The sequence below is a fragment of the Geotrypetes seraphini genome, chromosome 11, assembly GCF_902459505.1.
Source record: "Geotrypetes seraphini chromosome 11, aGeoSer1.1, whole genome shotgun sequence".
NCBI classification, from domain to species: domain Eukaryota; kingdom Metazoa; phylum Chordata; class Amphibia; order Gymnophiona; family Dermophiidae; genus Geotrypetes; species Geotrypetes seraphini.
This window is the reverse complement of record NC_047094.1, coordinates 79930381-80002469: the sequence shown is the minus strand read 5'-3', so window position 1 is coordinate 80002469 and position 72089 is coordinate 79930381. Positions and strand designations below refer to the sequence as shown.

General features: G+C 42.8%; 1 protein-coding gene across 1 annotated transcript; it reads left to right on the top strand.

The window, feature by feature from the left end:
* Window positions 1-35589: 35589 nt before the first annotated feature.
* Window positions 35590-37181, top strand: LOC117345691 (free fatty acid receptor 2-like). The gene has a single exon (XM_033914715.1). The coding sequence runs from the start codon at window positions 35590-35592 to the stop codon at window positions 36556-36558; it is 969 nt and encodes a 322-aa protein (XP_033770606.1). The 3' UTR covers window positions 36559-37181.
* The last annotated feature ends 34908 nt before the right edge of the window (window positions 37182-72089 follow it).

Below are 72089 nucleotides of genomic sequence, written 5' to 3'. Positions count from 1 at the left end.
AGTGGGGTTCCACAGGGGTCGGTGCTCGGACCACTGCTGTTCAATGTATTTCTAAATGATCTAGAAACAGGGACGAAGTGCGAAGTTATAAAATTTGCAGATGACACCAAACTATTTAGTGGAGTTAGGACTAAAGAAGACTGCGAAGATTTACAAAGGGACCTGAACAAACTGGGAGAGTGGACGAATAAATGGCAGATGAACTTTAATGTGGAGAAATGTAAAGTCTTGCATATAGGAAACAGAAACCCGATATACAGCTATACGATGGGAGAGCTGGTAATGGGTGAAAGTAGCCTAGAAAAGGACTTAGGGCTACTGGTGGACAAAACAATGAAGCCATCAGCACAGTGCACAGCGGCCTCTAAGAAGGCGAACAGAATGCTAGGTATTATCAAGAAAGGTATTACAACCAGAACGAAGGTAGTTATCCTGCCGTTGTATCGGGCGATGGCGCACCCGCACCTGGAGTACTTTGCCCAATAATTGTCACCATACCTTATGAAGGATATGGCGATACTCGAGAGGGTACAGAAAAAAGCGACGAGATTGATAAAAGGTATGGAAAACCTTTCATATGCTGAAAGATTAGAGAAATTTGGGCTCTTTTCCCTAGAGAAGCGGAGGCTTAGAGGGGATATGATAGAGACTTACAAGATCATGAAGGGCATAAAGAAAGTGGAACGGGACAGATTCTTCAAACTTTCGAATACTACAACAAGAGGGCATTCGGAAAAAATTAAGAGGGGACAGATTCAGAACCAATGCTAGGAAGTTCTTCACCCAAAGGGTGGTGGATACCTGGAATGCGCTTCCAGAGGGTGTGATAGGTCAGAGTATGGTATTGCGGTTCAAGAAGGGATTAGATGATTTCCTGAAGGAAAAGTGGATAGAGGGGTATAGATAGAGGATTACTATACAGGTCCTGGACTTGATGTGCTGCCACATGAGTGGACTGCTGGGTATGATGGACCTCTGGACTGACCCAGAAGAGGCACTGCTTATGTTCTTATGTTCAAAGGAAAGGTTGGCTTACCTCAGCCAAGCAGAGTGTCTAGTGGCTGCAGTCAAGGGGCATATGAGCATCACCTCTTCCTTCTTCTTCCCTGGGCCTCCTTAACCTGACTCTGGCACATCTTATGCTTCCTGGTAACTGCCTTCCTGACTCCTCCTTCCCTTGTCACTTCCCCCTAAGGAAGAGCACTCTATGTTAAGATGGCTCTGACATTGTGAGGGAGTATCCAGCAGGGGAAGTAGTAGTGTAAACCTCCCACAGCAACCCCTAGGGTTCAGTCTCACTGTCTCACTAACAACAGCAAATGACTTTTTATCATGGTGTGAATGGTAGCTTAGATCTCCCCTGAAACAGAGCTTACGTCTTCCCAAACTCGCTGCAGGTGTTCTTAAATTTAAAAAAAAAGATGCAATATGAAGATTTGGATGTGAGGAACTTTGGTGAACCAATGACCCAGAGTACCAGACAGAAAAAATCCTTTATAAATATCACTTATTTATTGCACAGAAAATTTTAAAAATATAAATAACTGTTTCATTAAAATTGTTTTTCAGACAATTAAAGCTAAATTAAAACCCACATGAACATCAGTGCAATTTGTTATTCTTTTTTTTTTTTTTTAGTTCAATAAGTTTTATTTATTAGCTTCTCTCATATAGGCCTCAATTGCAATTTGTTATTCTAATTAAAAAAGCAACCTAACTTGCAAAAGTTATTCACATTCAAAATATAGTGCTAGATAAATGTATACTTAGACTCAACTCAGTGCAACTCTTCATCTTCACTTACTCATTAGTAGATTAGCCTCCATTGGTATCTCTGATCATGTATTGCGTTGATTCTGCTCATATTTTTCAGATCATTCTTCAAAGGTCACATTCAACAATTCCACTTCAAGCAGTTATACAAATTCTTACAGAATTCCGCAAAGCTCCATTTTCTCACCTCTGCTATTCAATATCTTTATATCCCCTTTACTGACTCTTAGTAAATCCATCGGATTCTTGGTTTATTTGTAAGCAGATGATATACAACTCCTGCACCCTCTGAACATGAAAGACCCTAATGACATTAGTAACATAAACACCAAACTAGAACAAATTAGTCAGTGGCTCAAAGACAACATCTTGTCATTAAACATATCGAAATCAACTTCAATGCTTTTCCCGTGGAAAGAAGACCTTACACTATCATTTCAAATTAACAGACAATATTCCACTACAAACTGTTAAATCCATAAAAATCCTAGAAGTTGTCCTTGACCATAAACTTTCATATCACGACCAAATTAGCTCTGTGGTCAAATTCTGCTTCTACAAATTACTCTTAATCAGATCATTAACAAAAGTGTTAGATCCAGCAGCATTAAACATCCTAATTCATTCACTGATAATATCCAGGCTGAATTATTGCAATTCATTATATAAAGGCATTGCTCAGAAAGAACTTAAAAGATTACAAATAATTCAAAATACAACAATAAAAATTATCACTAACTCAAAAAAATTCAACCACGTGACTCCCCTTTTCAAAAAATGCACATTGGCTTCAAATTTCTTATATAAAATAGCATTAATAATTTTCAGAAACCGACTTAAAAATTTCAATGATATTTCTCGATCGTCTTCTCATATCATACAGTCCATCCAGAACACTAAGATTGACAGAGCACCATCTTCTCACCGTTCCTTTTTAAAAAATTATTGGTACAAGGCAGTCAGTAATTTTCTCAGTAACAGGCCCACAGATTTGGAACACTTTACCGGGGTATTTGCGTAATGAAATGTTATTGGACATATTCAAAGGATCCCTAAAAAGTTTTTTGTATAGGGATGCCTTTGAAACATAATTCTGAGAATCCTGAACTTTTTTTTCATATCACTGCTATCTTATCCTTTGACTTTTAAGACTCAATGATCAAGGCTCTTTTATATTAGATACTCTATTTTATATGATACTATGGATATTAGATTTTCTATTTTACCCTTATCCCACCCGGTTGTGTTTCTCCCTATATGTTCTTTGTTTACTATAACTATTGTAGTTCATCCTCTCTTCCATTCTGTACCAGTCCTGTCACTTATATGTCTGTGTCTATGTCACTAATATTGTGTCTATGTATTGTACTGTTTTCCCCATTTTAGATTTGTAATATGCTTTGAAATTGATGACAATGCGTGTACATCTAATTTTAAATAAAAACTAAAAGCCAAATATCATCTAATAATAATAAACTTCTCTTTATTATGACAGGAGTTGCCATACAGCTTATTTTAAGGAATTGGAAATACTGGGATAGATTGAACTATACCTTTTGATGGGAGTCTCTGTGTCACATTTTTAAAATGGAACGTATTATGGCTATACAACAGGGACATTACAAAAAGTTTCTGAAGATTTGGGAGCCATTGACAAAATTTTTCAAAGAGTGATTGTTGATTTTTCCAGGGTCCAACTGAATCTCTGTCACAACATGCGGCCTTAAGGAGCCCCCCCTTCAGTGCTGGGTCAGATCTTGCTTTCTGGCATGCCCACCCAGTCCCTGAAGAGACCACTCCAGTTTGGGCCTCAGCAGTGGCACGATGGTTGCCCTGACCCCAGTGTCCACCTAGCTGGGGTCTGCTCAACTGCTCATAAGAATAGTCTTACTGGGTCAGACCAATGGTCCATCAAGCCCAGTAGCCCGTTCTCACGGTGGCCAATCCAGGTCACTAATACTTTATCAAAATCCAAGGAGTAGCAATATTCCCTGCTACCGATACAGGGCAAGCAGTGGCTTCCCCCATGTCTTTCTCAATAACAGACAATGGACTTTTACTCCAGGAACTTATCCAAACCTTTCTTAAAACCAGCTACACTATCCGCTCTTACCATATCCTCTGGCAACACGTTCCAGAGCTTAACTATTCTCTGAGTGGAAAAAAGTTTCCTCCTATTAAGGAACTGGGTCACTAGCACTCAATGGGGTGGGTCAGTGGAGTGGGCAGACTTGATGGGCTGTGGCCCTTTTCTGCCGTCATCTTTCTATGTTTCTATGTTCTATGTTTCTATTGGAACAAGCTTCCAGTGCAGGTGATCGAGGCAGACAGCGTGCCAGACTTTAAGAATAAATGGGATACCCATGTGGGATCCCTACGAGGGTCAAGATAAGGAAATTGGGTCATTGGGGCATAGACAGGGGGTGGGTAAGCAGAGTGGGCAGACTTGATGGGCTGTAGCCCTTTTCTGCCGTCATCTTCTATGTTCTATGTCTATGTTCTATATTGGTTTTAAAAGTATTTCCCTATAACTTCATCGAGTGTCCCCTAGTCTTAGTAATTTTTGACAGAGTGAAAAATCGATCCACTTGTACCCATTCTACTCCACTCATGATTTTGTAGACTTTAATCATATCTCCCCTCAGCCATCTCTTTTTCAAGCTGAAGAGCCCTAACCTTTTTAGTCTTTCCTCTTATGAGAGGAGTTCCATCCCCTTTACCATCTTGGTCGCTCTTCTTTGAACCTTTACTAACACCACTATATCTTTCTTGAGATAAGGAGACCAAAATTGAACACAATACTCCAGAAGAGGTCACACCATGGAGCAATACAGGGGCATTATAACATTCTTAGTCTTGTTAACCATCCCTTTTTTAATAATTCCTAGCATCCTGTTTGCTTTTTTGGCTGCTGCCATACATTGAGCGGAAGGTTTCATCGTATTGTCTACGATGATACCTAGATCCTTTTCTTGGGTGCTAATCCCCAAGGTGGACCCTAGCTTCCGGTAACTGTGATTCTTCCCAATGTGCATCACTTTGCATTTGTCCACATTAAATTTCATCTGCCATTTGGACACCCAGTCTTCCAATTTCCTAAGGTCCACCTGCAATTTTTCACAATCCACATACGTTTTAACAACTTTGAACAGTTTAGTGTCTGGTGACTTCCCCGGGCCTTCCTCTGCTCTTCCTCGCCCTCCATGTCTTTGGTGCATTCCTGCGTCATTAAACCTCTGTCCTGTGGTCCAGCTCCTCAATGTGCATGCATGTGAAACATCTGATTGCCACCGCACCACTGGGAAATAAACCAGACCTGTCTGCATCTTCTTTGGCCCAGCCTTCCAGGGCCTGCGACCCACCCTGAGATTGTGGAAGGACCATGACCAAGTCTCCTGCTCTCCCACAGTACTGGATACCTGCAAAACCAGGCTCCAGTACCCAGACTCTTCCCCCAGGTAGTTCAGAAAAACATTTTTTTAACTTGTTACATTCATTCCTGCTTAATGAATGTCAACCCCAACATTTTTTATAACACCCCAAAACATTCATACAACACTCATATTCTTCACACATCCATCTCATCACTCAAATACATTTTGCATTTAATACATCATATCATCTAGATACCTTTCTTTTATTTTTCCCTTCTTGGTCTTTGTTTACTGGTTTCAGAGCAAATGCTATTATTGTCACATTCAATCTCTATCTCTGGTGGGTCATCTGATTTCAAACTTTGGAATTCCCTATTTTCAAATCCTGACTCGTTTTCGTATAACAGTAGCCAGGAAGTTTCTATATTCCTCTCATCTATTTTATGAGATATATCAGTGACTAAATCATGACTTAATTCTACATTTCTTTTAACTTTTTGCTTGTAAAAATTTTTCAATAATGCATTAGCTATGCATATTGTTAATATTTTTAAATTATTGCAATGCATTACCTTATAATTTCCTGCCGGGTCTCTTATTATGTATGTGCTCCCCTCTGGTTCGTATAACTGTATTACTTCATAAGGGATATCCTTTTGTCCCTTATCGTTTTACGGCTATGAGATTTATTGTCTCTCACCAACACTCTGTCTCATTTTGAGATGAGTGCCCCTCTTGATTGTCAGTCAAATAATCTTTTCCGTGCCATTGTTCGCTGGGCAGATTCTTTTTGGGCAATCTGTACTGCTTCTTGTGAACACTTATGATGGCTTCTCACCTAGTCATCCACAGTTTGTTCTTTTTCTTGTCCTACTTTAGCATTTAGATCTCGTGGTAAATGAGAGTCTCATCCAAAGAAAAGATAGAAAGGTGAATACTCCGTTGAGCTGTGCACCCTATGGCGAGAACCAACTTAGGCAAATATTCTGCCTATCTCTGCTTCTTTTCTTGTGACAAAGTTCTGAGCATTGTTCTATTGAATCTTTCACACTGTGCATTCCCTTGTGGGTGGTAGGGAGTAGTATGACTCTTCCGCATTTCATATATTTTGCAAAGTTTTTCAATAACTTCAGACACGAAACTCCATCCTTGGTCCGAATGCAGCTCTGTGGGGCATTCATAATACAATATCCAGTGACTAGCTATCATCTAGCAGTGGTGCAAGCAGTTTCATTTTGTGTTGGAACAGTTATTATGAATTAGGTGAACATGTCAGTCATTACAAACATGTACTCTAGACCATTTGTATCCGTCTCCGGTGTGATGTAGCTTTAAACACTCAGAGTGGTTTCAGTTGCAAAATATCTCAGTCCTCAATTATTTTAAACCTCAACAGCGAGTTGTCACTCTATGGAAGTTTTTTAGCCAATGATGTGAAGGTGGTGGTTTGAGCTTGAGCTCTGCCAATAAAACCTGAGGCTTTTTCTTCCATTTGAGCAGATTCTCAGCTACCTTTAAGTGGGGTTTTTTGCACTACTGTAATTTTGGTCATTATGCTCAGATTTTTGCAATCCCCTACTTGCGTAAGCAATCACCTTCTCAGTCCCATCTTGCTTCTGGCTGAGAACAGCTCCTTGCAGATCAGATGTATTCCACGTATCAGCAAAGGTGGAAACAAGAGCCAGCATGGTTAAAAGGTGAAATGAAATAGGCTATTAGAGCCAAAAATAAAAATCCTTTAAAGAATGGAAAAAGGATCCAAATGAAGAAAATAAGAAGAGACACAAGCACTGGCAAGTTAGATGCAAAACATCTATAAAGAAAACTAAGAAAGTATATGAAGAGAAACTTGCAATAGAGGCAAAAAATCATAACAATTTTTTTAGGTACATCAGAAGCAGAAAACCTGTGAGAGAATCCGTGGGACTATTGGATGATCAAGGAGCAAAAGGGGTGCTCAGGGAGGATAAGCCATAGTGGAGAGACTGAATTAATTCTTTGCTTTGGTCTTTACAGAAGAAGATTTACCTGAACCGGAAATATTGTTCAAGGATGATGATGTGAAGGAACTTATAGAAATCTCAGTGAATCTGGAAGATGTACTAAGCCAAATCGACAAGTTATAAAATGACAAATCACCTGGACTGGATGGTATATATCCCCGGGTACTGAAAGAATTCAAACATAAAATTGCTGACCTGCTGTTAGTGATCTGTAACCTGTCGCTAAAATCGTCTGTTTTGCCTGAAGATTGGAGGGTAGCCAATGTTACGCTGATTTTTAAAAAGGATTCAAGGGAAGATCCAGGAAATTATAGACTGGTAAGCCTGAATTCAGTGCCGAGCAAAGTGGTGGGAACAATTATAAAAAATAAAATTGTGGAACATGTAGAAAAGCATGATTTAATGAGACAGAATCAGCATGGGTTCAGTCGAGGGAAATCTTACCTCACCAATTTGCTTAACTTCTTTGAATGTGTGAATAAACTTTTTGATAAAGGTGAGCCAGTTGATGTAGTGTATCTAGATTTTCAGAAAGCTTTTGACAAAGTTGCTCATGCAAATTGTGAAAGATTGCAGACAGACCTTAGGAAATTGGAAGACTGGGCATCCAAGTGGCAGATGAAATTTAATGTGGACAAATGCAAAGTGATGCACATTGGGAAGAATAGCCTGAATCACAGTTACCGGATACTAGGGTCCACTTGGGGATTAGCGCCCAAGAAAAGAATCTGGGTGACATTGTAGACACCCAATGTACGGTGGCAGCAAAAAAGCAAACAAGATGCTAGAAATTATTTAAAAAGGGATAGTTAACAAGACTAAGAATGTTATAATGTCTCTATATCTCTCCATGGTACGACCTCACCTGGAGTATTGCGTTTAATTTTGGTCTCCTTATCTCAAGAAAGATATAGTGGCACTAGAAAAGGTTCAAAGAAAAGCAACCAAGTTGATAAAGGAGATGAAACTCCTCTCTTATGAGAAAAGACTAAAAAGTTTAGGGCTTTTTAGCTTGGAAATGAGACTGCTGAGGGGAGATATGATTGAAATCTACAAAATCCTGAGTGGATTAGAACGGGTACAAGTGGATCAATTTTTCACTCTGTCAAGAATTTCAAATTCTAGGGGATACTCGATGAAGTTACAGGGAAATATTTTTAAAACCACTAGGAGGAAACTTTTTTCACTCAGAGAATAGTTAAGCTCTGAAACACATTGTCAGAGGTTGTGGTAAGAGCGGTTAGCATAGCTGGTTTTAAGAAAGGTTTGGCCAATTTCCTGAAGGTAAAGTCCATAGTCTGTTATTGAGAAAGACATGGGGCAAACCACTGCTTGCCTTGGATCGGTTGCATGGAATGTTGCTACTCTTTGGGTTTTAGCCAGGGTGACCTGGATGGGCCACCATGAGAATGAGCTAATAGGTTTGATGGATCTTTGGTCTGACCCAATAAGGCTATTCTTATGCTCTTATGTTCTGTTATCAGGATGGAAGGGAGATCAAACATTAGACCTGCCAATACTGGTGCAGTTACTAAACTCTGCTTGAGTTTCTCAAAAGCCTCTTTACATTTGGCTGTCCTTTTTATTCTGGCATTCCCCAGAGAGTTGATGGAGTGGCATAAACAATTTCTGCAAAAGTTTGTACAAATTTTCTGTAATAACTGATCATACCTAAAAATTGTCTCATCTCTGTTGTAGTGCCTGGTTCCTTCCATTTCTTAACTACAGCTATTTTTTCTTCATTTACCACTATTTCCTCTGCAGACACCACATGCCCAAGATATGGTACCTTTTTAGCCAGAAAAGTACATTTTTTCAGTTTCAGTTTCAGACCACATTTTGTTAGTCGAGTAAACATCTTATCTAGTTTTTCCAGATGGCTTTTGAAATCTTTTGAAAATATCAATGTCATCAAGATAAAGTAATAGGATGTCAAAAATGTAATTGCTGTGTACTTCCTCCACGAGTCACTTAAAAGTTGCTAGAACATTACTAAGGCCAAATGGCATTCTGGTCCACTGGCACAAACCAAATGGAGTTGTAACTGCTGTCCTCTGCTTATCTTCTTTATCCATAGCTATTTGGAAGTATCCTGATGTTAAATCTAATGATGAGAACAGTGTGGCCTGACTTAAGGCATCTAAAGCTTCATCAATATGTGGAAGTGGGTATGCATCTCACAGTTACGTTGTTGTTTCCTGTAACCAACACAAAATCAAATTGAGCCGTCTTTTTTTCTTGTTATTACCACTGGTGAAGCCCAAGGACTCATACTTGGCTTCAGAATTCCCTGGGGCACTAAATCTTTCACATGTTTTTTTTTATTATTATTATTTGTATACATGTTAAGAAACTCTTTGGTAAGATAGATGGTTACTCCTGTGAATTTTACAAGCTCTTGGAAGCGTCTCTCTATGGCCCATTATTAGTGATAGTGTCTGGTGGGGCTTTCCCTTGCTTTGCTAATGAAGGTCTTCATTTTCTGCATCAAATATTATTTGATGATGGTTCAATCAAATCATGTACAAATCTTCAGAGTAACTCTAAGTTATCGTAAAAAAACTATTTTGCTTATTTGCCACTTAAACATTGTAGGGCTCATAATAAAAAAAAAACAATGACATCCAATCATAAGTCTGCATTTGGACGTCCTAATCGTCAGGACGTCCAAGTGACAATTTTCAAAGCTGACTTTCTAGACATCTAGTGAGGTGTTTTACCCACTGTGCATTCAGAGTTCCAGGGGGGCATGTGGTTGTATTTGTGGTGTATCAAATAAATTGAAACTTAAACTTGAACATTTTGCAGTGATAATTGAACCTTTCCTAGGATATATTAGATGGAGCTTAGACATTTTAGGCTAGACCTATTTTAGAAGCATCTTAGTGCTATGAAGGTACCCAAACTTACCAGATAAGCACTGGAGGGATTAAGTAATGATTCCCCCCCCCCACACTCCCCAAGTGGTCACTAACCCCCCTCCCACACCAAAAAGATCTCAATGAAACAGTATATACCTGTTTATAGAACAGCAGAACTTGGTATGGGAAAGCCTAGTAGAGCATAGCACAGGTGTCTTAAGTAACCTGATGAGTTGGATAGTGAAACATAGAGAGGAGGAGCCAGGATCATAGGCACTCTAACCATTACATTTATAGAGGAAAGTGTGAGGCCACCAAAACTCACCAAAGCCCTGCTCTACTGTCATATAATGCCACCTGTAGCCATAAGGGCTATTGGGGTGGTAGACAAGTAAGTATAGTAAGTTTAGGGGGAATTTTGGGGGGGCTCACCATAAATAATAAGGGAGTTGTGGAGGGATGTATATCTGACATCCTATATATGACATTCACAGCCATGCCATCTAAGGTGTCCCTCTGCTCTGTTGGCATGCCTATGTGACCAATCCATTACAATGCTGGCCCCTCCCACATCCAAATGGTCTAGGTTTGGACATTTTGGACTTGGTCATTTCTGTGGTTGAAAATGGGATATAAAGTTAGACATCCAAAGCTTGGACATTCTGTTGACCAAGACGTCCAACATTTTTTAGATATCTATAAGTTCGCCTTTCAAAAATGAATATATCTGTGCCTCCAAATTTGGACATCATGTGTGAAACGTCCAAATCAGACTTAGACATCCTTTTCAGAAATGGCCCTCCATGTTTCTTCTTTGAATTTTGTATGCCTTACTATGGATATCTTTGAAATGTTTGATATTGTATTGACTTTGGAATCTCAGTTAAAGGTCCATATTATATTCCATCATTATTACTTAAAGGATTATGCATCATCACTGAATTTTAATAAACAGGAACAAACTTGGTCAACAGAATTGAATACTATAGTGTGAGAGAATCAGTTGCTTGCTGAGATAGCTGGAGTGCAGTCCTTCACTAGTCATGTTCCTTTCTGGGAGCTACAATATAAAAGTAATATGAGACTTTATATTTTGCCAAAGTGAACACATTTGATGAAGATTAGCCCATCTTGCTTCATGGAGGCCTTTTTGGGACATATGTTATGTAGGTCCCTTTTGATTCAACTTGTTTAGAAACACTTAATGACCTTTGCTTCATGTATTTAGCCCCTGTCTTTGAATGCCACTCCAGGATTTATTTGGGGGAAGTTCAAGCCAGGACTCTAAGATCAACGGAACAGCATTTGCTGACTATCCCTTCTTTAAAAATAATAGGTACTAACACCGCGATCTTGTTTGCAGGCTGTTCCGGCTAGAAGGTAAACAGTGCGGGGAGGCCGGGAGGGAGCAGAAGGCCGAGGGGGGGTGGAAGCCGGATGCCGGACGCTGGGGGGGGAAGCGACAGAAGCACTTCCCGACTGACCCTCCCCCCTCGCCTTTTAAAGCAGCTGCAGCAGCTGCCGCTCCTGCTTTAGGGGGCGAGGGGGGAGGGTCAGGCGAATCGGGAAGCCTTTTTTTAAATTTTGAACCGATTCAAATCGATTCACTCAAAGTGAATCGGTGAACCGATTCGAATCGTGAATCGGGCAGCACTAGTATGCACTACAGAAAAAGCTCCTAGGACTCAGAGAATTAATCTGATCTCCAGAGACTAGAGTAGCAGATTTAGAAGAGCTTAGACAGACAGTGAGGTATATAGAAGAGACATTAAGGGATCTATAGAGAAGGTCTTTCCAGTCTGGAAACCCTGAACAATAACTAAAACTGTGTGAGCTGAAGCTAAAGAAACAAAAAACAGAGGAGAGCATCATATTGTTGTAATAGGAGGGAATCCTACAGTCCAGCTGCTGATATGATATCCTTTTTTCACCAGGTATGTGTCTGGAGGGGCTTGTGCCCAATATGGAAGAGTTAGGACTACCATTGTAGTCGGTGATTAAATCATTATGAACAGGATTTTTTCTCAGCTTTTATACACTGGTACTAAATACTGGCATCCTTTTTTGTGACTAGATGATGCATCTTTTCTTCTGCAGTCAATTGGCTCCAAAGTAGCAAAACACAGATGCAGAGTCAAGTGCCCTCTCCTATCTAAATCACACCAGATTTCTTCAATCTTAGAGCCACTGAACCACCCAGCCTATAATTTTTATTGGCATGACAATTTCTACAAGTGTTGCCAGATTTATATATGGGATGCTAGTTGCAGGTGAGTTGCTGGCATCGTTCCCTAGAAAAAAAACAGAAAAGCTACCAGGAAAGAAAACCACACTGCATTCAGATAACCACAATGATAGGGTTACAATAAAGCTCTAGGAAAAGGACAGTTTGAGGCATCCAGGTTTTACTTCTATTGCTTTCATGGAAGTAAAACCCGGATGTCTCAATCCAGCCTCCTTTTTTGGAGCCATATGGTAACCCTGGTATTAGGTAGAAGACTCAGTTGCAGTTCAGGTCTCTACTAAGATATGAGTAGCTAGTTTTCACTATAAACTTAGATAATATGCTCGTATAGAAATAAAACCAAAAACATAGGAAATAAGCTAATACCATTTTTATTGGACTAACTTAATGCATTTTATGATGAGCTTTTGAAGGTAACCTCTTCTTTTTCTTTCTGATCTGAAGAAGGGTTACCTTCAAAAGCTCATCATAAAATGCATTTGTGTTAGTCTAATAAAAATGGTATTACCTTATTTCCTTTGTTTTTGTTTTATTTCTATATACTGTATTACCTCGAAAGTGGACTAACACGGTCATCACACCATAAAACTTAGTGTCATTTCATGAAGTGTCATTTCACTATAAACTTGAATGACACTCGCGAGGCTGGCAGCATCCCCTCTGTGGCTGTTTTAGTCAAAACTAAAAAAAAAAAAAGGCCAATAGATTTCAAGAGCTCATTTCCTTATCTGGCTGCTAGTCAACATCAAGTCATGTGATCCAGCACTCCGTAAATGTACATAAGTGACTAAGAAATCATTCTCTGCATATTGTGGTGCCTCATACAGCATCCACACGTCGTAAGCAAGGAAGGAGCCGTCGAGACAGGAATATCTCAGAAAGGTGTTCAACTTTCAAGCCAGACATCGATCTAGTTCCTAAAGGTACTGCTTGCAGCCCAGGCTACAGTATCATTGCACTAGCAAACAGGCAGGAACTGTGCGAGGGGTGCTGAAAAGTTCTCAGCCCAACCAAGAAGAGAATGACTTGGATATGTTCAATGATCTGTAACAATGTCAAAACCTAGAATTTTGTGTCTGCAAATAGGCACGTAACAAAATAAGATAGCACTCTTTTCAGCTACAGGATGCTTGGAATTTAGAAAGTTGGTTACTTGGGCTGAGAACGTTTCAGCACCCCATCATAAAATGGGAGAACAAGGAAAACTTTTTATCTGCTATAGAAAGTACAGAAGCAGAGAAAATTCATTTCCTGGTTCTGTGATAGAATGAGTGAATTCACCTCTCCTCCCAATGTATGGAAATAACAGATTCACCAATATTTTCATTTGTAAAAGAGAAGGGATTGATCAATGAGCTATATAACTGAATGAAGAGTAAAATTTTTAAATCTTTTCATGTATTTACAGCTGTTCTTTTTAATACTCACATTTAAGAAAGTAGCTAGAAATGGTTTGTCTGTGTTTCTTCTTTTTTGTATGTTTCATTCTGGAAGGATCAAGGCTGGTTAAGGATGCCAGAACTGTGAAATGAAAATAGACATTTTCATTTATTTCCCAAGCACGGGCACCAGCACCAGCACAAGCTTCCTTCACACATACTATCACAGCATAAGTAGCAGAGCAAGTTCCCTCCACACACGACATTCCCTACTTGTCATCATTATAAATCAGAATTGCGTATTTTTTAAAACCGGCATCAGTGCAAATGAGTGCATTTCTTGTGATATTTCTGCTTCAGATTAAAATAGTCAATTATTTTAACAAAGTATAATAATCTCTCCTATAAAAATCCATAAAATATTATGCACATTATTCCAATATTTACTATTTCAATCAAATCCTGTTGCAAAAAAAAAAAAAAAACACCCCAACTTAAGTCCTCCAGTTTAATCAGAAACAATTAATTACAGCACTGCACATTACTTGCCATTTTCCAGGAATTGTTTGTGATACGGTCTCCATGCTTACAAGCAGAGTGGGGTCACTGGAAATGCTCCTTCTCAGGGTGCATAAAAATTACCGAATAACTCTACTGGTATATTGGCAATTAAGTAATCAAGTTGTACAATGTTTGTATGCTTGACATGGGACAATGAACTGTTTTCCAGCCCATTTACATAACATATATATCCTGTACATCAGGTGGTCAACGACTAGATCCAGATATGGCAGGAGGTACCATATTAATCTCCATCGAGGACTATACACTTAGCCCAGCAATTTTCCACTTTTTTTCAGTCTGTATTTTTCCAATGGGACGAAAAAAGTGGGAAATCACTGGACTGAGTGTTTAGCCCTCAGTGGAGACTGCCCCAACTTTGTTGGTTGGGCTGAGAACTTTTCAGCGGCCCCTCATACTAACTTGAATTTCTCCCTTTGCACTTAATGATCTTTTGTCTCCACAAGAGGTTAAAAGATCTTGACTGGGTAACTCAGAAAATAAAGAAAATTGTAAGCCACTGAGTTAGTTCTTCCCAATTATTTATCCCCTTCTTTTAACTCAGAATGTGTTGCTTTCAACTGTCTGTCTTGATTAGACTGTAACTCCAAGGGGCAGGACTGTCTCTCATATGTCTGTAAAGTGCAACGTACACCTGGTAGCACTATCCAATGTCAATCATAATAACAACAGCTGGTTGGGCTAGTACTGAAATTAATGTCCCTCACCTCCCACTGTGGGACCTTAACTACATGACACTTGAATTCTTTATGTTCCAGATTAGATTGTAAACTCTCAGCAGAAGGAGCATTGTTGCCAGGAGAATTATCTCATACAAAGAGGATTCGTGATTGTATGATATCTGTAGCTTTCATACCAGTTGGAAAACTCATCATTAAATGATAGGAAAACTAAATGACTGGATGTAACCCGGCCTTCTATTCATATTCCCTTCCCTTATTTTCACATGGTAGATAAAGACTGCCCATGTGACCATCCAGTCTGCCCAGCTAGGTGACCAGAACTGCACCTGCCTCCTTCATGATTGAACACTGACAACCAGAGCAGTTGGTAATTTGTCACCATGCCTGTCACATATAGGTTGTTTTATCAATCTTGGAACATAATACCACAACACCATGCCAGTAGTCCAAAGAGCAGATTTAGGAGTAATCATCAGTGAAAACTGCCAATCAAGTGGAGAAGGCTTCATCTAAGGCAAGGCAGATATTGGATTGTATCAATAGAAATTTCGTCAGCCGAAAGCCTGAAGTCATAATGCCGTTGTACAGGGCCATGGTGAGACCTCATCTAGAGTACTGTGTGTAATTCTGGAGGCCACATTACAGTAAAGATGTGCGCAGAATTGAATCGGTTCAGCGGACGGCCACCAGGATGATCTCGGGGCTCAAGGGTCTCTCGTACGAAGAGAGACTGAACAAATTGCAGCTCTACACTCTCGAGGAACGTAGGGAGAGGGGAGACATGATCAAAACATTTAAGTAACTCACGGGACGTGCCGAAGTGGAAGATGATATTTTCTTTCTCAAGGGACCCTCGGCCACAAGAGGGCACCCGCTCAAACTCAGGGGCGGAAAATTTCATGGCGACACCAGAAAGTATTTCTTCACAGAGAGAGTTATTGATCATTGGAACAAGCTTCTAGTGCAGGTGATAGAGGCAGATAGCGTGCCAGACTTTAAGAATAAATGGGATACCCATGTGGGATTCCTACGAGGGTCAAGATAAGGAAATTGGGTCATTAGGGCATAGACAGGGGGCGGGTAAGCAGAGTGGGCAGACTTGATGGGCTGTAGCCCTTTTCTGCCGTCATCTTCTATGTTTCTATATTTATTATTATGGCTGCAGCATGGTCACATTCGTAATCATTACATGATTAAACCAACAAGCCACTTGAAAAGCAGCATCCAGATCCCATTGAAGTAGGGTGCAATGAGCTGCTGTAATCCTTGGGGGGAGGGGCAACTGTAGAAAGCCTAAAGGAACCTGCACGATCAGTACTGGTTGCGGAAAAGAAGCATCATCGTTGAAACGCGGCTGTTTTGAGTTTTTCTAATAAAGAGCTTCACTTTGCTTGTACCTCACTCGTCCTTCTTTGGTGTTAAACCAACAATTCAACCATATTGCTAATTAACATCATTTTACTCTCCTTGCACTCATAGCATATGATATAAATATGACGTAAAATATGCATACTTGATCCTTATCTATATTTGTAATCACTTAATTCAATGCCTTTTATATTTTATTCAATACTCTTCAATAATAATTGTGTATTGTGCTTGGTCACCTCCACACGGTCACATCCAAAGCAGTTGTAATGACCATAACTTTTAAGGAACCATCATGGCACAACACTGTTCCCTCACCAACATTATTTTCTATATTAATGTCTCTTATTAACGCTCTTATACTCTTAAATGAATAGCACTCTTGAGTTTCTACACTGTTGGGAACAAGTAATTGAAATTGCACTTATCTTTTCCAGTGCTGTAGATGAAACAATGTTGTGCCATGATGGTTCCTTAAAAGTTGTAGTCACTACATCTGATTTGAATGTGACCATGGTGGAGGTAACTGAGCACAATACACAAATTATATTATTATTATTGAAGAGTATCGAATAAAACAGTGTCTCTCAAACTTTCTCGAGCTGGGGCACACTAAAGGTAGTGGCCACAGCTTGAGGCACCCAGAAGTGCACGGATGTCGCCGTGATGACATCACGCATAGGTGTGATATCATCACATCTACGTCCGCACATGTGCAGAAGCCCTCCAGATGGCCCTGAGACGCCAGTAGCGGGTGCCAGCAGGGAAGAGGGCCGGAGAGAAGGATAGGCACTGGCGCCAGCTGATTGTCTACAGCTAAGTCTAACAAATATCAACTGAGTACCCCAACCACAGACCTCCCTAGGCCCACCAAAGCTCTGCCCCAGATCCCATCCCCTTTACTAATTGTAATGCAATTTTATCTATTCATTTTTCATATACACACAATATACACAGCAGATATAAATTCTCAAAACTGGCACATTTCAATCACTATATTGAAAATAAAATAATTTTACCTACTGGCGATCATCTACAGGCTGCTGTAATTAGCTTTAAAGGTGAGACCGGGAGGCCAGAGGGGAAGCCGGAGGATGCTAGAGAGACGGGGAAATATGCTGTACCGTGTAGGGAAGTCAGCTGGAAGATGCCTCTCTTCCTCCTCAGTGTGCCATTGGCACACTTGGAATCTCAGGAGGCACACAGTTTGAGGTACACTGGAATAAAATATAAAAGGTATTGAATTAAGTGATTACCAATATTTGAATGCCAAATTGATACGTTTTCCCAGGAATTTTGAATAGTTATCTAATCCTTATCTATATTTGCCATTATTGGGACACAGACCATAGAAGTCTGGCGTCATATCCCAACCACTGACGTTGCCATCAGAGCCTACTCCAACCCATTCTGATCTGTCTTTGCCATTATCAGAACACAGACCATAGAAGTCTGCTCAGTACTGGCCTTACTATTGGAGTAGCCATCTAATGATGACTCCTGCCCATCATAACACTTCAGCAGTTATAATGTCATTTAAGTTTTGTTTTGATTTAATCCTCTTTCTGTTTAGGCATCTTATGTGCTTATCCCACACATTTTTGAATTCCGTCATTGTTGTTGTTGTCTCTACCCAGTGGCGTAGTAAGGGGGGGTGAGGGGGGTAGTCCACCCCAGGTGCCATGTTGGTGGGGGCACCGACACCCCTCCTCTTCTCTGCCCACACCTCTTCCCATTCCTCCCTTCACGAATGTGCCCCCTTCCCCCATATCTCTAGTTGAAGAAGTTGTTTGCGGCAAACAACAACTTGCTCCTTGTCACTCCATCAGCTCTCCCGCTGACATCACTTCCGGATGCCGCACATAGGAAGTGGCATCAGAGGGAGAGCCAATAGGGTCACAAGGAGCACGTTGTTGAGCGCTGCAAGCAACAACTTTAACTAGAGGTACAAGGGAGGGGAAGGGGATACATGAGGCAGGGGGGATTGGGGAAGGAGTGGGGAAGGGAGCAGAAACAAGGGCGGGGAAGGGGGCCACCACCCCTGGTGTCTCTCACCCTCGCTATGCCACTGTCTCTACCAACTCCACCAGGAGGCAATTCAAAGCATCTGTCACACTCAGTTAAAAAATATTTCATGATGTTATTCCTAAGTCTACCACCCTGCAACTTGAATTCGTGTCCTCTAGTTCCACCACTTCTCTGTCTCTGGAAAAGATTTTGTTTGTTTTTTAATACCTTTTAAGTATTTATCCCTCCTTTTAAGTATTTATCCCTTTATCCCTCCTTTCCTCTAGTGCCACAGGGGTCTGTACTGGGACTGGTGCTATTTAACTTATTTATAAATGATCTGGAAATTGGAATGACTAGTGAGGTGATTCAATTTGCAGATGACACTAAACTGTTCAAAGTAGTTAAAACGCATGCGGATTGTGAAAAATTGCAGCCGGCCTTAGGAAATTGGAAGACTGGGTGTTCAAGTAGCTGATGAAATTTAATGTGGACAAATGAAAAGTGATGCACATTGGGAAGAATAACCTGAATCACAGTTACCGGATGCTAGGGTATTCCTTGGGGGTTAGCGCCCAAGAAAAGGATCTGGGTGTCATTTTAGACAATACAATGAAACCTTCCATCCAATGTGTGGCGGCAGCCAAAAAAGCAAACCGTATGCTGGGAATTATTAAAAAAGGGATGGTTAACAAAACTAAGAATGTCAAAATGCCCCTGTATCGCTCTATGGTGCTACCTCATTTGGAGTTTTGCGTTCAATTCTGGTCTCCTTATCTCAAGAAATATATAGTGGCACTAGAAAAGGTTCAAAGAGCGACCAAGATGGTAAAGGGGATGGAACTCCTCTCATATGAGGAAAGTCTAAAACGGTTAGGGCTCTTCAGCTTGGAAAAGAGATGGCTGAGGGGAGATATAATTGAAGTTTACAAAATCCTGAGTGGAGTAGAACGGGTAAAAGTGGATCAATTTTTCACCCGTCAAAAATTACAAAGACTAGGGGACACTCGGAGTTACAGGGAAATACTTTTAAAACCAATAGGAGGAATTTTTTTTCACTCAGAGAATAGTTAAGCTCTGGAAAACGTGTAACTGGTTTTAAGAAAGGTTTGGACAAATTCCTGGAGGAAAAGCCTATTGTCTGTTATTGAGAAAGACATGGGGGAAGCCACTGCTTGCCCTGTATTGGTAGCATGGAATATTTCTACACCTTGGATTTTGGCCAGGTACTAGGGACCCGGATTGCCCACCATGAGAACGGGTTTCTGTGCTTGATGGACCATTGGTCTGACCCAGTAAGGCTATTCTTATGTTTATTTATATATATATATATATATATATATATTCAGTTTGTTTATTTATTTGATTTTTTTTTTTTTTAGCCTGTCTGCCCTGGGTGCACGCTCTAAGGGGGTTATAGCCAGCACCCAAAGTCTAGGATCTCCCGCCCTACTCTACCACTGCTGCTTTTCTGAACCAGCAACAGTAAACTTTAATTTCAGCCATCAAGGGACCTTTCTGCACCTCCCCGTGGCTGCTGGTCCACCCCTTCCAATGTCAATCCTTGTTCTGGAGCAGAGCCGGCGACTATGGTGAGGTGCAGGAAGATCCTGCAATGGATGAATTTAAGTTTATAGGCGCTGCTGTTGATTCAAGAAGCATACAGCAGCGGTGGGTAGGTGAGGGGGCAAGATACTGGATTACATTGAGGTGGAGGGAGAGAGAAGGGGAACAGGATACATGGAAAGGTGGTGGAGAGAGAGGGACATAGGGTGGAAGGAGAGAGGGGGAGCAGATGCTGATGGAATTGGGGGTACAGGGAGAATTAGATACAGGAAGATAGATATTATATGGAATTGGTTTGGATAGAGAAGGGGAACATGCAGATGGAAATAGGTGAAGGGAGAGAGAAGGGGGCAGGCATTGGATGTTAGTAGGGAGGGAGCAGATGCTGGACAGAAATGATGATGGAAGAGAGAGAGGGGAGCTGACACTGGATGGAAGTGGAGAGAAGGGGCAGATGCTGATGGAAGTGAAGAGGACAGAGAGAGGAGAAAATGCTGGATGGATAGGTTAAAGAAAGAGAGCACATTATAGGACGGGATAAATAAAAAAGGGCACATGCTGGATGGGGAGAATAGGATTCTGGAGGGGGGTGAGGGAAAGAGGTGGCTAGCTATAGGTAGACACGGTGAAAAGAGGGAAATTGAGGACCAGATAGTATGAAAGAATTTAATCTAGTCAGCTGCAGAAAATAAATTGAGAAGGAAGATGAGAGAAGAAAAGGAAAATGAAGGGAGAAGAGAGAGTGAAATGCCAGACTATTGGGATGGAGGGAAGAAAAGGAAAGGAGAGGATAAAGATGCCAGTCTAATGGGGGTGGAGGGAGAGATGGAAGGGGAGGCAAAGTTTCTGGATGGGGCATAGAAGGAGAGAAGATGCCATATTGAAGGGGCATTGAGAGAGCAGATAGTGGATGGAAGGAAGAGAGTGACGAGAAGATGAGGAAAGCAGTAATCAGAGATGACAAAAGTAGAAAAAAAATTATATTTCTTTTTGTGCTTTACGATAAAGTAGTATTGTAGCTGTGTTGATAAACATTTATAAATAGAAAATGGAAATAAGATGACCCATTAATTGGACTAATTTAAATACATTTTTTACTAATTCAGAGACCAAACCTCCCTTTTCCCAGTCAGGACAGGATACTGTAACAGCTGTATAATTTAATGACCTGAGGAAAGAATTTTATGGCCTCTAAAAGCTAATTGAAAAATGTGTTGACTGTTTTCTAATCACCCATTGACTGTTATCTATGCAACAAACAAATGTAACCTTTTTTCAATGCATAATCTTTCTATGTTCCTGCTGTGTTATGTGAAAACATTAACCTGATAGACAAATTTTCTCTTATGATGGCATCTTCCTGACGGTTATTTGTTAACTGTTTTTTCATATAGCTGTAACTTTATTCAAATGCTAGTAGATTTCCCGGCGTTGCCCAGATATTTATTTATCCCAAAATGTCCATCTCCCCACATGTCCCACCCCCCATATGTCCAAGAGAAACCAAAGAAACACTGTGGAGAGATGAATTTCAACATAGCAATCCACATAAAAACCTATAGGACCTAGTCCGCTGGGAGCGTTAGACCCACCACGGTCCGTGTTTCGACAAGAAAGTCTTCTTCAGGGGTCCCTGCAAGTCCTAGGGTGGAAGATATATGGAAAAGCTAAACAATCCAAAAGCTCAGATCAGTGGGGCACTCCCTGACATCCCACATGCCCCACTCCCCACATGTCCCAAAGGAATATCCCTTTCTATGGGGCTGAACTTTGACTTAAACGGCATCAGGAGTGTCAGCATTCATCTTAGCGAGCCCAAAAACTATGGATTAGACACTAATATCTGGGTTTTTTTAAATCATTTTTATGTCACCCCTTCCCACCCCCACAGTATTTTTACCCAGATAGTATGTATACTAAGATATGTATACTAAGTTTGGTTGAAATCTGTCCATGCATTTCAAAGTTACATACATACATCCGATTTTATATATACAAATCAGGGGTGCCCAAAAGGTCGATCACAATCGACCAGTAGATTGCGAAGGTAATGCGAGTTGATCGTGGAGCCCATCCCGGGATCCATGATAGACTTGCATTGCCTTCGCATTCTCCCTGCTTCCTGACGCTGTAAGGACAACAGAAGCACCAGGCCTACCAACATTCTCCCCCTCCCCCCTTCCGACATCAATTCTGATGTCAGAGAGGAAGTTCCGGGTCAGCCAATTGCTGCCTGGCTGGCCTGGAACTTCCTCTCCGACATCAGAATTGACGTTAGGGGAAGGCTAGTGGGCCCGGCTGTTTACGGTGTCAGGAAGCAGGGAGAGCTCAGAACTCGGCAGGGATGGATTGGGAGCCTGTTCCCCAATGGCAGCGGCAGCGGTGGCTTGGGGGGAAGCAGGGAGAAAGAAAGAAAGGGGGTAGGCAGGGAAACAGAAATAAATGGGGGCAGGAAGACAGAAAGACAGAAGGGGGCAGGGAGAAAGAAAGGGGAGGGAGCAGGGAGAGAAGAAGAAATAGTTGGGAGAGGGAATGAGGTTTGGAGGAGAGGAAGTATACAAGAGGCTGAAAGAAGGGAAGAAATATTGGATGCACAATCAGAGGAAGAAAGTGCAACCTGAGACTCATGGAATCACCAGACCACAAAGGTAGGAAAAATGATTTTATTTTCAATATAGTGATTAAAATGTGTCCGTTTTGAGAATTTATATCTGCTGTCTATATTTTGCACTATGGCCCCATTTTTACTAAACCACAACAGCAGGTTTTAACACAAGGAACCTATGAGCGTCAAGAGCAGTGCATGGCATTCAGCGCAACTCTCTGCGCTAAAAACTGTTATCGTGGTTTAGTAAAAAGGGAAGGAGTATTGTCTATTTTTGTATAGTTGTTACTGAGGTGACATTGCATAAAGGAGTCCTTTTATCAAGCCGTGCTAGTGGGGTTAGCGCGTCGGACATTTCATCACGCACTAACCCCCGCAGCCGGCTAAAAAACAAATGCCTACTCAATGTAGGCATTAGCGGCTAGCGCGGCAGGCAGTTTAACCCACGGTATTATGCGCGTTAAACCCCTACCGCAGCTTGATAAAAGGACCCCAAAGTCATCTGCCTTGACCTCATCTGGAGTACTGTATTCAATTCTGGTCTCCTAATCTGAAGAAAGATATAGTGGCACTAGAAAAGGTTCAAAGAAGAACAACCAAGATGGTAAAGGGGTTGGAACTCCTCTCATATGAGGAAAGGCTAAAATGGTTAGGGATCTTCAGCTTGGAAAAGAGACGGCTGAGGGGAGATATGACTGAAGTCTACAAAATCTTGAGTGGATTAGAATGGGTACAAGTGGATCGATTTTTCACTCCATCAAAAATTACAAAGACTAGGGGATACTCGATGAAGTTACAGGGAAATACTTTTAAAATCAATAGGAGGAAATTTTTTTTTCACTCACAGATTAGTTAAGCTCTGGAACGCGTTGCCAGAAGATGTGGTAAGAGTGGATAGTGTAGCTGGTTTTAAGAAAGGTTTGGACAAGTCCCTGGAGGAAAAGTCCATAGTCTGTAATTGAGAAAGACATGGGGGAAGCCACTGCTTGTCCTGTATCAGTAGCATGGAATATTGCTACTCCTTGGGTTTTGGCCTGGTATTAGTGCCCTGTATTGGCCTCTGTGAGAATGGGCTACTATTCTTAATGGACCATTGGTCTGACCCAGTAAGGCTATTCTTATGTTCTTATTAGAGCTAAAAGAGAATCTTTCAGAAAGTGGAAGAAGGATCTGACTGAAAAAAAAATTGTAAACAGCACATGGAATGTCATGTCAAATGCAAGGCGCTATTAAGGAAGACAAAGAGAGACCTTGAAAAGAAAATTGTAAGAAGCCAGGATGAGAATCAGTTGGACTGCTAGATGATCGAGGAATGAAAGGGGCTTTCAGTGAAAAGAAGGTCATAACAGAGAGGTTAAATGAAGTCTTTGCTTCGGAGCTTTGGATTCTTGCCCAGAAATAGCTAAGAAGAAAATTTTTTAAAAAAATTTAAATTGAAACAGGTTGGGCAGACTGGATGGAACATTCAGGTCTTTATCTGCCATCATCTGCTATGTTACTATGTTACTATGAGGAAGATGTTGGGGAGTTACCGGTGCCAGAAATGGTATTCAGTTCTGATTAATCGGAGAAACTCAGACAAATGTTTGTAATGCTGAAAGATGTAATGGGTAAATTTGACAAACTGAACAGTAGCAAATCACCTGGACTGGATGGTGTATATCCCAGAGTGCAGATAGAATTGAAAAATGAACTTGCAGAACTATTGTTAGTAATTTTTCTTTAAAATCCAGACAGTACCAGAAGACTGGAGGGTGGTCAATGTGAGGCTGATTTTTAAAATGGTTCCAGAGGTGATCTGGGAAATTATAGACCAGTGAGTAGAAACGATTATAAAGAACAAAATGACAGAATATATTTATAAGCATGTATTAATGAGAGAGAACCAACATGGATTTAGTCAAGGGAAATCTTGCCTCACCAATCTACTGCATTTCTCTGAAGGGGTGAATGAACATGTGGATAAAGGTGAGCTGGCTGATATTGTACATTTGGATTTTCAAAAGGCATTTGACAAAGTACCTCATGAAAGGTAATGTCCTATTATGGATTAAGAACTGGTTGAAAGAAAACAGAGAGTAGGTTTAAATGGTCCATATTCTCAATGGAGAAGGTTAAATAGTGGGGTTTCCCAGGGGTCTGTGCTGGGACCGCTACTTTTTAACATATTTATTAATGATCTAGAGATGGGAATAACTAGTGAGATAATTAAATTTGCTGATGACACAAAGTTGTTCAAAATTGTTAAATCGCAAGAGAATTGTAAAAAATTGCAAGAGGACCTTGTGAAACTGGTAGACTGGGCATCAAAATGGCAGATGACGTTTAATGTGAGCAAGTGTAAAGTGATGCGTGTGGGAAAAAGGAACCCAAACTATAGCTATGTGATGCTGGGTTCTGTGTTAGAAGTCACTGCCCAGGAAAAGGATCTGGGTATCATCACTGAGGATACGTTGAAACCCTCAACTCAATGTACGTTGTTGTCTAAGAAAGCAAATAGAATGTTAGGAATTATCAGAAAAGGAATGGAAAATAAAGATGAAATGTTATAATGCCCTTGTATCGCTCTACTGTGTGCAGTTCTGATCACCATATCTCAAAAAAGATATAATGGAATTAGAAAAGGTACAGAGAAGAGCGATGAAAATGATAAAAGGTTTAGGACAACTTCCAAGCGGCTTTCCATGATAGAGAATTTTGATTGTTATTGCTTGGAGCCTGTTCTTATAAACATTTCTGAACTCAACTGCAAACTCATCTCTTTTCAAAATATTTGGTCAAATGATTTCTCTCTTGTCATCCTTAAATTGTTCTTAGTTTATAATCTTTTGTACACCGCGTAGAACTTATGGTTACGCAGTTAAGAAGCACGATGCTATGTTATGTTATGTAGTAGTTCAGGAGTCGTTGTAGGTAATGTGGGAGGGAGTGAAAAGATTGAAGAGGTTCTGAATGCATGGGAAGGAATGAGGAGAACAGAGAGGTTGTGAGACTGAGAGAACTGAAAGGGGCCGTAGAGTGGATTGAATGAGGGGATAAGAGAAAGTGTAGGGAGACTGAGTGAATTACTGTGTAAAAAGATCAGGCATCAAAAAGAGGATCTCCCTCTCTCCTCTACTCCCTCTCCTCCTCTCCTTCTAGCCATCAGTCTCACTATCCTCTTCCACCCTCGTTATCTCCCCTCCATCCCCTATCCTTTTTCCTTTCTCTCTGAGATGCTTTCTCTGTCTTCCTCCAAGAATCCCTCTTCCTCTTTTCCCCCTCCCCAAGGTCCCCTCTACCACACCTATTCTCTATTTTCCTCTTACTTTCTAAACTCAGATAACTAACATTTTTCCCCTCCATAAAGAATCACATAAAATAACTGGACACCCAAGTCAAAAAACACCTATAAAGTAAAATTCTCATTTACAGTCATATGAAAATACATCAAATAATTTTCAACTCTTGCACAGAGTCTTGAAAAAACCTAGGAGCTGAGATTGGAAAATACACACTGATCAGTGCTATAGCAAAATAATCAACTATTCTATTCTGCAGTAGAGAATGACAGGGTGACAAAATTCATCACCATTCCCGTCCCCGCGGATAACCGCGGGAAACCATCTTCATTTCATTCTTTAAGGAAAGAGGGAAGAATCAGAGTATGAATGGCCACAACCACTGACCCGCAAGCTTTGCTTTGAATAATGCTGGTGTAGAAGGACAGAGGATGAAATAGACACTAGAAAATGACCTGGGTTTATTTCCCGTGGTTATCTGCGGGGACGGGAACGGTGATGAATTTTGTCACCGTGTCATTCTCTATTCTGCAGCACAAACACTGTGGGAAATTATTAGCCAGGGCTATAATACACTTGCTCAGCACAGAAAGACAGGGGGAGAGGATGTGGCTAGAGCAGTCAGAATATTTACATCCAGCCCTTCCACTCTTACATCCAGTTGTATAGTGCTTCCAGCCTTGGCAGGTCTCCAAACAGCATCATGCCTTGAACAGTAAGTGAGATAAAGAGGTGCTGACAGGTCTTGCAAACAAATCCCGACGTTTAAAGGCCTTCGCTACTGCATGTCAAGATGCAATCCCAAACAGAACAAATGTGAATAGAAGTCGCGCCAACTGAAGTAATTTTATAACACAGTGCCTGGGCAAGGAAAGCCACAGACACATTGATTGCACCTGCTTTATAAAACTCAACAACCTCCCCAAGAGCTCCCGCAAAGATTCACCTGCTGACCAGCAGATGTCATTTCCCCCCTAATTCTATATATGGCGCTCAAAGTTCTATGTGCAGATTTAGGCACATGCCCAGTCTTTGTGCATAATTTAATTGAACAAGGAACCAATTATCAGCAATAATCGGGCACAAACAAGTAATTATTGGCGCTAATTGGCAATAATTAGAATTTACACGCACATCTATTTAGTTGGGATTCTATAAAGATGCGTGCGTAATTTTTTTATGTGCGAATCCAAAAAAGGCTCTTAGAATTTGCACGCATATCCACACCTACTTTAGAAGTGAGGATTTATACCAGATTTCAGTTGCTATAAATCCTTATGTCTAAAACTGGGCATGGATCCTGGCACTAAGTGCCATTCTATAAATGGTGTCCAACTTTGAGCATTATTTATAGAATAGCACTTAGGCTCGGATTCTCTAAATGGCGCAGCTGTTGGCGGATGCCTTAAAAGCGGATGCTGATCGTATGTCAATCATGCAACAGTGCCATTTAGAGAATCACGCCTCTGGCAAAGGTAGGCCAGGGTTTTCAAGGCCTACATTTCCGGCATCAGATAATGAGGATTTCTTGCTAGACCTCAAACACCAAAGGCACTACTTCTAATTCTATTTGTGCCCTTGCTGGGGTGATGTTTTCATCATTGGTCTTAGCAAATAGCATGTGCAATAAATCTTTTTGTTAATTTTCAACAGGCTCTGCATAAATTATAAAGTGCAAACAGTGCTGTAAAAGTGCTTTATAGTGCTGTACAGGAAAAGCACTTATCTTTACGCCCAACGGCTGCCCAACCGTTTCACTTCTAGTTTTGTCAGGGGCTATGCCTCCTTAGTTACAAGCATCAACATTTTTAATTTTTCTTTGAGCTGAAACCACCGCTATTCATAACACCGCACTCAGCCTCTATCTACCTACCTTTGATACGAATCACGCATCTGTAGGCGCTTTACGGCACCTAACACCATGTCCGGCATTAGCCACGCCTACAGTGGTATTAGGTGCTGTAAGTTGCCTACAGTGGCATGATTCCAGCACCGGTATTTTAGGCACCAGTAAGCACCTTGATAATCAGTTTAGACATCATTTAAATGGCATTTTTCATTTCGCTCGGGTACCTACCGGTGCCTAAAAAACTGGCACCATTCGTAGAATACGGGCCTTAGTGCTCATTTTTTGGCAGCTAAATTTGGGCACCATTTCTTTGTTTGTATCTGCTGTTTATGTTTATTAGTATTTATATACCGCTCTTCATTACATTAGTGCGGTGTACAACGTTTAAAGGAAAAGAATGACAATATTTATAGGACAGATAATAGAGAAAAGAAAAAAAAATTGTCATTTAGACCCTGCGTGATCCATCCCCAGGAATCAAACAATAAAGTTACAAATCCTATAAAAATCTAAAATAATTAAAATTAAGAAGAAAATGCCAATCCAATAAGTATGGTTTTAAAGAGGCTCTAAATTTTGAATACGTAGGCTCGCAACGTTGGTAGGAATTGGTGTATATACAGTATGTACATTATTTTTATTTATAAGATTTTTGAAAAAGCATACAAGCATAAACACTTTATAGCACTATGATAAGATAATCCACTATTCTAATCTTGAATAGGAAATGAAGACGGGAAACTGACTGGGTTGACGGTCAGTCTAGAAGAGGTATGCAGGCAGACTGATAGGCTTAAAAATGATAAATCCCCAGGACCGGATGGCATCCATTCAAGGGTAATCAAGGAACTGAAAGGGGTTATAACTGAACTGCTTCAACTAATAGCCAATCTGTCAATCAAATCGGGAAGGATTCTGGCAGACTGGAAAGTGGCGAATGTTACACTGATCTTTAAGAAAGCTTTGAGGGAAGATCTGGGAAACTACAGACCGGTGAATCTGACCTCAGTACCGGGAAAGATGGTAGAGGCGCTGATAAAGTACCACATCATTGATCACCTTGATGGACCCAATCTGATGACCAGCCAGCAAGGCTTCAGCAAAGGAAGATTTTACTTGACGAACTTGCTGCACTTCTTCAAGGGAGTAAACAGGCAGATAGATAAGGGTGACCCGGTTGACATTGTATATCTGGATTTTCAGAAGGCGTTCGACAAGGTTTTGCATGAACGACTACTTTGAAAAATTGTGAGCCATGGAATCGGTGAAATACTCATGTGGATTAAAAACTGGCTGGCGGATAGGAAACAGAGAGTGGGGATAAATGGACAATGCTCGGACTGGAAAAGTGTCATGAGTGGAGTGCCGCAGGGTTCGGTGCTTTGGACCCATGCTCTTCAACATATTTATAAACAACCTGGAAATTGGTACGACGAGTGAAGTGATTAAATTTGCAGACAATACAAAGTTATTCAGAGTAATGAAGACGCAGGAGGATTGTGAAGACCTGCAACGTGACATAAACACGCTCGAGAAATGGGCCGCGACATGGCAAATGAGGATTAATATGGATAAGTGTAAGGTGATGCATATTGGTAACAAAAATCTTATAAATGAATACGGGATGTCCGGTGCAGTACTTGGAGAGACCCCCCAGGAAAGAGATTTGGGATTACTGGTTGACAAGTCAATGAAGCCGTCCAAGCAATGCACAGTGGCGGTAAAAAGGGCAAACAGAATGCTAGGAATGATTAAGAAGGGGATCATGAACAGATCGAAGAAAGTTATCATGCCGCTGTACCGGGCCATGGTACGCCCTTCCTGGAATACTGCATCCAGCACTGGTTGCCGTACATGAAGAAGGACACGGTACTACTCGACAGGGTCCAGAGAGGAGCGACTAAAATGGTTAAGAGGTTGGAGGAGTTGCCTTACAATGAGAGATTAGAGAAACTGGACCTCTTCTCCCTTGAAAAGAGGAGACTACGAGGGGACATGATCGAAACATTCAAGATAAAGAAGGGAATAGAGTTAGTAGATAAAGACAGGTTGTTCACCCTCTCCAAGGTAGAGAGAACAAGAGGGCACTCTCTAAAGTTAAAAGGGATACCGTATTTTCGCGGATATAACGCGCGCGTTATACGCGATTTTACCTACCGCGCATACCCCTCGCGCGTTATATGCCTGAGCGCGGTATAGAAAAGTTTTTAAACATAGTTCCCACCCCGCCCGACGCCCGATTCACCCCCCCAGCAGGACCGCTCGCACCCCCACCCCGAACGACCGCTCGCACGCGCTCCCACCCGCACCCGCATCCACGATCGGAGCAAGAGGGAGCCCAAGCCCTCTTGCCCGGCTGACTCCCCGACGTCCGATACATCCCCCCCCCCCCCGAAGGACCGCCGACTTCCCGACAATATCGGGCCAGGAGGGAGCCCAAACCCTCCTGGCCACGGCGACCCCCTACCCCCACCCCGCACTACATTACGGGCAGGAGGGATCCCAGGCCCTCCTGCCCTCGACGCAAACCCCCTCCCCCCAACGACCGCCCCCCCCAAGAACCTCCGCCCATCCCCCAGCCGACCCGCGACCCCCCTGGCCGACCCCCACGACACCCCCACCCGCCTTCCCCGTACCTTTGTGTAGTTGGGCCAGAAGGGAGCCCAAACCCTCCTGGCCACGGCGACCCCCTAACCCCACCCCGCACTACATTACGGGCAGGAGGGATCCCAGGCCCTCCTGCCCTCGACGCAAACCCCCCTCCCTCCAACGACCGCCCCCCCCAAGAACCTCCGACCGCCCCCCCAGCCGACCCGCGACCCCCCTGGCCGACCCCCACGACCCCCCCCACCCCCCTTCCCGTACCTTTGGAAGTTGGCCGGACAGACGGGAGCCAAACCCGCCTGTCCGGCAGGCAGCCAACGAAGGAATGAGGCCGGATTGGCCCATCCGTCCTAAAGCTCCGCCTACTGGTGGGGCCTAAGGCGCGTGGGCCAATCAGAATAGGCCCTGGAGCCTTAGGTCCCACCTGGGGGCGCGGCCTGAGACACATGGTCGGGTTTGGCCCATGTGCCTCAGGCCGCGCCCCCAGGTGGGACCTAAGGCTCCAGGGCCTATTCTGATTGGCCCACGCGCCTTAGGCCCCACCAGTAGGCGGAGCTTTAGGACGGATGGGCCAATCCGGCCTCATTCCTTCGTTGGCTGCCTGCCGGACAGGCGGGTTTGGCTCCCGTCTGTCCGGCCAACTTCCAAAGGTACGGGGAAGGGGGGTGGGGGGGTCGTGGGGGTCGGCCAGGGGGGTCGCGGGTCGGCTGGGGGACGGGCGGAGGTTCTTGGGGGGGGCGTCGTTGGGGGGAGGGGGTTTGCGTCGAGGGCAGGAGGGCCTGGGATCCCTCCTGCCCGTAATGTAGTGCGGGGTGGGGTTAGGGGGTCGCCGTGGCCAGGAGGGTTTGGGCTCCCTCCTGGCCCGATATTGTTGGGGAGTCGGCGGTCCTTCGGGGTGAGGGTGCGAGTGGTGCTGCCGGGGGGGGGGATGTATCGGACGTCGGGGGGGGGGCATCAGGCTTTCAGGATGGGGACAGACCTTCAAGGGGGGACAGGACTTCAAGGGGGGACAGTGCACGGAAGTCAGGGGGGGTGAACGGAGAGTCGGGACAGCGCACGGAAAGTCAGGGCGGGCGAAAGGAGCGTCGGGCATCATGCGCGTTATATGCCTGAGCGCGGTATAGAAAAGTTTTGGTACATATCATCGTGATTTCTGCGCGCTATACCCCTGTGCGCGTTTTACACAGGTGCGCGTTATATCCGCGAAAATACGGTAGATTCCGTACAAACGTAAGGAAGTAGTTCTTCACCCCAGAGAGTGGTGGAAAACTGGAACCCTCTTCCGGAGGCTGTTATAAGGGAAAACACCCTCCAGGGATTCAAGACAAAGTTAGACAAGTTCCTGCTGAACCAGAACATAAGCAGGTAAGGCTAGTCTCACTTAGGGCACTGGTCTTTGACCTAAGGGCCGCCGTGTGAGCGGATGGCTGGGCACGATGGACCACTGGTCTGACCCAGCAGCGGCAATTCTTATGTCCTTATGAACACAGATGCCAAGATAAGTAATATACAATTCTGTGATATAATGATGACATGTAGGGAATGTCATGTGTGTGAGGGAGCTTGAAGTTCTGCTACCTGTGCTGTAATAGTGTATGTGAAGGTGCTTATGGTTGGGCAATACATGAAGCTAGAAACTAGAAAAAAATATGAAATAATAGCAAATACAACAAAGGAGTTAAACTGCCCTCTTGTCTCTTTAACTTTCACAATTACAATAAGAAAAGTCCATCAAGGAAAATTTTATAATGAAATAGATGAAAATCACCACGTGAAATAAAACATAGGCCCTCTTTTACTAAAGTGTGCTAACCGATTAGCACGCGCTAATTGATTTAGCATATGCTAAACGCTAACGCATGCATGTTAGTCTATGGACACGCTGGCGTTTAGCATGCACTGATGTGTTTAGCGCGTGCTAATTCGATTAGCGCGCGCTAATCAGTTAGCGCGCCTTAGTAAAAGAGTGGGTATGTTTGTTGAACGTGGCCGGCATTTAGAAAACCTCTTACTGTGGCAGCTGAATAGCTTCTACCTTCAGTGATATCTTTGGAGAGAGTCCTGGAGATTGAGTATGAGTGGAACAGGGGCATGATAAAATACTTGCATGCCATCATTATCCCCCTCTTTTACTAAGGCACGTTAGCCGTGCTAAACACTAACGCATCCATAGAATATAATGGACGTGTTAGTGTTTAGCACGCGCTAAAACGGCTAGTACACCTTAGTAAATGGACCCCATAATCCCTGTATTCAGTGCCTCTATCTGGATTAGAGGTCTGCACGGGAACTGGGATCGCGGGAATCCCCCCCTAACCCACGGGACTCCCACGGGGATGGAAGGCTTTGGAAGCAGGGTTCATCCATATAATATAATGGACACGTCAGCCTTAGTAAAAGAGGGGGATTATAAGTTAATTACCTGAACAGAAAACAAAAAAAGGGTTCCACCAAAGAGATTCCACAAAGAAAACAGAAGCAGAAACACAAAAGAAACTGTGGAATTGATGATCCTGTCAGAAGTAATTGCTGCTTTTTATGGGGACGGGCAGGGATGGAGGTAATTCCTTGCGGGGATGAGTGGGGACGGAGAGGATCCTGATGGGGATGGGTGGGGACGGAGAGGATCCTGATGGGGATGGGTAGGGACGGAGAGGATCCTGATGGGGATGGGTGGGGACGGAGAGGATCCTGATGGGGATGGGTGGGGACGGAGAGGATCCTGATGGGGATGGGTGGGGACGGAGAGGATCCTGATGGGGATGGGTGGGGACGGAGAGGATCCTGATGGGGATGGGTGGGGACGGAGAGGATCCTGATGGGGATGGGTGAGGACGGAGAGAATCCTGATGGGGATGAGTGGGGACGGAGAGGATCCTGATGGGGATGGGTGGGGACGGAGAGGATCCTGATGGGGATGAGTGGGGACGGAGAGGATCCTGATGGGGATGGGTGGGGATGGAGAGGATCCTGATGGGGATGGGTGGGGATGGAGAGGATCCTGATGGGGATGGGTGGGGACAGAGAGGATCCTGATGGGGATGGGTGGGGACGGAAAGGATCCTGATGGGGATGGGTGGGGACGGAGAGGATCCTGGCGGGGACGGGGGGAGATGGGTGGGATTTCTGTCCCCGCGCAACTCTCTAATCTGGACTGTGAGGAGTGCTGAATATCTGGTAAATGGTAGGTGCCAGTGTTGACAAGAGAAACAAGAACAAAACAGAGGAAACAAAACCACAACCTCAGAAGCACAGAACAAAAGTGGAATTGTCCCAATCAGAATGGTGCACAACAAAAAGTGTCTTTCAACTCATCTGATAAATCCAAATGCCTTTATTCATCCAAAATTCATAAAATGACTCTGCGACCCCCACATACACATGTTTCGGCCCAAACTTTCACATGTTTCGGCCCAAACGGCCTACCTCAGGAGTCTTATGAGTCTTCAAATGTATAAAAAGGTGCACTAAATGCTGCTTTGGAAGGACGTATCGCGTTGCAGCAACGTCGCAGTGTTTGGCAATGCGATACGTCCTTCCAAAGATTGTGCACCTTTTTATACATTTGAAGACTCATAAGACTCCTGAGGCAGGCCGTTTGGGCCGAAACATGTATATGTCGGGTCGCAGAGTCATTTTATGAATTTTGGATGAATAAAGGCATTTGGATTTATCAGATGAGTTGAAAGACACTTTTTGTTGTGCACCATTCTGATCGGGTGCCAGTATTGACCAGACAGCAGCGATACTCAAACCACTATCTTTAAAGTGAAAATACTATAGAAACAGAGAAAAATGAAGGCAGATAAAGACAATATGGCCTATATAGTCTGCCTGTCTATGCTGTCTACTATCTCTTCCTGTCCCTTGGAGATCCAATGTACTTGTCTCAAGCTAGAGTTACCAGATGTCCAGATTTCCAAGGACATGTCCTCCTTTTGAGGACATGTCCGGGGGTCGGACAGCTTTTTAAATTCCAGCAATTTGTCTGGGTTTTGAAAAGAAATTGCATCGAGAGAGGGCATCCATGCATGTGTGGATGCAAGGCGGTGACATCAAGCGCATGCGCGCTTGCACGCGACATCGTTGCGTTACACCCCCACATGCGCGGGTGCCTTTCTGCCCAACAAATAGGCAGCAGGGGACGGGGCTGGGGGTGGAGCTGGGGCGTTTCGGAGCAGGGATGGGTGGAACTGGGCGGGTCTGGGAGCAGGTCTAGGGGTCTGTATTTTACTGACGTAAAATCTGGTAACCCTATGCCAAGCTTTCTTGAATGCAGATACATTTTTCATGCCCACCACCTACAACAGGCGGCCATTCCATTCACCACCCTTTCCATGAAAAGGTATTTTCCAAGGTTACTTCTGAATCTATCTCCTTCATCCTATGCCCCATCATTCGAGAGCTTCCTCTTAACTGAAAGAGACTCGCCTCATGTGCAGTTATGCCATGTAGGTATTTAAATGTCCTCTGTCCTATTCAAATTGTAGTTCTGTCCCTGCTAACTTTTGTTTCATGTAAGTCTGGGATTAGATATCCACTGTAGTCACATCATGTTCTTGAAGTTGTTTTTATCTTTTTTTTGTCCTGTTATTGGCATTTTTTATTCCAATTTTATGATTGCCTATTTGCATCCCTTATTGCATTTTAAACGGGAACTCGCTTAGAAGTTTGATATGCGACAGAATCAAATTTTAATAAAATCTTGAAACAAACTTGAAACTTGAATAGCATAAGCATACACTAGCATGATCGAGCGCTTTAATAAATCTAGACCTATGCTTGTTGTTTCCCATGCTCAATGTATCGATTGAGGAAGCAGATAAAAAGATCTGCAGGTACTTGGTACCCATTACACGTTTCACAGTGGAGGCGCAAGCATGCTTACTTTGTAAAGTGTCTGTCTCTATCACCTCTTCCAGGAGACTGTTCCATGCATCTACCTTTCTGTAAAAAAGTATTTCCTTAGATTACTTCTGAGCCTATCACCTCTTAATTTCATTCTATGCCTTCTCATTCCAGAGCTTCCTTTCATATGAAAGAGACTCGAATCATGCACATTTACACCAAGAAGATATTTAAATGTGTTTATCATATCACCCTTCTCCCGCCTTTCCTCCAAAGTATAAAGTTTGAAACATTTTGAGAACTGTCCCCCTTAAAATCAAAGAAACAAAGGAGACCTAGGAATACAAGCAAAAAAGGCCACAAAGGGCAAAATAAAGTGTCAAACTGGGTTAGAATGAACTTGTGCCACTGCAGTGTCCTGCATTGATCTCTAACTGTTGTGTGTAATAGCATTGAACTGCTCTAGTCCTTTGAAGCCATTTCCTTTTGCAAGGATTTAGATAATGTGAATTTGTAACCAACTCATACATCCTCTTTTTTTTGTTCTTTCCAGAAGATACAATGACTTCTAACATTCATAACAATGTGGTTCTCGCCATTTATATTCTGACCTTCTTGACTGGGATGCCGTCCAACCTCTTGGCTTTCTATGCATTCTTGCTCAAGGTCCGTCAGAAACCAACTCCTGTGGACATCCTCCTGTTCAACCTGACTATCTCAGATCTGGTGCTCTTAATTTTCCTTCCAATGAAGATGAAAGAGGCTGCATCTGGGATGCAGTGGACACTGCCCCAGTTTCTTTGTCCATTGACCAGCTTCTGTTACTACAGCAGTATTTATATCAGCACCTTCTTCCTCACAGCTGTCAGTGTGGAACGCTACCTGGGCGTAGCCTATCCCATAAAGTATAAGATGAACCGGAAGCCAGAATATGCTCTAATAGCAAGCTTCTTCTTCTGGTTCATAGCCTGTGCCCACTGCAGCATAGTCTACATTGTTCAGTATACTATACCCACCAATACCACCATCAATACCACCACCGGTACCTCACAGTGCTATGATGACTTTAGCGATGAACAGCTAAAGGTCCTACTTCCTGTCAGGCTGGAGATGTGCCTTTTTCTCTTTGTAGTCCCTTTCATCATCACCCTATACTGCTACATCAACTTTGTGAAAATCTTGACATGTCTGCCCAACATCAAGGCCCAGAGGAAGCAAAGGGCCATTGGATTAGCTGTGGTTACCCTCTGCAATTTCATTATCTGCTTCTCCCCCTACAACATATCGCATGTAGTAGGGTACATACAGCATAAGAGCCCTGACTGGAGGGTCTATGCCTTGCTGCTCAGTACTTTCAATGCCACATTGGATCCTATTATCTTTTACTTCACTTCTAATGCTGTCCGCAGAACTTTCATTAACTGCTTCTCCAGTGTTCTCAAGAAGCTGCATACAGTGGTGCCATGCTACCGACTCTGCTTATCACTCAATGAGATGGAAAAGAAAAGGGAAGATCAGTCTTCCACGTGATGGAAAGGGAATAAACTATAACGCATTCAACTATGTTGGAGATGGGTTTACCATCCAACTTAGACAGATGATGAAAGGCACTAAGAGAGTGCGTTCAAGGTGGTGGATGGTAAGATGGTCTCAGACTCAGTTGACCATGTTATTTCTGTTTAAACAAGTTTTGCTCCTAGCATCAAAGTGAGGCTTTGCTTTTGCATGGGATCATCAAACACCTTGAGCCATGTGTAATTAATGGAACATACACAAGAATGATGGGCTGTACAAGGACTTTGGATTCCCTGCACCATCTAATACTTCTCCTTAATGCCTCAGATCGAATTCTGTAGAGGGTAAGCCAGAAGAATGCTGGGCATTACCAATGTGTTTATTTTTAATTTCAAAACTAAGAGGTTCATAATTGAAACAAAAATATGTCTAAAAATCCACCTAAATCAGCATTTGAATGACCTAAAAGACAGGTTGTCCAAGTGCCGATAATTGAAAAAGGTTTTAGGTGTATCCAAAAACATGATAGGTCTTTTGACTGCCGCTGTGTGCACAGAGTGTAAAGGGGCATTTTTCGAGGAGTGGTTAGGGCAGGAGGTGGGCAGCAGGGATAATCAAATGTTTGACAAGACTGCCTAGATGGAACTTATATGTTGTGACTTAGGCAATCTAAAAACAGGTCTAAGTGCCCAGAAGGTATCCAATGTGACCAGATAACCACTGCAGGGACAAAGTACTGACCTCCAACCACTCCCCCAGTGATCACTGCCCTCCCCCCGCCCCCACTGCCATAAAAATCAGAATAAAAACGTACATACATGCCTCCAGAACATCAGCACCTGACATAGGAAAGCCTAGTAGAGCTGCACAGAGGTGGCTTAAGTAGAGAGGAAGACCCAGGCCCATAAGCCACTCTAACCACTGCATTCATGGTGAAAAATGTGAGCCCACCAAGCCCTCCCCCCAAACTCTACTGTACTGCCATATACGTGCCATCTGCAGCCATAAGGGCTATTTGGGCTGGTAGACAGGTGGGTAAAATAGGTTTAGGAGGTGTTTTTGGGGGCTCACCATGGCCTGCAAGGGAGTTGTGGTGAGATATTTATATGGTACCCTTTTTGTGACAGTCACAGCAGTGCCCTGTAAGGTGCCCCACTACTCTGTTGCCATGTCTAGGTGGCCAGTCTATCACTTTGCTGACCCCTCCCACATCCAAAAGATCTTTTTCTAGGCATTTTGGACTTGTACAATTTTTTGGACAAGAATGCAGTATAAATATAGATGACTTGGCGGTCTGGACGATCAAATGGCTGGATGTATAATTAGAAGATTCTAAAAAAAAAAAATATTTTGGATGTATTTTTCGAGAATGGACTTTAGACGCTGCCGACTTTGGGCGACTAATGCCCTAGACATTTTTTTTTATTATGCCGCTCTAAGTTTCTAAAGCACTTTGAATAATGGTATTGTAGAAGGATGCAGATAATTTACATATAGAGAGAGCACTGCTGGCTATTGGAGATTATGATTGTATTGTATATTTTTAAATTTAAAGAGTATTTAATTTTTATTTGGTTCTAAAATCAAAGGTAATGATGCAGCCATCCTGTGTTCTGGGAGCTATCTTACCCTAATAAGATATTGTCAGTATTCACAAGCTAGGTGAGAAACTGGACCCAATTGCAGGTTTTAGTTTAGAGCACTGGAGAAGAAGAGGAAGAAGGGATCCAGATTTTGCCAAGATTATCTAGCCCTGACGGGGCCAGAGTTCATAAATAAAGTGCATCGTTCTTCCTCAGAGACTTTTAGATGTATCTGAACTTCTAGCAGTATCTCTCTGTGGCATCACTATTGCTGGGGAATCATTCCTTGCTATGTTAAATGAACTGCTGGAATAAAATATGGCACTGTTTATTTTCTCAGGTTGTAGAATGTGTTTTCTTGTAACTTCATTTATTTCATATCATTTTTGGGTGCAAAGGGAAAAGTATATGAATGGTTACAGTCTTGTATGCTTGATAGATCAATTAAAGTGTCAAATAAAGGTGAAGTCAGTGGCATAGTGAGGGTAGGAGGTGCCTGGGGCAGTGGGGCCCCTGTGCCCTCCTCTCTACCCCTGCTCCTTCCCTGTCCCCATGCCACACTCGCACCCTCCCTTCCCCCGTACCTTTTTAAATCTTCATCAATGCGAGCATCTTCTCTGGCCTGCTGCTCGAACCGGCGTTGGCTTTTCCTCTGACATCACTTCCTGGCCCCATGACCTGGAAGTGATTTCAGAGGGGAGCCAGGCTGGCACAATCAGCAGGCTGGAAAATTTGCTCACGCTGCAAAAATTTAACAGGGTGGGGGTGGGGAAGGGAGGATGAAAGTGTGGTGTGAGGGAAGTGGAGATGTGCCAGTGCCCTCACCCAGATAGAGCCTGGGGCAGTCTGCACACCACTGGGTGAAGTATCTGAAGAAGTGAATGTTTTATGTGGGTGGCCCAAGGTTCTGAGCTATCAACATTATGTTTTTTAAAATATTTATATGTCTTCAATTGGAAAAATCTTTGAACATTTTAATGTTTTTTTATAGGCTTTAATGCCGATGATGTGCAGGTTTTTTTTTTCCTATTTCAACATGGGATCAAGATTTTACTATGAAATTATCTGATTGTATAAATGCAATTGAAAAATGGATGATAGAGAATAACTTAACACTAAATATAATGCCAACTGAAGTGATGATTCTAGGAAGAACAGAATTGGTGTGTTGGCTTCTGGTTGTACAACTGGGGACTCATAAAATTCCAGTAAGAAAGAATTGCATTTGTTGGGTGTTATTGTAGATTGTCATTTAACAATGCAGAGTCAAGTTATACATGTTGTTCAGTCATTATTTTCAGTTACATTTGTTGAGTAAATTAAGTCCTTTACTGCCTTTGACTGGTTTTGGGAGTGTTTTGCAGAGTATGGTGCTCTCTAAGATCGATTACTGCAATGCCTCATATTTAAGAATTATAAAATATAGGCCGCAAGCGTTACAAATAATACAAAAAGGTCTTGATGGGAGTGAATAAGTATACTACAATGACTCCAGTTTTAAATCAATTACATTGGTTACTAATAGAATGAGGGATACAATATACAGTAAAGTATTGATGGCATTTTGTATGATCAAGTACCATTCGTATCTACAAGTATTGTCTGTATACGTACTGAGCAGGAAATTAACCCCTCCCCCTTTTACAATACCGCAATAGCGGTTTTTAGCGCAGGTCAGCACGCTGAATGCTCTGTGCTGTTTCCTTAGCTCATAAGAATTCTGAATGTCGGGAGCATAGCAGATCATTCAGCGCGCCGGCCTGACCTATAAACCACTATCGCGCAGGATTTTAGCGCGCGCTAAACCCACGCTATGTGGCTAGAACAAATCCAGCTCAATGCTGGCGTTAAGGTCTAGCGCACGCGGTAATTCAGTGTGCGCTATGCGCACACTAAAACCGCTATCGCAGCTTAGTAAAAGGAGCCCTAAGATCAGAAACTGCAACGTGTTTAACAATTGTGACTGTTCGATATGTGACAACAAGCCAGTCAGCATTTTCAGAAGCAGCAGCAAAATTGTGGAATAAGTCACCATGATCTTTGAGTCTGTGTGAAGTCATTGACCTGTTTCGTAAATTACATAAAACTCATTTGTTTGTGCAGGCTTTCTAAAATTATTAAATAAGAACTTGAACTGTGTTATTATATGTGTGTAGATTTTTATGAATGTTATTTGTAACTTGCCTAGATTTTAGGAGAGAAATACATTTTTTAAATAAATCAATACATTTGTGTTAATGAATATTAAATGGTACTGACATGATGAATTGTTTATGATTCTTGGTAAACCCATTTAACAAACACAGCACTTTAAAAAAAAAACTAAACTAAATTCAATTGCAGTTGTTTTTCTTCTTTTCATTCTGAAAACAAAACACTAAAAGTCGTCATTGTTTTCAAACAAAAGAGCTTCACTGGAACAAAAAAAAGTAGTGGATTATGTTATCACAATACCAATCGATATACTGTACTTCTATGACTTCTGTGCTGAGGAATAGAATAATGGATTTCTGCAAACTTGTTATGCGGGAATCCCATACATTATTCAAAAGCAGCCTCAGTATTTACCCTCCCCCCACCCCCCTTTTTACAACGTTGTGGTAACTGCGGCCATGCAACAAAAGCCCCAAAACCCTTTACATCCCTATGGGCTTTGGGGCAGTACTATCGGTCTTTGTGAAAGATGGGGTTAGTTACCAAATTATTTCTAGCAAAAGGCAGCATTGAGACTGCTTGGCCCTTTGCAGAATATTGACAGATCTGTGAGTATCCAAACATGCATGACCACATAATCCTGGTTTATTAATCATTAACTCCTAGTCAATAGAGGATCTTCAGCTTGCTTGTTCTAATACTATCTCATTCTATGCAAATGTATTAGCATACACTCAGAAGAGAGCACGTTTCCACTGTGGTGGATCACGTATCACGTTAGATAGATGAAATCCTTTTTGTGCAAGTTACTATTCATTTATATTTCAGCTGCCTTTTGAGAATATAAATTGACAGAACATGATTAGTTGTAATAATTTAGTCATATTATTATTAATTTGTTTTTGGCTTATGCCTTTTTTTCAGATGTAGCTCAAGGTGAGTTACATTCAGGTACTTTGGGATCTCCCTGTCAGGCGTACAACCTAAGAACATAAGAATAGCCATACTAGGTCAAACCAATGGTCCATATAGACCAGTATCCTGTTTCCACAATAGCCAGACCAAGTCACAAGTACTGTACCTGGCAGCAGTGGAATAGAAAGGGGGGAGAACGGTGGGGGGCGGTCCATCCCAGGCACTGTCTTGGTGAGGGTGCAGGCAGCCGTCCTGCTCTCCTCCTCCCCCCCCCCCCCGTCCTGCTCTTTCCCTAGCCCCCATTGCCACACATTCTCACCACTTCCGTTCCCCGTAACTTTGTAATGTTCTTCACGCGAGCAGCAACCCCCAACCTGCTCTTCCTCTGACATCACTTCCTGGACCCACGCCTAGGAAGTGACGTCAGAGGCACTGTTCCTAAGAAAACAGACAGGACAACACCCAGGGCCATTTCAAGGGGTAGCAAGAAAGATAACTGCTCTGGATTCTAAGCTGAGGGGGAAAGGCACCATTCCACCCTTTGGGGTCAATCTGAGGATCTGCAAGCAGAAAACTCTGAAAGGGGAGAGAGATGTTGAAAGCAATCTTTGTTCAGAGCATCATTTAGTCCTACGACTGCCCTGGCTTCAAACTATAATCTGCCATACTGGGATCTGTCCTTTTTAAGGTAGCTCACTGTTGTACCAGATTTTTCTATGCTTGCTGTAAACAATCTTGTCTGTAATTTGCTATCCTGGGATGCAACTCTCAGTTGCTCATCTTTACATTTCATCTCTCCTTAACCATTCAAATGTCTAGTTTTGATCAACGAATGGTTTCAAGGAGTAACACTTTGTATTTTCCACTGCATATATGAACTTGCCACTTGTTTTTTCCTCATCTGGCCCCCTTTTATCAAGCCACATTAGGGTATTTTATTGCCGGCCGCTGCAGAAAATGCTCCGATGCTTAAAGAATTCCTATGAGCATTGAAGCTTTTACCTTAGCGGCCGGTGATAAAAAAAACCCTAACGCGGCTTGCTAAAAGAGGGCCTTGGTGATTTAATTCTTTGAGGAGTTTTTCTCTTCTTTTGCATATTCTGTTGCTTCCTTCACTTTTGGTCCTAATGGATTCTCACTCATTAATCTTTTACTCCTGGCAGAATTTGCGTAGAATTCCCCATCCATGCAGAATTCTGCACAGACATTCCTCTCCCACGACTCAGGTAATCTCCAGTACTCCTGCCAAGCAGAGGTCTTCTGCTCTCCTTTGATGACTTCCCCTCCCCCACATGGGTTTAGGCTCTCTTCGACCCCCTCCTCCCCCCCCCCCCCCGTGTAGATCTTGCATCTCTCCCTACCCGCAGGCCCTCCCAAGGCAGCAGTGGCAGCCAGCTGGCCGACAGAGGCAACACTGTGAATAGACTACTTGCTGGCCGACAGAGGCAACGCTGTGAATAGACTACTTGCAACCAGCTCCGCCAGGGCCTTTCCTCGGCTGCTTTGTCTGTCAATCAGAGAGAGTAAGAGAGGCCAGAACCACATGTTGGGGGGGGGGGAGAAGGAGGAGGAAGGGAGGGGACATGAATGCTGAACCCGCAAGTGGGGCAGAAGGGGGAGAGAGAGATGCTTGTCCAGTGGAGAGAGGGAGAGAAAGATGCCAAACCATGGGAAGCCGGAAAGGGATTCAGGGTGTGAGTGAGAGTGAGAGAGGTGCAGGTGGGTGGTTGGGTGTAGGGGGAGGAGTGGTGAGAAGACATAAATGCTGGATGCACAAATTGTGGTGACAGAATTGTAGAGAAAGGAAGACCCAGCTCAGAAAGGGGTGAGAAGGAAGGAATAGATTCTTAGGCAATGGCGAGAGGGAGAGAGTGTGGTGCCGTGGTTTAAGCTACAGCCTCAGCACCCTGAGGTTGTAGGTTCAACCCACACTGCTACTTGTGATCCTGGGCAAGTCACTTAATCCCCCCATTGCCCCAGGTACATTAGATAGATTGTGAAACCACCAGAACAGACAGGGGAAAATGCTTAAGTACCTGAATACATTCATGTAAACCATTTTGAGCTCCCATGGGAGAATAGTATAGAAAATTGAGTAAATAAAAAGAAAGATGCTGGGCCAGAGAGGGGATTCAGGATACAAGTGAGAGGGGGGTGGGATTTAGAGAGAAAACAAAAAAGAACTGCAGAGATGATGTACAGAATTCTGGAACTTTTACTGAAGACAGAAGAGTATTGCTTTCCAGAGTATGGTTCACCAGGATCCTACATGGTCCTTGTTTTGAATAACACTTTTTCCCTAAGGAACCAGAATGTTGATTATTCAGTGTACTAAGAACCATAACTGTAACACATAAAATTCGTAGAACACAGGCTGCTCATTTTCTTTTGAAAATTATTTATATATTAGCAATGAATGCAAAGACATGAACTACTGGGAATTTCCAAGTCACTTATCCTAAGCAAAACTGCCAAATGCTTGTTTCCTTATTCTGTGTACATCAAAGCCACAGAGCCCTATAGTTCTCCAATTACCAGGGAAGGGGGAAGTGCGGGTAAAATGGGCCTACCACTATAAAACAGGTTTTAATAGGAGTCATGAAATATGTGATGGTTGATTCACAAGGTTTTTAAGATTTATACTGCCCTAAAGGCACATTAGTACCAAACAAAAGAAAGCAAATATCCACATTTACAAGCTAATGTCCATGAACCCCATCAGGTGCATTCAGCAGAGTTGCAAAGACATGAGTAAGAGTGAAAGTTTCCTTCTCACTCACTGTCATCTGTTGGAGAAGGTGCAAAGGCGAGCCACGAAACTAGTCCAAGGAATGAAAAATTTGAGCTATGAAGAACGCCTCAGGAAACTGGGACTGTTCACACTCGAGAGGAGAAGACTGAGAGGCGATTTGATAGAGACTTTTAAAATATTAAAAGGATTTGATGAAATAGACCAAGAAGCAGCATTACTAACATTTTCAGATGTGACACGGACAAGAGGTCACAGCCTGAAACTGGGTGGCAGAAGGTTCAGGACGAATGCCAGAAAGTTCTGTTTCTCACAACGAGTGGTGGGCGCTTGGAATTCTCTTCCTGAGGGTGTTGTGGCGGAGACTACTCTTCGGGGTTTCAAGCACAAGTTGGATATACACCTTCTTGCAAATCATATTGAGGGATACGGTAATTTCAGGTTTTCATAATAGAGAACCTAAATGGGCCCCCGCGTGAGCGGATCGCCGGACTTGATGGACCTCGGTCTGATCCGGTGAAGGCATTTCTTATGTTCTTATGTTCTTTAAACCCAAAAAACCATTTTAATTTTTCAGGCTATTTTAAGCCTTGTAAGCCCCCCTTAAACTTTACCTGGTGGTCTAGCGGGTTTTCGGGGCAGGAGCGATCTTCCCATGCTCCTGCCCCGTGCAGATCGCTCACAGGAAATGGCTTCAGAGACTATGGGAGCTCAAGGCATCCATTTCCTGTGACCGGGAGCCGATGCAGCACCAAAAGACATAAGAGAAATGACTTGAAGACCTGAGTATGTATACCCTAGGGGAAAGGAAGGATAGGGGTGATACAGACATTTAAATAATTGGAGGTTATTAATATATGCAACAAACTTTTTCCAGAGACAGGAAACATTAGAACTAGAGAACATTAATTAATTAAGGTTGCAAGAGGGTTGACTTAGGAATAATGTCAGGAAGTACTTCTTCACAGAGAGAGTGGTAGATGCTTGGAATGCTCTCCCATGAGGGACAATGGAGACATAAATGATAATGGAATTAAAAAATGTGTGGGATTCTTATATAGAAAGAGAATGGCTTCATATGAAAACATAAAGGTCCTTTTACTTAGGCACGCTAACCAATTTAGCGTGCACTAATTTTTAGCACGTGCTAAATGGGTTAGTGCGCTTTAGTAAAAGGACCCCATAGTTGTGCTTAGATGGAATATCTAGTAGTTGGGAAGTAAGGCTAGTGCCAGCCAAATTCTGCAGTGTGTATCCCAGTGTGTAGTTGAAAATTAAGCCAGTGTCTGATGGACTTCTAATGTCTGTGCCCTGAAAATGACAAGGACAGATCAATTTTGCATTTGTTATATCATACCGTATGCTATGGGGCTCATAATCAAAACAAAAAAACATTTAAAAAGTGGCCTAAATCTATACTTGGACGATCAAAAAGCCAGATCGTCCAAGTACCAATAATCAAAGCTGGTTTTAGATTATCTAAAACCAGCCTAGGTCTTTCCCCCTGCCTCTAAACGCATTGAGCGAAAAGAGGCGTTTTTAGAGGAGGGGAAAGGGCAGGAGGTGGGCTGACCTAGACATAGTCATACAGCAGGTATAACCAAAAATTTGAACAGATTGCCTAGTCGGCACTTATACGTTTTGACTTAGACCAAGTCAAAACAGGTATAAGTGCCGAAAAAGGGGCCGCTGAGCTGATCGCAGCTGCTGCGATCAGCTCAGCGGCCCTGGCAACCTGCCCACCCCCCACCACAACGATCGCAGCAGGAGAGATGCCTTCCCCCAAAGTGCCGCGGTTCGGGGGGTAGGGGATTGCTATCACGGCAGGAGAGATAGCCAATCTCTCCTGCCGAGATGCGACTCCCCCCACCTACACTAAAATATGGGCAGGAGGGTGCCAACCCCTCCTGCCCTGACGCAGCCCCCCACCCCCGCCAATTGGATCTGGGCAGGAGGGAGCCCAACCCCTCCTGCTCCTGTCCCTGAACCAATCTGGGTAAGAGGGAGCCCAACCCCTCCTGCCCATGACGAACCCCCCCAACGACCACCCCCTGAACCCCGCGACACCCCCCCACCCGGCGACCCGGCAACACCATAACCCTCACCCTCCTTACCTAAAATCCATTGGGCGGACAGATGGGTCTCAAGCCCGTCTGCCTGGCAGGCCCACCATCCGCTGAATGGCAGGCCTTAGGGCCTGATTGGGCCAGGCTCCTAAAGCCCCACCCATAGGAGGGGCCTTAGGTGCCTTGGCCAACCGGAATTGGCCCAGTTCCCTTAGGCCCCTTCTGTGGGTGGGGCCTTAGGCACATGGGCTGGGTTGGCCACATGTGCCTAAGGCCCTGCCCACAGGAGGGGCCTAAGACAACTGGGCCAATTCCGGTTGGCCCAGGAGCCTAAGGCCTCTCCTGTGACAGGGCCTTAGGCGCCTGGCCCAATCAGGCCCTAAGGCCAACCATTCTACAGATGGCGGGCCTGCTGGGCAAACGGGCTTGGGACCCTTCCATCAGGCCAATGGATTTTAGGTAAGGGGGGTGTTGGGGGTGGGATGTTGCCAGGTGGGGGGTGTCACGTGGTTCGGTGGGGCCGAATGGGGGCTTGTGGGGGGGCTGTCGTGGGCAGGAGGGGTTGGGCTCCCTCCTGCTCATATTTTAGTGGGGGTGGGGGGATTGCTTCCAAGCAGGAGAGATTGGCTATCTCTCCTGCCGTGATAGCGATCCCCCACCCTCTGAACCATGGCACTTCGGGGGGAGGATCGCGGCAGGGAAGATGCCTCTTCTCTCCTGCTGTAATCCTAACCCTGAAGTGCCACAGTTGGCAGCAGTTTGGACAATCGCCATCATGGCAGGGGAGATGAGCGATCTCTCCTGCCGCAATCGTTGCTGGGGGAGTGGATTCTGTAACGGGTAATTATTTTTGACAGACACCGGTTACAGAATCCAGCTTTTAGGCGAAGGACTGGCCCCTCCTTCACCTAAAAAGTCTGGTTTTGGGCGTTTGGGACTTAGGCTGTTTTTTGGTTGGTAATGTGTTGTAAGTATAGACGTAGTGGTGGTCTGGATGTTTAAACAGCTGAATGTAGAGGTAGGCCATTCTAAAAAAAAACCCACCTCATTTTGGATGTTTTTTTGAGAATGGACATTTTCCCTGCTTCTACTTTCAGCATTTAAGGCCTAGGCCAAAAGAAGACTTAGACTTTTTTTTTTATGCCCTTCCACATGTTTATCTTGTTGGGTAGGTGGATGGACCATGCAGGTCTTCATTTGCCATCATCTACCATGTTACTATGTTACTATAAATCAATACATTCACATACATTTTCAACGTAAAACCTCAGACTGAGATGCAATGCTCTGCAGAGGCTTCATAGTCCTAACTACAGTAGAAGTTTTCAAGAAAAGTAAATTGATCCAAAACATAAATTTTGTCACAGAATGTTTGGCATGCATGAAATAGAATGTCCCATACTTGACCAGAAGTTACATCCATACCCTCTAGTTTGAATAACATACCATGTTTTTCCTTAGCTGGGCTTCATCTTGCATAATTTGGCCATAGGGGCCAACTAACAGGACAGGAATTACTTGGGATTCTTCTATAACACTGTGAAAGGAAGACAGAAATTTAATCCCAGTGAACTACCAAAAAAGGGAGTAGGAAGGTCACTGAAGAGTATGCCAATGGAGTTCAGAGCACACCGGGCTCTTTCCTGCATGTGAAAGCCAAAGAGAAGAGACAGTCTTTATGGGCTGTCTTCATAGACAACCAGTAAAAGAAGGGAATCCAGAGGCAGGTTCAGGGTCTCTTGACTCAGTGGATGGTTTAGAGTGGTGTAGTTGCTGAAGAGGATGGGACTGCATTTCCAAGTAGGGTTACTATATTTTCTAAGTCAAAAAAAGAAGATGCTTGATCCCCAACCCTGTTCTGCCTATGCCCCACCCCTCTGACCTGCCCATCCCCATCCCCCTTTCTCACCCACTGTGCCCTGCCCCATCCCACTCCTGCCTCCTGCTTTTCTCACCCTAAACTGCCCCACCCTCCAGCACAGCCTCTCTCTCTCCAGCCCCCCACCCGGACCACCCTGGAGTCAGGTCTGGCACATCTCCAGCACTGCAACTTAAAAACTTGGGCAGCCGGCAGCGTTAATTACGTGATCCTTCTGTCATCAGCGTGCCCTGGAAGTCTTCACTGTGCAGCATCCTGCCTAGATGGGAACAGGAAGTGCTGCAGAGTGAAGGCTTCCAGGGCAGGCTGACATCAGAAGGATCTCGTCATTAAAGCTGCAGGCTGCCCAAAGTTTTTAAACTGCAGCATTGGAGAAGGCACTAGAAACAGGGGAGACTTACGAGAGCCAGACTCAACTCCACAGTGGGGGCTGGACTGGAGAGAGTGAGTGCAAACCCCAGACAAACTTCCTACAGTCCAGGAAACTGTCCAGACATCCGGACAGTCCTCTAGAAAGACGGCATATCCGGGCAGGGCAGGATTAATTCTTCGAGGGCCCCTAGGCACACAAGTACACTGGGCCCCCTGGCCCTGCCCTGCCCATGCCCCGCCCCTACCTCACCCAGGTCCCGCCCCCATTTATCTGTTTTCTTCTTTACTCCTTTATTTCCACTTGTATTTCTTTTTTTCTTTTTTTTTAATTCAAAACAGAGATTAGTATACCAGTGCACAGTTTTTCTTCTATGCAACCCCCAAACATCTCTGAACAAATCCCCCTTCCTTCCCTTCTCACCTACTTATCCAGGAATTTAACTCTGAACCCTTTCCATGCACATATGAAAGTGTTCAAATATTTGTAAAGCAGTAATACTATCCGAAATATAAGTCTATATTAATAACCAAGTTTACAACGCCTCTCAACTGCCTCACTCTACATTAACCAACTGTAACCCATATGTATGTATAAACAACCAAATCTGTAACTCCTCTAGTACGTTCCACTCCATGTATTTTAATTTGCAACGAAACAACAAGGCAAGCAGTCCACCAAAGAATCCAACGTGAAACAAAAGAAGATTGGCGAAATGCATCAGGCATGGTTCTTGGGAGCACCTTGAATTAACCTGATTTGAATCTCCTTATTTTCTGCCAAACAAGGCTAGTCAACGCTAACAAAAACCATGTCTTTCATACAAACAGAACATAGAAAACACCTTCGCCTAGTATGGAATAAGTAATCACAAACTAACCTCTCCCCCCTTTTACAAAACTGTTGTATGGTTTTTAGCCACAGCCAGCGCTAAAAACATGCTCTACAGTTGTAAAAGGGGGGATAAAATAGAAATACGTAGACAACGGTTAAATAACACCACCAAGACGCTGGACTCTTCATACAATGCAACACTACAGAAACAGCAATGCATGTCCCCTAAAGCAGAAAAATAAATAAATAGAAAATTTTTTTCTACCTTTGTCTTGCTGGTTTCAGCTCTCCTCATCTTCTTGTCACTCTCTTCCTTTCATCTTCTGTCCTTCTGTGCCACTTCCAGAAACTGTATGCCTCCCCCTTCCATCTTTCCCTTCACTCCCATTGGTCTGGAATCCATCTTCTTCCATTCCCTCCTCCAATAGTCTGGCATTTCTCTCCTCTCCTCTCCTCTCCTCTTCTCTAATCTTCTTCCCTTCCCTTCCCTCTCCCACACCCACACCCCCATGGTCTGGAATTTCACTCTCTCCTCTCCCTTCCCCCCACTTCCATTAGCATCAGCCCCCTTTCTTTTCCTCCAACCAATTCCATCCAGTATCCTTCCCCCTTTCCCTGCACCCCAATTCCATCAGCATCTGCCCTCTTTCTTTCCCTTCAACCCAATTCCATCCAGTATCCTTCCCCTTATATCTCTCCCCTTCCCCTGCACACCAATTCCATCAGCATCTTCCCCTTTCCCTCCTTCCACCATCCTTCCATACCACCCTGCCCCCTTTCTTTCCCTCCACCACCCTTCTAGGTCAGAGGGGGCCCGCTGAAGAAACAGAGGACCCGGTGGTTTTTTTTTCCTTGGCAATGCGGGCCCCCCAGGAAAGATTGGCAGTGCTAGGCCCCCCTGGAAAGATCGGCAGCGCTAGGCCCCCCCAGGAGATCAATAACACCGCCCTCCCCCGTCATTGTCATTAACCAACCTGAATAAGTGGCCAATGCAAAGAGTTGCTGCAAGGTCCCGCGTTGACTGCGTCTGCCGATCCAACCCCTCCGACCTCACTTACCTCTTCCCTGAGCAGAGCCGGAAGATGCAGTCATCAAGGGACCTTGCAGCAACTCTTTACATCTGACGGTCCACCCCGTCCGAAGTCACTTATTCAGGTTGGTTGATGGTGATGCCGATCTTTTCTGGGGGGCCTGCGTTGCCAAGGGAAAAAAAACAACAAAAAACGAGTCCTCTGTTTCATCGGGCCCCCCTGATAACTTTGGGCACTAGGCAAGTGCCTAGTTGGCCTATTGGTTAATCCTGCCCTATATCCGGGTAAATCAGGACATCTGGTAATTCTATTTTCAAGGAAAGGCCTTCAGTTTCAGAGACAGTTTCCAGGAGCTACAAGAAGTGAAGGTACCACAGAGGTTCCCAAACCTGTCATATAGAATTCCCATATCAAGCTTAACTATTACAGTACTTATGTCCATAAAGGTTTATGAAACATGGCTACAATTAATCATAGCAATCTTAACAAAATGGGCATCAAACGTCCATAAGGACCATAAGCATGAGATAAATTTGCATGTACATTTATTTCATGCATTTTCATTGGGGTTATCCTGAAAATCTGACTGACTAGGGGTCTCACAGGACTGCTTGGGAACCCCCTGCCATAGAGAATACATAATCTCCCATTTGAATTTTGAAGCAAGAAAAGTTTACAGGTCTGCTGTAATTCTCAGAGTTGAAGTTTGCTGTGAGTTATCATATGGTTCCAGAAAAAGGAGGACGGATTCAGAAATCCGGGTCTTACTTCCATTGTTTTCAGTAGAAGTAAAACCCGGATGTCTCAATCTGTCCTCCTTTTTATGGTAACCCTATGTGAGTGAATACATCTTCTGAATATAGTACCTGAAAATCTGGACTGAATTTTTTTCTGCTGTTAGAGATATTTACAGTGCTGTACACTTTTTTTTATTATTTTTTACTTGAAAAGGCACTTTATTTCAGAAATGATATGACTGATTCACTTGAATCTAGGAATAAGTCTTTCTCCGTCCCACACCCCCTTCTCCCCAGTTGGAAAAACCTTTCCCCAGGGCTGCAGCTAATTGTTCCAGGATACTACACAACTGAAGACCCCTTGGTCTACATAAAGGACCCTGTGGAAGGGAGTTAACAACTGTTTATACATGTATTGAAAGCATTAATAGAGGTCATTCTTTAAATAGAACACTCCCTTCTAGCAATAAAATATTCTCTAATATTTACAGATATGAGTAGAAACAATAGTAGAAGCTATAAACCTTTCCTTCAGCTCATTACAAGCTGCTCAGTGCACTGCACACTGCTCAAGGCCAGAAAGGGGAAACAGCTTGGCAGACGAGTTTGAATAATGCTGGACTCCCTCCAAAGCCACCCACAAATGTGAAAAAGCAGGTATTTATTTACCCTGGGGAAAAAAATCCAGCCATGCATAATGAACAATTCAGATCAAAATTAAAAGGCATTTTTATTCAAAGATGCTTACAACATTTAAACGTCCTTATCAGGGCAACATTATCATCAGGATCACATTATCTTTATTTTAACCTACTGAGATCTGTCTTTCCTAAGATCTGTTATTTTTTTATCCTACATTCTATTTTTGTGTTAATTGTTTCTTTTCTATCCAATATTGTAGTTCTCCCCGCTTACTCTAATGTTCAAGTAAGTCAATATGTCACGTTTATTGTTATTAAATGTTTTGGTTTGTTATCTATCAGAGAACATAAATTCATTTTTAACTGGTCTACATTCATTTTTAACTGGTTTAAATGCTGAAATCGATTGGTTCCAATTATAAATCCATTTGGGTCCAGGTACATTCGTCCATGGTAATGAGATGAGATGACGCGATTTGCGTCACTCAGAATTCCAATAAGGGTAAAGATGTGAAGCGGGCGGCCATAGTTTCAGGCTCACTCATGGCCCGGTCTGGGTTCCTTCCGGGTTAGCATTAGCCGAAAGAAGGTATGTAACAATTGAAGTTTAGGAATTTACTTTGTAGTTTACATGAATAATAATGTGAGGATAACATAGTTAGATTGACCTACAAGACAAGATTTGGAGATTTATTCACTTTATTTTATTCTATTTTATTGCATTTTATGATTTTACAGTAATTATCAGAGACCCCTCCTGAAGAAGGCCACGAAATTCGAGTCGAGGGGCTCGGTTTTCCTGCATGACACTTTATCGGTTTTTAAAAAATGAACACTTATTGAGCACTAGCACTTTAATTGATCCAGTCTGTGGTTGCTGAGTAATCAACAATGTGCTTCCCATCAACAACTTCAGATAAGTTACCATTATATGACTATATACACGAGTGTTTAAATGGTAACATAGGGAGGAAGGGACTGTAAAGACAGTGATGATGGTCCCCCTGGCAACTACAGTTAAGTGATAACACTGAACTAAGTTGGTTGTCTGAGCACTTTACACATTATATTTAAATGGGTATAAGGTAAATTTAGTTACCTCCATTAAATCAATCGGGAAAAAAGTAGCAAAGGTAAAATCTTTGGCTTTAAAAAATATATACTGTATATTTCAAGTGCTTACAAAATGTTACTTTGGTTTCTGAAACCATGTACAAGATAATTGTGAGCAGCATGTGCAAGATCAAGTCCTACAGTCAATATTTAACCTTTTCTCCAAAACGTAAAGCTAGCTTTCCTCTTCATAGCCTCTAATTTCTTATTAAGTCCTTCCCTCATTTATTGAATTACCTGTAAACCGTGCCAAGCTCTATCTTTATGGTGATGATACGGTATACAAACTTAAGGTTTAGTTTAGTTTTGTTTAATATTCTTGTATTAAAAAGGTGTGCCAATTTGTTTTGGCCTGTATAAAAAAAGCTGTTTAAAAAAAGACACCAAACAATGAAGAGGAAAAAAAGCTAGCAGTTATGAACCTATTTGTAAATGTTCTGACCTTCATTTCATTGATGTAATGTGCCAATGATTGTTTATAAGTGATGTATTTATTGTTACTGTGAATGAATATAAAGTGGTACCTCGGTTTATGAGTGCACCGGTTTGTGAGTGTTTTGCAAGACGAGCAAAACATTTGCAAAATCGGCGCCTCAGAAACCGAGCACGCTTCGATTTGCAAGCGCCCCCCCCCCCCCGCAAACCGGCACCACCCTGCCGCCATCGGGCACCCCCCCCCCACTCTGCCGCCATCGAGCACCCCCCGCCGCGACCTGAGGTCCCCCCAACCCACCCGAACCCTCTTCTTACTTTACTGTAGCCTCCACAGCGGCACCGGCACCAGCATGTCCTGTGCGTGGTGCCGGTGCCTGAAGATCTGCTTCCTGTGCTGGGCTTTGAGCATGTGCGCATGCTCAAGGCCTGAGAGTTCACGTCCAACGTGAACTCTCAAGGCCCAGCACAGGAAGCAGATCTTCAGGCACCGGCACCACGCATAGGACATGCTGGTGCTGGTGCTGCTGCGGAGGCTACAGCAAAGTAAGAAGAGGATTTGGGTGGGTTGGGGGGACCTCAGGTCGCGGCGGGGGGGTGCCTGATGGCGGCGGGGGGTGCCCGATGGCGGTGGGGGGGTGCGGATCGCGGGGGGAGGGTGCCGGTTTGCGGGGGGGGGGGGCCTTTGGGGGGAGCAATGCCGGTTCTCGTGGGAGGGGGAGCAGCGCTGCTGGCCTCGGGGGGGGAGAGGGTGGGGGGTGGGAACCTGAAACTCGCTTTGATAAACGAGCATTTTGGATTACGAGCATGCTCCTGGAACGGATTATGCTCGTAATCCAAGGTACCACTGTATTTAACACTTAATGTAATTTTGAAAATGAATAAAGAATTAAGAAAAAAGAAAGGTTATTTATTAGTTTATTGAATAATTTAAAGCATTTAGAGCAGTGATATTAGATGGTGATTAGTTATATTATCACAGAATATTCGCATATATATCCCTAGCAGTTGAATATACATATTGGTTACTGTAAAACAATACGCTAATTTTAACTATAAACCACCTTGAAACTACATTAAGGTGATTTATTAAATTTTAAATAAATAAACTTTGAAACTCTGATGCAGCTCAGTGCATCAGGACCAAGTCCAAAACACCCCAAGACAGTGGCGTACCTAGCATATGTGACACCCGGGGCCCATCATTTTTTGACAACCCCCCATCTGTATGAAAAACATGATTTTTAGTAACAATCCACAAGTCACACATGAGTACCTAGGAAAAGGCAGCATCTTACATACTGCAGTGAGCAGTACAACATCAATACACCCATTGTAAAACTAAACAAGCCAGACTAGTACAGATCAATCCTGCGAAGGGCCTTTGGAAGGGACAAGTCACTACTACCAAGAACACCAGAGGAGGACAGAAAGGTAAAGAAGCAGCAAGCGGCAAGCACAGAAGGTAAGGAAGAGACAGACACAAAAGGAACAAACCCACACAAATAAAATTAAGGTAAGGTAGAGTGAAGACAACACACACAAGAAAAGCAGCAAGGCAGCAAGGCAAGGAAGCGGAAGGCACAGAATTAAAGGGTAAGACAGGCACAGTACCACACACCTACAAGGGACACAAGCACACAAAGGTCCCAACACAGCAACACCAACAGACTCTCTACAAACAGGAAGACAGCAGACAGGAAGTCAGAAGGTAAGGAGGAGGCAGGCACAGTACCACACACCTAGAAGAGACACAAGCACACAAAGGTCTCAACACAGCAACACCAATAGTCTCACTACAAACAGGAAGAAAGCAGACAGGAAGTGAGAAAAAAACCAGTCAACAGAGACAGAAGGTTCACAACAAATCACTCGGATAACTCATAAGGGAAGCAAGAAATGGAAGCCCAAGGAAGTCAGAAGATGAGCTTTCCTGTCTTCTGTACCGGCTGCAATATGTAAGACTACCTCCCTTCGGGGATCCGGGCATACATTTGCAGTCGGTGCATGGAGATGGATAGCTTGAAACGGCAAGTACGACTACTAGAGGAGACAGTGATGGAACTAAAAGAACTCCTCATCTTTAAAGATAGAATCTCAGAACAGGATAAGTTTCTGGTGGAGTTCAGTCCAAATGAGGAGGTCAAGAAACTAGAAAGCTTCATTGAGGACGCTCACCAGTAGAGATCCCAGGGCTGGAAAGCTGTACCTGAGCAACTCAGGAAGAAGGCCTAGAGGAGAGGAGAGAAGACACCCCTGCAAATTCAGAAAAAAATGAAGCTGAGGTAGGGGACGACCGCACACCAGGAGGAAAAGAGAGAACTCAGGAAGATGTCCCTCCACCCAAAGAGCCAAAAACAATTTAAAATGTATCGCAGGAGGAAGAAAATTGGCCCTACACCATGGACGTGGACTTACGATCCCCAAGGAACCCCCAAATAAAGAAGATGGGGATCATCATAGGTGACTCCATTATACATCATGTGGACAGCAGGAGGAAGAGAGGACAGAATCATCACCTGCCTGCCTGGAGCAAGAGTGAAGGATATGGCCAACAAGATCTCCAGGAGGGGGAGAGGGCACTGCTGTGCTTATCCACGTGGGAACCAACGATGTGAGTGGGCGGAAGTACGAAAGGGAAGAGATGAAGGGCCAGCTCCGCTCACTCGGAAGAAAACTGAAGATCAGGGAGGTGAAGGTGGCTTTCTCCGAGATCCTCCCGGTACCAAGAGCAGACGGAAAGAGACAAGGGGAATTGCAAGCGATCAATGCTTGGATGAGACGATGGTGCGAAGAGGAAGGCTATGACTTCGTGCGCAACTAGACGGCGTTCTGGGGAAAAAGCAAGTACTACAGAAAGGATGGACTACACCTCATCACGGAAGGAGCAAGAGTATTGGCAGGCAACATGAAGAAGGCCATCGAGAAGGCTTTAAACTAACAAACAGGGGAAAGCCGACAGTCGACCACAAGTCGATGGCCCGAGCAACAGGATGCCCCGAAGAAGGAATCATGGGCAACTACTCAGACGCAGAAGGGGACAACCTCACATCAAATAAGGGAGACAAGGCAGGAAGGCACGACTCAGACACAGGAGGGGATGACCACACAGCAAACAAGGGAGACAACGCAGGAGCAGAAAAGGATACCGTGAAAGAAACAGTAGAGACAGCTAAGCGTAGAAAGTCCAAGAAGGTAACACAAAGAGAACTCAAATGTATGTACACGAATGCTAGAAGTCTGGGAAACAAAATGGGTGAATTAGAGACAATAGCAAGACACGATGAACTGGAAATCACTGGCATAACAGAAACATGGTGGAATGAAGAAAACAAATGGGACACAGTACTACAGGGATACAAACTATACAGAAGAGATTGAGTAGGGCAGAAAGGTGGAGGTATTGCCCTATATCAGTGGTCTCAAACTCAAACCCTTTGCAGGGCCACATTTGGATTTGTAGGTACTTGAAGGGCCGCAGAAAAAATAGTTAATGTCTTATTAAAGAAATGACAACTTTGCATGAGGTAAAAGTCTTTATAATTTATAAATCTTTCCTATAACATCTTTCCTTTTCCTTAACAAAAGATTATAACAGTTAGAATCTTTGGTTAATTCAAAAATTGCAAATGTGGTAGGTAAATCATTGGTATTTTAAATGCTGAGTGCAGTACACAACCTTTTCTTACTAGAAGCTTGGGCACATTTCTCTGACACCAAGTTATTAATATTAGGATCAATATCCTTGGAACATGCAACTGTCAAAACTGAAAACAAATGGGCGTCACTTAACTTGTTCCTTTGAACAGATTTCACTTGGTTCATTTTTGAAAATAATTGTTCGCATGAATATGTGCTTCCGAACATAGACAGAACCCGTGCAGCTAGGTTGTGAATGTTTTTATATTTGTCCTTTGAAACACACCGATAGAATTCTGTAAGACTGCAACTGTTAAATTTTTCTTTTAGCAGAGAATCACACTGAAAATCTATTAATTCTAGTTGAAGTTCTTCAGGTGCGTCATCAACACTAGAAGAAAATAGTAACATGAATATGTTAAAGATGTTTTCCATATTCCTGAAGCATTCAAATCGCCTGTCAAAATCTTCCTTTAACACACCAATTTTTGTCGAAAACTCAGCAAAATTAATGTCCTCTTCTGCCGTAATTATAGACTTCAAAGTTGGGAAGTGAGCAAGATTTCCCGCTTTAAGCTGAACTTTCCAAAGCTGTAGTTTGCGCACAAATGCATTAATATTGCCAATCATATCCGTGACCAACTTATTTTGGCCTTGCAGTTTGACATTCAAATCATTCAAGTAGCCAGTTATGTCTGTGCTGAATGCCAGATCACGTAACAATTTTGTATCATCAAAGAGTGAGACATCTTGATTTTTACTTTCAAGGAACATCTTTATTTCATCTCTCAAATCCCAAAATCGTTTGAATACTCTTCCACAGCTAAGCCATCTTATTTGAGAGTGATACAGAATTTCACTATGCTCACAGCCAATTTCTTGTAGAAAAGTGTTGAATTGTCTGTGGTGCAAGCTTTTTGAGCGAATATAGTTAATAATTTTTACTACAGGCTTCAAAATGTTGTCAACTTTTAAAACACGGCCACAAAGTGCACCTTGATGTATGATGCAGTGGAAATGTACAAATTGAATAACTGACCCTTCATCAATAAGTTTTTCTTTTATCTTTCCTACAACCCCATTTTTAGCACTTGCCATGGCAGGTGCACCATCAGTAACCAATGATGCTAGCTTCAACCAAGACAATTTTTCCTCCTCAAACATTACTTTAATTTTATTAAAAATGTCATCAGCTTTCGTAGTATCATGCATTGGTATTAGCTGGAGGAGTTCCTCTGTTATTATAAGGTTCTCATTTACGCCTCGAATAAAAACGGATAGCTGTGCAATATCAGTTAAGTCTATGCTCTCGTCAATTGCAAGTGAAAAATAAAGGAATCTTGTCGCTTTCTGAACCAGTTGCTCTTTTATATCTGAAGCTAGTTCATCAATTCTACTAGCAACTGTGTTTGGCGAAAGACTGATTTCTTTAAACGCACTCAACTTTTCAGGGCAAATACACTCTACTGTCTTGAGTAAGCAGTCTTTTATAAATAAACCGTCGGTGAAAGGCTTGGAATTTTCTGCAATCATTTTTGATAAGATGTAGCTTACTTTCACATTACCTGTTTTCTGTTTATTAAATCTCTGAAATATATTTTGTTGAGCACTTAAATCAGCTTTCAGTTTCTTAAGTTTATCCTCCCGTAGCATCCCTTGCACAGATTCATACTTCTCTCCATGAACAGTCTGAAAATGGCGCTTTAAATTGTACTCCTTTGGGGCGGCTAAGGACTGTTTACAAATAAGACATAACACACGATTACCGTTCTCACAACAAAAGTACTGTAATTCCCATTTCTTGTTGAAAATTCTATGTTCATCTTCAATTGATCGTTTGTTGCTGCAGCTCGGCTTAGAAAATGACATGTTTCAAGTTTCAAGTTTATTAGGTTTTTATATACCGCCTATCAAGGTTATCTGAGCGGTTTTACAATCAGGTACTCAAGCATTTTCCCTATCTGTCCCGGTGGGCTCACAATCTATCTAATGTACCTGGGGCTATGGAGGATTAAGTGACTTGCCCAGGATCACAAGGAGCAGCGCTGGATTTGAACCCACAACCCCAGGGTGCTGAGGCTGTAGCTCCAACCACTGCGCCACACACGTGTAAATATCAATACTTTAACACTGGTATGGTCACACAGAACATAAATATGGTGCGTCTCAGCAATTAAAACAAACCATCCAATCAGAAAACGGAATTGCAACTTCTAGCGCTGCTAGTGGCTTCGATACAAAACAATGGCTTGGCAGCCGTATTATTAACTCGTAACTCAATTGGCGAATGATAGATGGCAGAATTTTCAAGGCAGGCCTCCCTAGAGCACAATGGACAATCCACAAAGCCACTGAAGGGGTGCTCTGTACAAACAGCGACCCAAAAATCAGAAGGAAAAGACCAGGCTTCCACAAAAAAAGCAGGAACGTCCACAAAGAACACCAAGTGGAGCCAGTCCCTGGACTCAGGAGTTTTACGATACAAAATGCTTTATTTCAATTTGCCTCCGTGGGAGTTTTCTTCAGTTTAGTCCTGTCTACTTTCATGGCTGTGGAAATACTACTGCCTATAGCTGTCCACACAGTATATGTGAGGTGAAGGAAACTGCTGAAGGCACAACACATATAGAATCTTGTAATAATGGGCCTTGTAGGATCCTATAAAATTGCTTCTGATTTCAACTATACACTGCTGAAAGCAGTGCAACATGCAGAAAGTGAAAATCTATCAAAATATCAACAGCTCTCACTCACCTCCTGCAGCACCAGACACACACACAAACTAATGTATAACCATTGTGAGCTACCCTGGGAGAATGGTATAGAAAATTGAATACATAAATAAAATAAAATGAGCTGCATTGCCTCCAACCATTGCTCCAGTGGTTAGTAAGCAAACTCGCGTTCTAGAACATTGCCCACCTCACTGCTCCAACGACCTCACGCAAGCACTTTCCTGTGTCTGTACGCGATTGTCCTCTCCACTCCACTTCACAATCATGTACAGATGCAGGAAAGCACTTGCATGAGGTTAGAGTTCCTTCTCAATTCTCCTTTCTAAAAGTGTGTTGTGAAATTTACCCTAGGTTCAGCTGCATTTGGGTTTTCTAACATACTGAGACTGTAGTACACTGAAGATATGCTTAGAAAAAAGCTCATACAGTACACAGAGGTTATTGTTAATGAAAATCAAGCAGAATGTAAGGCAAGAATGAACACACTAAAAAGAACCCAAAGGATAGGACTAATTGTGCTCGGATAGATGAACGGGAAAAGTGGAATGAATGACAAATCCTGCAGAACGAACGTCTGGGAAAAACGTGAATGAAATGACCTAAGAAGGTGCATATAAATCAGTCAAAAGAATATGGATAGTGAAATAAACGAAATTGTTGAATATGTGAACATATGGCAACGGATGTGTTATGTTCATAGAATAAAAGAATGATTATTATAAACATCTTGTTCTTGTCTAGACAAATGAAAATATGTAAGTATGTGCAGCATGTGGGAGCCATGATAAGTGGGTAGTGAATGTAGGATACTGGAGTGTCTTGATGTGTACGTCATATGTGGGAAGATGATGAGATGGTGAAATAAGTATGCATGGCAAATAATAAAAAAGTGAAATGCAATAAATTGAGGAATTAAAGGAAGATATTGGATGACCGGAATAGAACTGTTGGGAAGCCTACATGGCAGAGAAACAAACGATAAGTGGAACCACAGAAGAAATAGAGGGGTTTAAAAAAATTCTGTGGGACAGATAAGTGCAATAAAGTTTATTGCAATTGTCTGTTCCTCCAGGAACTTGTCCAAACCTTTCTTAAAACCAACTACGTTATGCGCTCTTGCCACAACCTCAGACTACAACGGGAACTCACGGCAGCCATTTTGATGATGGCTTTGCATGGGGCAGGAGTGTAGGAAGACCGATCCTGCCCCGCATCGCCGCTAGACCACCAGGTAAGGTCTGGGAAAGGTCCGGGACGCAGGAGGGAGGCGGGGGTGGGTCAGAGCCGGCCCTAAAAGTTATTCATGTTTTTTTAATATTTGCGGGCCGGCTCTGCCCCTATCCCCCGCGAATATTGATGGGGAAGTATACTCCAAAATTATTCCTCACAGAATGATTCTGTAAAAACACCTAAATGGACAACATACTTTTTAAAATATTAAATAGAAACATTAAGGCAGATAAAGGTCAAATGGCCCATCTAGTCTGCCCATCCGCAGTAACCATTATCTCTTTCTCTCTCTGAGAGATCCCATGTGCCTATCCAAGGCCCTCTTGAATTCATAGGTAAACGTAGGGATTGTGCCTGTCAGAATCTGTTCCTTTGCAGCTGCCTCCAAGAAGTTGTTGCCCATGGGCAATCACCTAGTTTGCCTCATTGTAAAATAGGTCTAGTTTGGAAGAAGCACTGGGCACAAGCTTACTAACAAAGTCTGACTTCAGTCAAAGATGCTTGTGTTATGCACATTAAACATTTAAAAAAAAAAAAAGAAATGCAGACATCTCACATATGTCTACGTGAAGAATCACATTTAGAAAGTAGAAGATAATACCCAAATCTTAAAGTACAATTATCTGATAACACCCTGAGCTTATGGTTCCTATTTCTTAAATCTCCTGGCCAATTTTAGTCATAGATGCAAATCATTTTGTGTCCCCTTCTGGGGGAGATGGAGGAGATAAGGTGGTAGACCAGTCTAAGAATAGAATAGACAAAAAAGCATTTTCTCAGAACTGAAACACATCAGTAAGGGGAAGTAACGTACTGGTATATAGTGAAATATAAGGCAGAATTTCAGGGCTCTTAAATGTGTACCCTACTTCCAGCTAAACTTGGGAGAATAAATTTGCAACTGAAAATTCATCTTAATTTAGGAACTTCAAAGTTATGCTTATAAATTTAGTCCCAGTGACATAGTAAAGAGGGTAAATGTATGCACTCAGCTCTAGTAAATTTTCAGAGGCCAATATAGGGCACAAGTACAGTATTTTCCCCACCCTCTAAGACCTTTTTTTACCACAGCCATAAAATGGCCAATTTTCTATTTTTTTGTATTAATGGCCACACACTACTAATGTTTTGTTTTGTTTTTTTAATTCTTTATTGATTTTTAATCAAAAATAGTATCATACAAATGAAAGAACAAAAGATATTCCACATATTACACTATTATCTATACAGGTAACATAAATATCATTCAATAATTTCATTTTCCTGTATATAATAATATCATAATATATCCTAATATACAATACAAATAAAGAATAAAGTTACCCAAATGTCACTATCAATATTTATTCCCCTCCCTCCAACCTCCCACCCCCCTGGATGTGTAAAGATAAATAAACCAAAGAAAAGAAGAGATATGATGAAAATACATTATTATGTTTTTACAAATTTAGTCAATGGGCTCCAAATTTTATTAAATACCTCACTAAAACCCCTACATTCTGCGTTAATTCATTTGTATCTGTATGTAATACACACATTCACCCACCAAAATGTGTAATTAATTCTGGCATTGTCATACTGGTATAGGGACTTTGGATCATCTGTTGTATTTTTGTCCGTTTATATTAATATATTGGAAGCCGATCTCCAACGGGGGGGGGGGATCTGGGAGGAGAGGGATCGCGGCAGCTCAGCGCCCCCACTGAGGAGCCCAGCAACTTTCCGCTGCCCAGGACCCGAGTCCTTTGCCGCCCCCCCACCCTTCCCTTCCCGCGGGCCCGACTGGCGATTTAAGCAGCGTGTGCAGCAGTCTTCACACGCTGCTTCAGGGCCTTCTACTGCCCTGATTTGCTCTGCCGTGTCTCTGATGATGTCATCAGGGACGTGCCAGAGTAAATCAGGGCAGTAGAAGGACCCGAAGCAGCGTGTGAAGACTGCTGCACACGCTGCTTGAATCGCCACGTGTAGTCGGGCCCACGGGAAGGGAAGGGGGGCAGCAAAGGACTCGGGACCGCGTTTGTAGTCGGGACCGCGGGAAGGGAAAGGGGGGTAGAGGAAACGCTAATGCTGCTGCACAGGGAACTGGTATGGGGGGAGGGAAATGGAGGGGGAGGGAATGCTGCTTTGGACAGACAGACAGAGGGAGGAAGAGAGACATAAAGAAAAGAAAAAAGACACAGGGGAAGGTGCACAGGGAACTGGTGTAGGGGGAGGGAAATGGAGTGGGAGGGTATGCTGCTTCGGACAGACAGACAGAGGGAGGGAGGGAGACAGAAAGAAAAGAAGAAAGACACAGGGGCAGGTGCACAGGGAACTGGTGTGGGGGGAGGGAAATGGAGGGGGAGGATATGCTGCTTCGGACAGACAGACAGAGGGAGGAAGGGAGACAGAAAGAAAAGAAGAAAGACACATGGGCAGGGAGATACACAGAAAGGCAGACAGACAAAGGGGGCCAGGGACAGAGACAGACAGAAAGAAAGACAGCGGGAGTCGCGTCAGGAGGGGTGCGGGATGCGGCAGAGGGAACTTTTCCAATGGGTGCAACTGGGAGGCTGTTGGGAACCTCTGATCAGGGGCAGAGCAAGGTTAGTGTATCATAGGGATAAGAAGGAGGAGGGGGAGAAAAAGGAAGGGACGCCTACTGCTGGACAGGGGGAGAAAGAAAGAGGTGCTGATGGACGGGGGGTGAAGAAAAAGGAACGGAGGCCTAATGTTGGACAGGGGGAGAAGGAAAGAGGTGCTGTTGGACAGGGGGGAGGTAAAACAAAGGGAGAAGGTCTGCTGCTGCAAAAGGAGAGTAGTGAAGGGGTGGTGGTGGACACAGGGGAGGTAAAAGGAAGGGACAATGGACAGGGGGAGCAGGCAAGGGGTGGTGATGGACAGCCAAGGAAAAAGAAAGACAGAAAGAAAGAAAGCGGCTAAGGAGAGAGAGAGAGAGAAAGAAATAAAGGCAGACACACACACATATATTCTAGCACCCGTTAATGTAACGGGCTATAAGACTAGTGTTTTAATAATAAATATGGGATTTTAAAATTGATTTCTAGGTGACTGGAAGCAAATTTCTAAGGGCTACATAAGATTGTTTACTTCTTTTTATCTCTACCTGTGGTATATGCTCTGAGTTTCTAATGAACTACATTTTATAAGAAAAGATCTCCTTCCTCATTCTAACATTCTTAGTAGGACTTGCTTTGCATTGGCTTCTATCCAAGGTAAATACTGTATGCCAATAATAGTCTTTCCAGTGCAATAGATGAGACATTCTGGACAGCTGGGTTATTTCCCCTTCCCCACATGCTACAGAAGGAATCCCACTCTGGATTTTTCACTCTGCCTCTGCTGCCTCTGCTGCTGCCTCTGCTGCTGCCTGTGCTGTTTAGCTCCCTCTACAGTTTTTTTCCTTCTGCACGCTTGACTGCAGTTGTGTGTGTTCTGCTCTCCCCATTTTATTATTTTTAATGTGATGTAATTTTGTCCTCTTTTGGGGTAATTTTGGGGTAATTTCATGCTTGAAATGATTATGAAGCTCTGCATGCTTGAGAATTCACAGACTTCGGTCTGTAGCTGACAGGCTGATCCAATATCTGTACAGTCATAAAGGACACTGCAGACAACCAAGAGTCTGATGAGGATGGAGATATTGCTGCTGTCATCATGACTAATGAACCACCTGCAGCGATTGTTTCCTTCTCGGATGCGCTGAAGTCCCTACTCATGCTGCGTTGTTATCTGGAGATAAATGGCTGTCATGACTATGGATAGTTTTACAGGATCAGTAGTCAGATACACAGCCTGAATCGTGCAATCTGCGTGCAGAAAATAATGACTGATTATTTCAGTAGAATGTTGGTTTAAAAAAAGGTTTATTGCATTAGACCGAACAGTACTGTTTCTATAACTGTACCGTATTACATTGTATTTGGTGTGTTTTGGGTTGAATAAAAGTTTTATTCCATTTGATTACAGCGTACTGTGATTTTTCATGACTAACAAGTTGTACTCCTATTAAACGTACACTCTGTTTAAGCGCACATGACGACCCGGTCCGAAGGGCGTGCATTTAAACTGAGTCGAACTTTAATATATGACTCAAATTTAATTTTTGTTGGTTTTTCAATTTTATAATTTCAATTATAAGAGTACCCTGCCGGATTTAGCTGTCAGGGTCATAACATTAGCTGAACTGAGGAAGAGAAGGCCAGGTTATTGGTAGGGGGTAGAGGGGAGGGGTATGGAGGGTTGAAGTTATAGGAAAGATAGAAGAAGAGTGGGATTGGTTGAAATAGTTGTTAGGAAAGTGAGACAGTGAAATGAAGGATTGGGATTGGTTAATGGGAATGGAGGTTGGAATGTTGAGGGAGAGGTTTTTTTGGCGGTTTAATTCATTTTGGGGTTTTGGTGTGGGAGAGGGTGGATGTGAGGGAGGAGGGTTGGAAGGAGTGTTTCCCTCCCTCCCGGTGGTGGTCTTGGTTAGCTGATGATTTTTTGGACATGGTACTGGACTTGGGGGGGTACTGTGGTGGGGGGGGGGGCGGTCGCAGCTGGGACAAGGGAAGTATGCATAAAACATGGGGGATATTGTTTGAAGTGGCTGGAAGGGGAATTGAATACATGTGATGGGGGAAATAAAGGAATTACTCATGGGTGTCACTGCCATGAGTTGGGGTGTATGTGACCTGGGTCATGCTATGGGGTAAAGAGGCAAGGCGTTGCCTGAGGGGATGAGCTAGTTTCGTCCCCAAATGGCTCATGGGGGGAGGGGTGGGGAAAGAGGGGTTTATGCTCCAGCCAATTTTAGTATGGTGAAATGTTACCAATATAAGAATTAATTGTTGATGTGTTTAAGTGGGGTTATAAATAAAGCTGTGGCCAAACATTTTCCAGTTAAGCAGTGTCTGTGATTTATTAGAGTAAATGTATTAGAGGTTGGCTGCAGGTGACGAAGTGTGAATGCTAAAGTTATGTGCCACAAAAAATATTTGCTCCGTTTAGTGTGCCGGGGCTAAAAATAATTTAAGAGACACTGGCATTCCTATGAGCGTCAGAGAAGTTACCGCTGCTGCCGGTGCTAAAATCTACGCTACGCATTAGTAAAGGAGGGGGTGGATTAGTTATATGTTGCCTTTTTACCTGTGACCTAACAGCTTTAATAAATGCTCTTTTCCTTTACCTGCAACTGCTATGTGGCTCTGTCATACCTGGACACTGGGACTGCCCTCATTCACGTCACCACATTCCCCTTTAATGTTTTATTTTTTATCACCTCTGTACTTACATATGCTAGTACAGATATTTTGTTGAGCATCCTATCGTACTGCAAACAGACGTGTGTTATTGTGGTCTGTATAAGTCCATCTATTTATAGTAATAATTGTTTCACTGCTTACAACCTAAGCAGCTCACAGTAGAAAACATACATATTCATAGCATACTCGAACATCTTACAACATATACATCTCATCCTATATTTCCATATGATATATATATCCTATCCTATTCTTCCATAGATAATAGCTAAAACTAGCATTATACTTCCACATATACTCGCTAAAACTATCAAATGCTAATAAAACTGTTCACCGTTATAGAATCATAAAATATCATGTTATAAAGAGCTAACACAAAGCTTTCACAAATAAAAGCGTTTTCAATTGCTTCGTGAATGACATTTTCTGTGAATCTAAGGCTCTGTATTTGAATACCTGTGCACCTGTGCACCTGTGCATTCTCTGGAATTATAAAAAAAAAAAAACTCTGTGCTGACATGCAAGAGAGCAAAACAGTGTTTACTCTGCAAGAATATGAGAAAAAAATAAATGATGGAAAAGTAAAAGTTTCCACTTGGGTTCTGTTTACGCAGGGATTTTGTGCAGCTCTAGAGAAGAGCTAATGAAAAATCTTTTGAAAAGTCAAAGCAATAGCTCCAGCTGCTGCTGAGCTGACAGCTGTGCACAGCATGACTAAGTGTAATGCCCCTAGACTAAGAGAGTAATGAAAGGTGTACCAGGCAGTTAACATTGCCTACATACAAAGCTTTTGGAGTCCGTGTGAGACATTTAGGGCTCCTTTTACTAAGCTGTGCTAGGGCTTTAACGCACGGCATAGTGCACGCTATAATGCTGTGCATTCTACACGCTAATGCCAGCATTAAGCTGGCGTTAGTTCTAGCGCGTAGCGCGGGGTTAGAGCGTGCTAATTTGCAGCGTGCACTAAAAACGCTAGTGCACCTTAGTAAAAGGAGCCCTTAGGTCCTCTTCTATCAAACTGAGCTAGCGGTTTTTAATGTGGGGAGCCTCACTGAATGTCCCACACTACTCCCGACGCTCATAGGAACTCGATGAGCGCTGGGAGCCGGGCAGGCCATTCAGCGCGGCTCCCCGCACTAAAAACTACTAGCGCAGTTTGATAGAAGAGGGCAAACATGGTTATTTTTCTTACAAAGGATTTTCTGGACCCCCAGTTCGATTAAATAAGATACATAGTTCTAAATCTAATAGATGCTGGCATTGTCATATTGATATAGGGACTTTGGATCATCTGCTATATTTTTGTCCATTTATATTTATATTTTGGAAGTCAATTTGGGGACAAATAAATTTAGTTTTGGATTTGAACTTTCCACTATCATATGAGGCTATAATTTGTGGAATGATATTACATGTGAAACCCACTCTAGATAAATATGAGTCATCTATTTATGATCATGAAAGGTTTAGCCATTCAATTGATAACAAGTAATTGGAAGAACCATGACAGAATAAGTTATACTTTTTGGTGGGTGAACGTGTGCACCGCTTATAGATACAAAAGAATTAATGCAGAGTGTAGGGGATTTAGTGGTGTATTTAATAAAGTTTGGAGCCCATTGACTAAATTTGTAAAATTATAATAATGTATATTTATCTTATCTTTCCATTTGTTCATTTACCTTTACACATCCATGGGGGGTGGGGGGTTGGTGGGAGGGGAATAAATATTGATGGGGACATTTGGGTATTTTATTCTTTATTTATACTATATATTATGTTATTATTATATGTAGGATAACTGAAAATCATGAATAATATATATGTTATCTGTACAGATATTAGTGTAATGTATGTAATACCTACTGTTTGTTCATTTGTATGACACTGTTTTAGATTAAAAATCAATAAAGATTTAAAAAAAAAAAAAAAAGAAGAAGACGAAGAGGGCATTAGGGTCTGAGGGCCAGATTCTCTGGTAAAATCTGACAGGTCGCTGTAGCAGCCGTAAATCTAATGATTCAGAAAAGACAATTGGTATCACATATACAACCTTAAATAAACATATTATTCCCGTTTAGGACCTCAGCGGTGCAAGCTGTGAGAGCATTTCATTCACAGAATTGTTTGCACTAAAGTCTTCATCGATCTTATTTTATATATATTTTTTTAATTGTTTTTCTTATTTAAATATTTTAGTTATAGAAAAGTTAGAAAAGTACTCATCTCTTTTAGAGAAGCATAGCAGGGGCTATGCTTCTCTAAAATGATGTCAGAGGGAGAGTCGACGTGGTCACGAGGAACATGTTGAAATTGTAGCACCTCTCCTCCTTTCCGCCCCCCGCCTTTTTCTACTCCTTCCCCACCACATGTGTACCCCTTCCCTTCCCCTATATCCCTAGTTGTTCACCACTGTAACAACTTCAACATGCTCCTAGCGACCACGTCGGCTCCCGCTGATGTTACTTCCGGGTGCCACGCATAGGAAGTGATGTCAGAGGGAGAGGACGCTGTTGCAAGGAGCACGTTGAAGTTGTTGGTCGCAGTGGTGAACAACTAGATGTATGGAGGAAGGGAAGGGGGCACGGCAGGGAGGGGTCATGGAAGGAGTGGGGAAGCAGAAACGAGTTCAGGGTGCCTCTCACCCTCGCTATGTTACTGACCCTGCATCTAAGTATTGTCACCTATCTTTGTAGAAAAAAAAGGATTGGACCTGCCAATTTGCTTCCCAACCCATGAATACACCCCACTGTGTCCCCCCAAGACACCAACACAGCCACTTTAACCTTTGAGTTATGTTCTTGCATAGGTCTCTTTTCCTGAGAGCTACTTTGGATTTAATACTTAACAGTGGCAGAACTTGGCCATGGGGTGGCAGCATCATGCTTTGAGATTCTGACAAGCTCTCTTTAAATGAGCTGTCATTACTGATCATTTAAATGGAATGCTTGGATATTTGTAATCTGACACAGATTTAAGTCCTAAAGGTAAGCTACGAGGTATCCTTACAAAAACCTAGAAATGCAGTTTCTGGTGCAATGTGTCTAGGAGTCCTGACTAGATGATTTCCCATACTCGCAAGTTGATTTCAGAAAGATGAAATTTATGTTCTTCAGCTCCACCTCATTCTCCAGTGACTGTAGTGCCCCCTTCAGTTTTTCTTTGTGCAAGCGAGTTGAGAAGGTGTAATTCTAATATGCTCTAACTTTTAATATTTGTTCAGGTTTTTTTCTATGAATTTTAGGCTTTATGGATCCTGGGGCAGCTATGCCTGGGAGAAGATGCAGACCCTGAGAAAGAGGTCTGCAGCTGGCAAGGCAATCCTCTGGGTTCCTGTCCAGCAGGCCTACATTGACACTTGTGGAGCTCAGGGTCCATTCCCCTTACAGCTAGCACACATCCTGATTTATAAGGTGCTTGAGCACAGGCTGTTTGGCCCGTCAGTCCAGCAGGGTTTAACAGGTGCTGACTGAGTGGATTCCTCCCCCCATTTACACGTGGATCTACAGGAGTTAAGGCCTCGGTCAGGCAGTGTCTCCTCCATTTCCATTTTCTGCAAGGACTGAAGCAGGCCAGCACAGACAATGTGTACTGCCTATTGTAGTCTTTGGGAAATCGGGGAGGGGTCTAAATTTGCAGGGTTTGAGAATATCTTGGGCTGTATTCAGGGTCCCCAACCCCAAAACTCCTTAACTGGATTTTATGACCTTTCAGTGAGCTTTCCTGGACTGTTTTTAGCTAGGGTTACCAGCCATCCGGATTTACCCAGACATGTCCTCTTTTTAGAGCACATGTCCGGGTTTCCTGACGGTTTTTCAAAACCCAGCACTTTGTCTGGGTTTTGAAAAGCTTTCAGCTGGGAGTGGCATCGGGAGGGCATCCACACATGCGCAGATGCAACGCAGTGATGTCACGTGCATGCATGTAATGTCACACCTCCTGACACCGCTCTGAAAAACTGAGCAGGTTGAGGGAGCAGGGCTGGGGCAGAACAGGCCGTGATTCGGGCAGAATAGGGTAGGGCTGGGTAGAACTGGCCAGGCCTGGGGACAGGGCCATCGGTCCGGATTTTACTTCTGTAAAATCTGATAACCCTATTTTTAGCAACACTTACCTTATATATTTATAATGGATTTACCACTACAAGTTTAGTGAAGTGGCTTAGGCACTTGATTTGCTGAATACCTGATCGAGAAACTCGAATTGCTGGATATCTAATCGACAGCGGCTTTAACTGCTGCCTGCTTGAAATTGAAATGCATAGATAAGTAATATTATGAAAAATATCATGAAGAGTAAGATTTGAATGAATAAGTTGTAGTATTTCTTGTACACAATAATGCGATATGATTAGACGCTAAGAGCTGCCATTGAAGTGGAATGTTGAACTGTCGAATTGCTGATATTAACCCTGTGAGAACTGAATTGGATTGTAAGCACCTACCCTCCTATGGAAGAAATAAGAAACAAGGAGCGTTTTTATAAATAAAATATTTAAGTAAGGGCTGGCATGTGCATCAGACCCAAAACTGTGTTCTTCAACTGCCAGTCCACGGTGTGATCGATGCAATGTTAATAAGATTATATTGTGTGTATATATGAAGTTTCAAGTTTATTATTACATTTGATTAATCGCTTAATCCGAATTCTAAGCGATGTACAGATTAATAAAAATTACAGAGTAAAGGAAGACAGACTTAAAATGACAAATAATAAAACAACTAAAACATAAGAATAAATTAAATTACACATACAAGTAGAAACATTAGGAAACGGGAATGAATTACAATTTAATTATAAAGTAGTACAATTAGGGTTGAAAACAATAGGGAAGGGAATAACAGAAATCAAAATGGTCTAGGTTAAAATCAGAGCCGTAAGCAATTCAATTAAACGTTGAATGCATCATTAAAAAGAAGGTTCTTTAATTTGCTCTTAAATTTTTCAAGATTCTTTTCCTCTCTTAAATATATTGGAAGGGCATTCCAAGATTGGGGAGCCGTTACAGAAAAAATAGACTGCCGCCTCGTATTGATAATTTAAGAGAGGGTATGACCAACAAATGTTGGTCGTTTGAACGCAAAAGTCTAGGTGAGGTATATGGAATTAAAACTCTATAGATAAAAGCTGGGGTTTTAAATATCAAAGATTTAAAAGTGAGCAGGCATAGTTTGTACATAATACGGTGAGCGACTGGAAGCCAGTGAGCTTTTTTTAGCAAGGGAGAAATATGAATGGAAAAAATAGTGTTACAATTAGGACTATGGGGGCAGGGTCTGGGGTGGAGATTTGGTAGAGATGGGCAGGGTCTGGCCCACGACTTAGCTCAGTGTTCTTCAACCGCCAGTCTGCGGACCAATGCCGGTCCACAAAATATTTTTTTTATTTCTGCCGAACAAAAAGGGGTAAAAAGGTTGAAGAATACTGGCCTAGAAAGCTTGATTAGGTGGTATAAGAAATTTTAAATAAACTTGAAACTTGAAACATTAACCGTAGAAGATGATAAATTTCAAGATAAATTGTTTTTAAACAAGAATGTCTTTAAACGTTTTCTAAAAACAGTATATTGACCTATTGATCTTATTAAAATAGGGCGATTATTCTAAATTAAAGGAGCCTGATAAAAGGATGCTTTCTATTGAATAAATGATCTAATTCTCTTTGATGAGGGAAATTGAAGATATAATTGTTTCCATACAATATAACTTGGCCTTCCTGCTAGTAATGAAATCAATTCCACTAAATAATATGGCACTTGGCCACATAGAATATTAAAAATCATAATAAAAAGCTTAAAATAAATCCTTGCATTTACTGGCAACCAATGGAATTTAATGAAATATGATGTAATTCTATTATAGTTAGAAATGGAAAAAAAATTACCCTCACCATAGTATTTTGCACAGTTTGTAATCTTGTCAATAATCCTTTAGCACATCCTAAATAAACAATATTATAGTAGAATAAAACATAAGTTTGGCATTTATGCCCCAACGTTTAGGTGCTGTCACACCATCAGCTTCGGGGCCGTTAGCACAGCTACATTTTACAAGGGGCCGCTGAAAAGTTCTCAGCCCAAGGAGAGAATGACGTGGAGCCATGAAACTTACATTATTCCACACTTTTGGTTTCATTCAATATCACTGAAATGAAGTGACAAGAAAAGTGTGGAATAACTTGTAAGTTTCA

What these genes read in the sequence shown, in the direction of transcription:
- LOC117345691 (XM_033914715.1), top strand. Translation starts at nt 35,590, where the DNA reads ATGACTTCTAACATTCATAACAATGTGGTTCTCGCCATTTATATTCTG.